Source organism: Protopterus annectens, chromosome 16.part0 (genome assembly GCF_019279795.1).
Source record: "Protopterus annectens isolate FY-2018-M chromosome 16.part0, PAN1.0, whole genome shotgun sequence".
Classification (NCBI taxonomy): Eukaryota; Metazoa; Chordata; order Ceratodontiformes; family Protopteridae; genus Protopterus; species Protopterus annectens.
The window spans coordinates 722,790,809-722,862,897 of record NC_056750.1 but is presented as its reverse complement, the minus strand read 5'-3'; positions in this window follow the sequence as shown (position 1 = coordinate 722,862,897).

Below are 72,089 nucleotides of genomic sequence, written 5' to 3'. Positions count from 1 at the left end.
ATTGTTGTACCAGCTGATTAAAGGGAGGACCCAGAGTGCTTAAAATGTAAATTTAGAGAAATGTATAATCCCCAGACAAATGTTACAATGGAAAGGCACTTATTTTACAAAAGGGATCAAAAGCCTGGTGAAACCTTTGCAGCATATATAACTGACCTGAGAAATAAAGCTAAAATGTGCAGATTTGGTGATTTGAGGGATGAATTGATAAAGGATAGACATGTGTGTGGTGTAACAGATCATACTGTGAGAAAGATTTTGCTTTGTGACAGTGATCTAACTTTGAATAAAGGCCATTGAGATTTGCCAGATGTATGAGCTCACAGAAAAGCACACAGATATTCTTACAAATGAGAATAGCTCTAGGAGGCACAGTGACAAAGGTCATGTTGATGGTATGCAGCATGTGGTTAAAAGAAATAGGCCCAAGCACGTGGCAGCGCTTACAGCACTTACAGGTAAACTCCAGAGCATTCTAGCAAATTTTAGAAGTCTCACAGTCTAAGTGAAGCAAAAGAGTGAGTCAGCAAACTCAAAGCATGGGGATCCAGCCTAGTTTCATTGCCAACTGTCATAATTGTGGAGGAAGTTATGAATGTAAAAGGGAGAAATATTTAGCTTTTGACAAGCAGTGCCACAAATGTAATACATGGAATCATTTTAAAAGGATTTGTAGATCAAAAGGCCCACATTCTTTTATAAAAAGGGAACATTTTAAGAAACAAGTTGATCAGCTATTTTGATGTATCAGTGCTTCATGAAACAGTTGAGTAGATTTAAGGGCAAAGAATGAAGTATTTTGTACTGTTCACATAAATGGCAAACCCACAGAGCTCAAAGATGACACAGATCCCAAGTGCAATGTTATGTCTGCAAAAAAATGTCTAGAGTGCGTAATGGTGAAAGGCTTGATCTGGCAAGGTTTGTGAAGCTTGTTGCTTATGAAGGTGAAGAAATTCAATCCAAAGGTTCAGCAGTGGTTTCATGTTACTCTATTGGAAGACGGTATGCCTTATTATTTTATGTGGTCAAGAGGCACGTCCAGTCATTATTAGGGCTTATAGACAGTTTGAAAATGGGACTGCTTTCATTTAATAAGGACGTCTACCATGTTAGCCTCAAAGATCACTACTCTAATTTTGCCCAGTACATTTTTTCTACCTATGCTGATCTTTTCCAAGACAAAGTAGACAAACTTCCAGTTGTGTACTCCATGAAGTTAGACCCAGAGGTCAGTCCAACTATCAGGCCAGCACACAAACATCCAATAGCCATGCAGGACAGAGTCAAAGCCGAGTTATATAAAATAGTGTGACAAGATGCGATTTGTCCAGTAGAAACTCCAACTGAATGGGTATCTGCCATGGTGGTAGCTCATAAGAAAAGTGCAGACATCATCAGAATATGTATTGATCCATGAGATTTGAACAAAGCACTAAAAAGACCTCATCATCCAATGCGCAGTGTCGAAGAAATCACAGCCTTCATGCTAAATGTCACTATTTTTTCCAGTTTTAATTGCAGAGAGTCCATTTTGGCAAATGCAGCTTGACATAAAAATCCTCATTGCTCACTACATTTAGTACTCCATTTGGCAGGTACAGATTTTTGAGAATGACATTTGGGCTAAATTCTGCAAGTTAAGTCTTTCAACGTGCAATGGAACAAATTTTTTTGGGGTATCCTTGTGCTATTATAGTAGATGAAATACTAGTAGAAGGTTGTGATGAAGCAAAGCATGACAGAACAACAAATTACACTACCACAGGACTCTGATTGATGATGCCCTACGTTATGGGCAAAGGTGCTTAGTCAATGTGGTGTTTTGCTTAATAAAGTTAATCTTGCCTCAAAATGAATGGGACGTTTATTTTTTATTACAGATCATGACAGAAGCCTCTGAAAAGTTCTAGAATAGCAAGTTAAGTGAATCGGAAATTCAACTCACACAAATGCAAATTCAGGCTACAAGAAGTTATTTATGTTGGTGATTTATTTTCAAGTACAGGGCTACGACCAGTCTCTTCAAAGCAAACAGCCATTCTTGAGATGCCAGCTCCAGACAATGTTCAAGCCCTACAAAGTTTTCTTGGCATAGTCAACTACTTATGCAAGTTCATTCTAGACTTGAGCCAACTTTCAGCACCACTCCGAGAGCTGATGTATAAAGATGTACCCTGGTCTTGGTTAGAGCAACATCAAAGAGCATTTGGTGTCCTGAAACGGAGAATTGCTGAGAACTGCTAGTCCACCTATGCTCAGATACTATGATGTTCACAAATCCGTTACATTGTCCTGTGATGTTTTGAAATTTGGTCTTACTGCAAACTGAGATGCAATATGCACAGATAGAGAAAGAGCTTTTGGAAATTGTGTTTGCAATTTCAAAGTTCCATGATTATGTTTATGGTAGACCTATCCAGATCGAAACTGACCACCAACCATTAATCACTAAACTGAGAAAGTCAATGCATTTAGCTCCAGCCAGACTGCAAAAGTATGATGCTGAGATTGCAAAAGTACAATTTCAATCTTGTCCACAAAAAAAGGTAAACGTCTTTATCTTAATGATACATTGTTCAGATCTCCCAGAAACACCACAGAACAGTACAAGATTGAGAACCTTGATTTTAAAATCATGGAAATGAGACATTTGTCTTCCACATGTCTTGATGAGCTGAGAGATCACACAGCTACAGATCCAATTTTACAGAGGCTCAACCAGTTTATCAATCAAGGATGGCCAGCAAAGCAATCCAGTTTACCTCATGAAGTGCAACCTTATTTTCTAAACAGAGATGAGTCTTTGTCTGACAAAGGTATCATTATGAAAGGTACAAAAGTAATTGTTCCAAAGTCCTTGCAACCAGAGTACATTATATCTTGTGTCATGGTCACCCAGGAACTGAATCTACCAAAAGAAGTGCAAGAGGGTTAGTATTTTGGCCTTCTATGTCACAAGATATTGAGAGAGCACTTTCATCTTGTTCAGTGTGTAATAATACAAAGCCTCATCAACAGAAGGAAGCACTTCGGCTTAAACAGATTCCAGAACTACCTTGGTCATCAGTAGCCACAGACATCTTCGAGTGGAATGGTCAACATTGTTTGGTGTTAGTAGACTCTTACTCCAAATGGTTCAAGATTGCTCTACTTCCCAACCTATCATCCAGTACTGTCATTACTAAGATGAAATATCATTATGCAGTCCATGGTAGTCTTCACAAAGTTATTTCTGACAATGACAAACAGTTTACAAGCCAACAGTTCAAAAGATTTGCTGAAGAATAGGACTTTACGCATATCACAAGCAGTCCAGAGTACCCACAGTCAAATGCTTTGGCAGAATATACAGTTCAAAGTGCAAAGCAGTTACCCGAGAAGTCAAAATGAGATAATAGTGATGTTTTCCTGAATCTTTTGAATCTCAGAAATGTTCCTCGTGATAAACATCTTGGTTCACCTGCTCAGAGACTTCTGTCAAGATGAGAACCACATTACCAATCAGTAGTCAATTATTGGCTCCATGTGTCAAGAACAACAGGTTAGTGAAAGCCAATCTGTTGAAGAAGCGCTTAACCCAGAAGTCCTACTACGATAAGACCAGCAAAGCGCTCAATGTATTGCAAGAAGGAAAAGTGGTAAGGATGCAGACATCCAAAGGTTATGATTGGACTGGTGTCATGAAGAATATTGGTTCGCAATCAAGATCATACACTGTGGAAGCAGAAGGAGCAATCTTTAGGTGGAATTGGAAACATTTGAGACCAGTGTCTGAGCCTATACCACAGCACATAGTCTGTAAGAAAGACTCTCTATTTCAGTGTGAGTTGTCCAGTGTTCCAATTCAAGAAGAAGTTCCAGAGGACATTTCCATTCCTGTGATGAATCCAGAAGTTTCTGATATGGGTTGTACACCGCAAACTGTCCCTGTTGCTAAATTTGGTCCAAACTGTTATAATATATGGTCGAATCTCTAAACCCTGTAGCAGATATGAAGCAACTCAGACAAGAACATTGCATTCTATTTCTGATGTATATAGTAATGCATGACTAGCTCTGATACTGTTTTGCATAAAGGGTGATCATTTTAAGAGGGAGCATGTAGATCAATTTAAAAAGCTATCCAAGGGCTTGCACAAATGTATAAATACTGAGCATGTGCAAGCTAGACTGCCATTTTGTAGTTAGCTGTTGATATGTAAACATGTATGTGTGTAAGGTCTGTCTGTTAGCTAGTCTATTCATATTTAAAGATGCTGCTATCCATTCTGATATTTCTATGTATTAAAGCATCTAAATGAAACCCAAAGCTTTCTTGTTGTTTGTGTTTGTCATGAACGAGTGACACCAGCCTTCTACCTTCTCTATAGCCTTCAATTCTAGAGGTGACTCATATCCCCAGTGCTCAGGCCTGGCTATAATATCTCATGGACATGTGGGATAATGCATGTTGTCAGGAAATTAACAAAGATCCTATCAGCCAGGCATGCTGCTGCCTTTAGTATCAACAATCTGGAATCAGTGTAAGAGGAGGGATGTCCATGTACGTGGGAGGTAGCATGATCAAAATGCGCAGGCACTTAGGACAGTACAATGTCTGTAATGCACATTTGTATTCTGTCAGGCCATGTGTCCACAAAATACATATATGTGGGGTCATCATTGCACATGCATGATCCAAGGTAGTTTATCTTATTTTTCACAAGCAGCTGAGTCTAGCCATCACCAGTTAAGAAAATTGATAAATGTAGATTCAGACTTTGCTCATGCAACAAGTAGCTATAACAGAAGTGGTCAACATTATATGGTCAGTGACAGACAACTTCAAATTTTGGTTCTGCTTCAGGTACTGCACCAAAAGATGGACACTGTGTAATCCAATGCACACCACACCATTTGTCTCTATCCTTAGTGAGTTCTAGATGTCAAACATTCAAACCACTATTGTGACTTGAAACTCTGACCTTTATTACTCAAATATCACTAGTTATATACTTCCTGAGGCTGTGCTGGCCTTTTGAGTTTATTTGGATATCTTCATGAGTTTGCTATGGCTATATGAGAAGCACATTGTTGACTAATTTTCATGTTACCATGTGCTACAATGCATGTTTTCACTTTGATACATGTGACCAAAGATCTTATCATAATACATATGTGTCAGTAACCGCTGTGTGTGAGCATTGTGTTTATCTATGTATTCTATGGACCTATGGTCTGCCAGAATGCATTTGCCTCTCATAGATGTAGCTCAGTCCTGGGTGCCTGGCCTTTTTGAGCAGGCACCACCAGACACACATGGATGTCCTTCATCCTGCTCTGATTCCACATCACCATCACCCTTATACCACTGACTGCCTTTTTGCTGTGCTTAGACACATGGTGGTAGCACCTCAACATCCTAGTCAGGCAGGCCTCTCTACCATATTGTGCAATATGGACCACAAGGAGACCACATCATATGTTTTGTAAGGTGTTTATTGAAGTACATCCTATATATGGCAACGTAGATGCATTGTGATTTCAGAGATTTGCAAATGGTTTTGATTATTGTTCTTGGAATCGTTTGTGTTTCTTTGCATAATTCCTCTGCTGGAGACTGAAAATGGATAGTTATATCACAATAGCCATGGCTCCAGGTGATAGCAACCATCATCTACATGAAAAGAATATGCATGACTGTAGTAGTTACAATATCTCTACTTTAGATTAACATTCAAATATAGATTCATAAGAGGTTACTAGGCTAATGGGTCAAGGGCCCAAATAAGGCTATCCAAGTTCAACCCTTGTTCCCATAAGGGTCGAGAAATAGGGTTCCTATTACATGATCAAAGTTTTGAAACTTCGAACACGACAATATCGAACTTGTCTGTTCGAAGTTTCAAAACTTCAAACATGGCAAAAAAAAAAAAAAATGCTCTTTAAATATACCAACTCCGAGATTGCACTACAGTGCAGTAAAGGGAAATAAAGTAAAGGTGGGTGCAGGGTGGCTTGTCCCCCTGCCTGCAACAGTTAGTTTACTGTTGCATCTTTTATTTTTTTTTTCTGTATTCGAATTTCAGCAAGTTCGACTATATGGTTTCGGCCATATAGGGTTCGAACTTGTTGAAGTTCGATAACGTAACAGGAACCCCTAGAAATATGGTCTATGCTATAAACAGATCTAAATCAGCACTGACTGCCCCATCCAAGAGTGACACAGGTGAAACACTGGGATGAATTTTTTTGGTTTCCCATCCAGCTGTCCAAGTTTTGCTTAAAAAAGGTTAACGAGTAGCTCTGTTTAACCTGTACTGGAAGTTTATTCCAGAGGACAGGCAACCACTGGGAGACATATCTGTCTCTCCAGCATATCCTGCTGATGTCAAATACTAGGTTAAGGTCCCTAGAGTGAGTGAATTGTGTATCATTTGACTTATAAATGTGCAGTATTTCCATTAAAGCAGGATCAGAGGTTTCTCTGTATGGAAGGTACAGGTCGCTGCTCAGTAGTCTATATGATACAGTTTATAGTGACAGTGATTTCAGTCTGCCCATTTGCTGAAGACCCTGACTTTTCTTTGTGAGGTGCCTTTGAGGTCTTTCCAGTTGCAGGAAGTGCCTGTTTAGATACATACCAAAGGAAGCACTGTACTCTATTATTGGCCTGATGAAGGAAGAGTACTGGGGAGGGTTATAATATTTTTGTTCTGGAAACTATGCTCTTGCTTATGACATGAGCAATGTACAAGGCCCTGCCTACCACTGTGGAGAGAAGGTAATCAAAAGTAATGTTGCTTTCAACCTGTGTGCCCAAATCTTTCCCCACTGATTTACAGCTTAGGGTATTATTAATATGGTAATTTGCAGGGACATCTCCTTTGCTAAAGGGGACAATAAAAAATAGAAGTTGAAGTTAGTGCCTGCGAAGTGAAGAATTTGGTGTAGAAGGTCTAACACAGATTACATCACAGTGTGATGGAACGAATCACCAAAGTAAGGAGAAACAGGATGATCAGGAGACATATGAAGAAGAAATATGGTCATGGGAAAGAAAAAAGATTTAATATGGTGTAATATTTATGCAAAGGAGAACGCAAAACTAATCAATACAAAAAGAGCAACACCAAAGAAATTTGAAGAAAAATACAGGCAAATAATTCGGACATGGAAAACTTTACAATACAAGAAATAAGAGAACAAAGAGGAAAAGTAGAAAAGGAGATTAGTAATGGGGAAGTTAAAAAAAATAGAAACTAAGGTTATGGAGTACCTGCAAAGTGAAGGATTCAGTGTAGAAAATCTAATTCAGAAAGCAACACAACAGGATAGATCAATGGACATCCAATCTAAGGGGAAACAAGTGGAATGGGAAGCAGATGGTAAGGTGCCATAGAAAGATATTTTTGAGCCTTCCACAGGAAACCAGTATAAACATTCACTTGCAGCTGGACAGCAAGGAAAGGAACAGGAAACTGTGGAAACTCTGACGCAGACAATGTTGAGGAGTGATAGGCAAGTGAGTTCCCATATGACAGAGCAACGGATGGCACAAGATGAAATTGAAGAGAATGTGCCAAAGAAAGATGCTATAGAGCTTTCTATAGAATGCCAGAAGGAAATGGATAACAAAAAATGTGCCCTCAGTTTAGAAGAAAATGAGCTAAGAGAAGAGTTGCTTGATTTAATATAGATAGACATATTAAGGTCAACGAAAGATATAGACTGCAGAAGCTCAATGAAACCCAGTCAGATGTTTGATAAAACAAATGAACACAGTAATTAGGACTAGCCATAGAGATCCATGTGCTATAACAGAAATAAGCAGGCTACATTACTGTGCACCTAAATTAATAACGGATAAAGTTCTACCACAAGAACACATGGTAACGAGAGGAAGGAAGGGGAGAAATCGAATACCATCATGGAAGTACCGGGTCTATATTTTGAAATCAAAGAGTCTACTCTTTGAACACAATCACTGACAAATACACAGCAAATGCTGTAAACCGCAAACGGCCATATCCGCAAATTTTTTCCTCGGGGGGAAAAAAATTCAGTTGGCCGTTATCGGGAATTCCCCTTTTCTTCACTGTAGAGTGATCTCAGAGTTGGTGTATTTAATTAGGGAGGATGTGGGGGGCACAGCCCCCCATCGAGGGGTGTGGTGGGCAAAGCCCCCACTTGATTAGTGTTTTAAAAGTTTTTTTTTTTTTTTTTTTTTACTGCCACGTGAATTTATTCCCAAGGAAAAAAATTGCGGACATAGCCATTCGTGGTGTATTTGTCAATGATTATGTGCTTGAAGCGTAGACTCTTTGATCACATAATATAGACCCGGAAGTATGAAATAGAGAAAACTATAAAGCAATTAAGACAAGAAGTGTCACAGTTAGAAGAGTATAGAAGAGGGAACATATCAACAAAAATACTTAAAGACAGATGTGATAAAAGCAATGTGCAGTATTAGAACAGCTGAGGATCTATCATGCACTATCACAAATAAACTAAAAATCTCAGCACAGGCGGAAAAACCTAGAAGATATACAGGTAAATATAAAGGATAAGTACAAAATAAGCATTTTATTGATGACCCAAAAAAGTTTTAGAGAGACCTGGCAAACAAGGTAAAAGGAATGGAAAGACCTCCAAAAAAAGAAGAAATAGATATATTTTGGAGAAGTATTTATGAAGGTCGTGTGAAAGATAACATGCTAAATGGATAGAAGAAGTAAAAGAAAGAATAAGAAGTTTAAAGGTATATTTTATGAAATGGGATGAAGCAACAGCCAGAGATTGAAACAAAGTTAAGAAAAGCCTCTTATTGGAAACCCTGCAGGCCTAGATGCAGTACCTAACTTCTGGTTAAAAGTATGAACATTTTTGCATGAAGATTTAGCCATGAGTAAGAACTACTTATATGCGCACCCCAAACAGACACCGGTCTGGCTAACAACATGAAAAACAATGCTCCTACTTAGGACTGAACCTGCAAGCTACCCTATAAACTATAGATTAATAACGTGCCTTCCGATGATGTATAAAGTATATACTGGAATTGATGCCAGCAGAGTTTATAGTCATTTAGAAGAAATCTCAATTACGGCAATAGAACAAAAGGGCAATAAAAGAAAGTCATATGGAACAAAGGATCATTTGTTATTAAATAAAGTCATAGTGGAGAACTGAAAAAAGGGGAGGAAGTATTGCATGGAATGACTACAAAAAAACATTTGATAGTATCCCACATTCATGGATAAGAGTGCTTAAAAATGTATAAGATGCACCCTACACTGATTGACTACATTACAGTGACCATGAAACAGTGGCAGAACACTTTGCAATTAAGCCATAATAAAGGAAAATTATTATCCCAGGCATAAAAATTTAAAGGTGGATATACTTCTTTGTCACCACTGCTATTCTGTCTAGCCCTTAACCCATTAAGCTGTCTACTTAACAGCTTAGGCCATGGGTATAATTTTGGTCCAAGAAATTAAAGTGTAAAGTCTTCTCCTCTGCTATTTGCTGATGATTTAAAACTGTATAGCTCATTGGACGAGGAACAGAAAGCACAACTGCAAGTTCTCAAAACTTTTTTAGATGATATAAGAATGTCATTTGGTCTTGATAAATGTGCAAAAGCAACCTTTATAGCAGGAAAACTGCAGCCCCCCCCCAAAAAACATAATTTTTTTGACAAGAATGTGATATAAATGAACTTGAGCAAGAGGGAGTGTATAAACATTTGGGAATTAATGAAGGATTAACAATAAAGCGTGAACAAATGTGAATGAAACTTACTAAGTAATACTTTAGAAGACTTGAATTAATCCTGAAAGCAGTGTTGACATTTAGGAACAAAACTGAAGCTATAAAATATTTTTTTCTTCCGGTTCTAACTTACAGTTTTGAAGTGATTGATTGGCCTCAGAATGTGTTGGGTAGATTAGACAGGAAAAGAAGAAGGATCCTTCATGCTCACCAAATGATTTATAAAATTCGAAACATGCCAGAATTATATATTCCCTGTTCCAAAGGAGGGCTGGGCCTCCTTGACATTGATTACATGTATAGATCTGCAATCGTGGGGCTGGACACACATCTGCTGACCTCACAAGACTCAAACATAGTGAAAGTTTTGAAACATGAGGAGAATAAATCTAAGATGACTTCTCTGCTTAATCTAGCAGACGCAGATTGGCATCAGGCAGGAATGGAAATCAAACCAGAAGTAGATAAAAATCAGGCAGCAACTGAATGTGCCAAAAAACAAAGAAAGAATATATGGTGAAGGACAAGATGAGAAGGCAAGAAATGTGAAAAATGCATACATAGTTGCAAGTACAGAAAACTTCTGGAAGAACCTCATGTTGATCAGGACTGAATGCAGGAATGGTTAAGGAGAGGTGAATTCAAATCAAGAAATGAAAGGTTGATATTGGTGGCCCAGGACAGCGGGCTACATACACATTGGTTTACAAAGTCCAATGAACATGTGGGAGAAACAGATAAATGTAGGCTTTCTAAAACAGAACTGGAAGCAGTTACACATCTCGTTGCTGGTTGTGACACACTAATGGCAGCAGGACTGTATACTGAAAGGCATGATAATGTGGCAAGACTGTTGCACTGGGGATTGTGCAAACATTACGGTATTGAAGTGGCTGAAAAACACTAGAAACATGAGCCACAAAGCATAATCAAAAATAATGAAGTCTACATCACATGGGATCCCCATTACCAACAGTTCAAAAGAGAGATGCTAGAAAACTGGATATAATGGTCCACGAAAAGAAGACAAAAGTAGCATTGATCATTGAAATCACCACACCCAGTGACTACAGTGTGTTGTGTACAGAGAGACACAAAGTTATAAAATATCAGGATTTGCAGGCAGTAACAAGAGCATGTGGAAGAAAGATACCCTGACAGTTCCAATATTAGTAGGAGCAACGTGTCTTATAATAAATAATCTTAAAAAAAAAACAAGTAATCTGTGTGGTATCCCCAAAGTCTCAAAACAACCCACTAAAGTGTAGTGGGTCCAAAAACAAAACAGTGTAAGAAACTTCTCTGTGTGGAAGATTTTCAGTCCGTATATTTCTAGTTAATCACTGTATATTAATCAGATCAGACAATAGTAGTAGAAGTAGTGAACGTAAACTCGTCTTAAGTCAAAACAAAACAAAAAATAATAATAGAAAATATATAATTGTAGAGCATTACTAAGTATTCAAAAGTAATCCATGCAAGGCAGGCAAGTCTGTTTCCAGTCGAAAATCCTTTATTAAGTATACAGACAAGCGATCCAAATAAAACAAAAATAGAGTAATAGTTTCCTCACAAGCTTTATAAATACATATATACATATATATATATATATATATATATATATATATATATATATATATATATACTTTTTATCAGGCATGGGAGTGGTTTATTGTGCTGTAAAACAAAGTGTTATTGGTACATATGTTAAATTCACATCCCTTCCCCCATCAGTGTGACATTCAAGCTGGTCCTGCCCTACTTAGCAGCTGTCATAATAATAGATAACCCTTATGTACTTTAAATAAAATTTATAATGATGTGGTACCTCTTATTTAACCAGATTATTAAGTAGATTATTAAGTCTGTGATTTTATCCAAAACAATATACTACATGGCTAGAAATATATGTATCAACCTTAGTTCATTTGGCAATCAAAAAATATATATAAATATACATTTTGCATGTAAAAATCAATTTCTATTTTCATAACCTATTGTTAACAAAGATCGCTTTCATCCTTCTAGACCTCTTCAGGTCTGTGTACAAGAACCCTAAAAGCAATCTATAAAAATATATATAATTGTATAATTAGTATTGTTATTATACATCATTTTGAATAAAGTGGAAAAAAGAACCAGAAAAAAATAAAAATAAGAAAAAAATGTATGTACGATGATGGAAACAAAATATACACTTAAATTTCAACTGATTTAAAATGGTATTTAAAACCAATTTGTAGAATAAAATAAAATAAAATAAAATACAATTAGTCATGTAAACAATGTGGCAATTTTCTAAGTTCCAGTGCACTTTTAATTGAACAGTAGTAGTTTAGTCCAGGCTTCCTAAAAGAGTTCAGCTTTAATTGCCACATGAGTTCATGTTTCTCCAGAATATTCAGGATGTCTCCTTCAAGATCACCCATGTCTATGCGATCCAGGATCTGGAACTTAAAACCCGTGCGTCTTTTATGAAGAGAAAGGTGTTTGGCTAGTGCATTATTTTTACATCCAGAGCGGATTTCTGACAGATGACATGAAATCCTACGCTTGAGTTTATTTGCAGTCTTGTCCACATAGAATGCATCACATTCATTGCACTGTGCCCTGTAAATTCCCTTTGTAGTGTTCCAGTCACCACCTGCACTGGTTTTAATGATCTTCTTTAAATAAGGGCAATAAAAACTATCACCTTGCTGTATAAATATACAAAATGTACAATTAGTTTCACATCTTTTAGTGCTTTTCTCATATGGTCTAGGTTTAAATTCAACAAAACTTCTAATGTTCCTGGCCTTCCTATAAACAAACAATGGGGCTTCACCTAAGATGTTAATCAGAAAAGGGCTTCCTGTGACAATGTCCCAGTTTTCTTCAATAATATTTTTGATACTGTGATAATCCAAAGTGTAAGTCAGGATGCAGCTGTTTTTGCATTTGTTATTGTCTGTGGAATTACTTAACATTTTTCTACTGGGGAGATTGAGTGAAGGTGCTTCAGGCCTTTTCAGTTCTATAATGGGTTCTAGGATGTTTTTTAACATCTGACTTTCATAGCCTCTCACTAGAAAATCATTCTCCAAGTTGTTCAGGTTTCTCAAAAATGGTTCCATCTCTGTGGTAATTCTAGCTAATCTATAGCCTTGGGACTTCACTACATTATACTTGTTTTTTGTAGGATGTAGACTTTTACTGTGGAGTAATAAGTTAACCATCGTTGGTTTTCTGAATAGATCAGTGGTGATTCTGTTATTGTTGGTGTCCTTGGAAATCTGCATATCTAAGAAAGTGGTTGAAGTACAGCTATTGGAAAAGGTAAACTTCAGGAATGGGGTTGTTTGATTGAGGTAAGTGATAAAATCTCCAAGCTGCAAGGTATCACCTTCCCACACAATAAAGATGTCATCAATAAAACGTAAATAGCATGTGATATGCTGCATGTAGTCTGTGTTGTTTAACACAAAGTCCTCCTCCCATTTGCCCAGCCTGGCCATTGCCAGAATGCCTTATGCCTGATCTGTGAGTGACAAGAGCCTAGATTCTAGATTCTTAATATATGCGCAGCTCTCACATATTGAATTTTGGTTATTTAGGAAAAGTGGGTTGTCAATGTATATGAGGCAATTGCTACATTGCCTCAGGATGCCCATGTTGATCAGGTTGGTTGGAGAAATGGTGAGAAATTGTCCATTCATGATGTTAGGTGAAGTACTGAGGTTAGTAACAGGGAGGGACTAGAAGGACCAGGTATGGCTAAAGAACAAGAAAAAGTTCTAAACTGTGAGGGGCTTAATGGGCAAGACGTGTGGAGGAACTGCAGATGCTCAGCTGAGTGTCTGTCTGAGCAGTGAATCACAACAGTGAGAACCTCTGATGGAGCTCAAGCAAATGACTAAGGGAAATTATCTATCTAACACTTTGTCTCTATAACCGCTAATGGTATTCTCCACTGCATGGTAATGAGCATGTGGGTGGTGTGCAACACGCATTTTCAAGCTAACACTGGCAACAAGCAGCAATGAAATTAAATGGATTTCAAATACTCTAACCAATAGTAACACATGAGACTGGGCCCTGGGCCAACGATCACGACACAGACAGGTCCTTAGCTACACTCCATTCTCACTAGTGTGTAGAGGGAGCCCCTCTTTTGTGGAGGAAAGCTGGATGAGTGCTCAGAAACTGTGAACCAAGTCTATGCTAGGTTAAAAGTGTAGGAAATGGCAAAAATACAGTAAAATCCAGTTCAAAAATACTATCACACAGTAAAATACAATGCAAGAAATGCAGATCAGGTATAAGTGATAGTTATTTTTCAGAAGCAATCAGTGGATGATTCAGATAACACAGGATTGTTGGTAACCTCTAAATTAATCAAAGGTAAAGCCCAAGACTGAGACTAATTCCAGAGATGGGTCCTTGACTGCATACTTCTACCACAAGGGTGCAGGGGGGGCTTCTTAATGTTAGATAGCCAATTTTAGTGCTCAAATGATACCAAACAGTCTAGATTCAGGAAACCTGAATCTAGCTTATGTTTTATAATGCAGGCATACTAGAAATTCAAAGTGCAGAAATTGCAGTCACAAAAGCAAAAAAAAAAAAAAAAAAAATTAAAGCAATAATCAATAGGTTCATAGATTAGTAATAGGCTAACTGCTCTTGTGAGTCCATTTGATGCCTAGCCAATTACCCCATGTGAGAATCAAACCCTGCACCTTGTGTCTGTCAGGAAAACACCATAACCATTATGCCAACATAGAACACTCCCACAAGAGTGTACACCACACCCTTCTTAATTATAAAATAACTTGCCTGAAGCCCACATGCTTAAACCAACACTAAGAGGTTTAGAATAACCATTACAATTTAATCAGGCTACTAACAGGCAGTAATAAATGCAGAGTCTAGACCACAAACCTTCCTAATGTAAAATAACTGGTTTTGAGCCTAAATGCTTAAACCAGAACTAAAGCACTTTCAGAATAACAGACACAATAAGCCTTCAACCAGCAATTCCCAGCCTAGAAGGGTGTAGACTATCCTTTCCTGCCACAAGAGTTTAGACCACAAATCTTCATAATGTAAAATAACTGGTTTGGAACCCAAGTGCTTAAATCAGAACAAAGACACGTAACACAACAGCCACAATAAGCCTTCACCGGCAATTCCTAGCTCAGAGGGGCAGAGGTTACCCTCTCCTCCCACAAGAGTGTAGACCACAAACCTTCTTAATGTAAAATAACTGGACTGAAGCCCAAGTGGTTAAACTAACACTAAGCGGTTTAGAATAAGTTACAATTTAATCAGGCTACTAAGCAGTAATAATGGCCAAGACCTCTTAAAACTCCAACAGAATGGAAAACTTAAAACAAACAAGTATAATACAAGAAAAAGATAAAACATAGATGCATGCAAACCTTAAATTGAAAACTTCAATTCAAAATAAAATGCACTCAAGAGATCTGCAATATTCAGAAATAGTACAGCAAGCAAGCACTCACCATGTATGCCCTACAGATGTAAGAATATTCTCCCATTACATGACAGTAAGGGATTTTACCACTGAATAAATCTGATTCTCAAATTAAATGGGCTGATGGTACTTACTCTGCCTTTTTTTGGACTTCAATTTTTAATTTTCAAATTTTATTGCCGTTATCTTGATGATAATGCTTACCCATGGTCCCTTTTTAGTCACATGGCAGACTACAAAGGCAAAGTCAAATGCAATATATATATATGCAATTTAGTGTAGAGAGTTAACCAGCAAGTTTTGTGGAAGTGAGAGAAAACTGAAGAACCCAGATAAAACCCTAACAAACAAAGGGGAAATCTCTACTTGAGAATATGATTCAGTTTTCTGCCTGTTGCCAGAAGACAGCCAAGAAGTGGTCAGAACATCTGTACAATCTATTGGTCTCACCCATTTAGTGTTTAAATGTAGCATATACCCATGTACCAAACAATAGGCTTATTTAATTGAGGGGGGACTAGATTCCCCTGCAGACTACATGGATATCTGCATAGGATGCATGTATCTCACACATAACTTTATCAAACTTCTTATCCCAAAATTATCTGTCAGTCACTTTCTTGTGATAAGCTGACCTGATAATAGCTTCCAGCATTAACTAGGTGACTGTTGATTCACAATAACTATCTTATTTGGTTGAAAAATACCTCCCCTTCTAGTAGGAAATTTGCTTCGTATGTAGTAGCTGCTGTAAATGGCAAGTGTTTTGGTGGCTGTGTTCATGATATGCCAGAAATCTCCAGCATTCTCTTCAAGATTAGCTTCCACCTTTTATTATGTGACAGTATCTCTATGGCATTGGAAAAATTCACAAAAGGCAAAGAGGATCAACAAAGAATTCTGCATATCTTTATTTGTATCAAGTGTCTATGAGTTTTCTTTCTAACCGGATACATTTTCCTTACGCTTATAGCATCAGTAAAATTACTCCATTCAGGGAAATTTGTTTTTAAAATCCAGCTGTTTTATGTCACATTGCATTAATCATACACAGCATAATTATCTAATACCATTTACATAAGCAATAAGGTTATTCTGAATAGCAACAGAAAATTGCACTTCATAGGTGTGTACTGGTCTCTTGACCACTGCAGCATCCCAAATCTTTGACATAGTGGTCAAACAAGGGATCATTTCCTGTTCTCCATCCAACTGTCCAAGTTACACTTGAATTGGTTTATTGAGGAGCACTGTTTCACGTGGAAAAAAAGTATCAAACCTAATACTCTGTTCTGTTATTCCAAGCCAATTCTGAAAAAATTGCAGACACTAATGCAGAGTCGTATCATTAGATAAGTGCATACCAGGTCTTATTGTATTGTATTATTGATATGATAAGGGAGAAGTGATGAGGGCTGATGGCTTCTTAAGACAAGATAATCCATGGTGATCAGTGTTGATAGAAAGAATTTTTGAATGACTGGCTAAGAACTGCAAGAGTATGAAAATGAAATAATAAGCAGAGATATAACTCTACCCTAAATGAGTGTAACCACTATCTGCAATAGTATTCAACATATTTCTTTGAGTGCACACAGCAGAACTTGTGTGCAGTTATCCACAAGTGTGCTTGCCCATACCCAGCTGGCTGCTTTGTCTAATAGGTTCAGTTCAGTACCCAGAGAATAATCGTCAAAGATGACACCACTTCAATACTGTTTTTTTAGAGAACCAGGTGGTGCAAGCACTTAGAACTGTTGAAAATATTTCTGAACTGTATGTAACCATTCTCTGGACTATCCATCACTTCCCAGATGCAGTGGGTTTGGTACAAATGTCAAGTCTGAGGAAGTAACCTCAGTTGTTACTGTCTAGTAACAGCACAGCAGAGCAGAACAGTGACGTCTGTGGAAAGTAAATTTAAACAAACAAATAGCAGCACATAGGACACTCAAAAACACACACTGCCCTTACAACTGGTAAACATTTCTCCTCAACAATAGCAGCTTCCCCACTCTCAGCAGGAGATAACTTGCTAAACCATTTCTAAATGCAAAAATTCACACCACAAAAATACAGTAGAGTATTTAAAACCGGCACACACTAATTTAATTGCAAAAACAGGAAGTTTTTCTTTTCAGATGTAGTGGGCTTTGATTTGGAAATTATGTCCAAACAGACATTCACACTTGCCTTTGTATCTTTTAGTCACAGCCTAGTCCAGTAAAGATATATATACATATATATATATATATATATATACACTGATAGGTTCTGATAAAAAACAAAGAGATAATGGTGATAGTACTAAAGGCAAACCAAAAGATCAGGAAAAAATATAGTCAACAAATGCAGGCCTTGCTTTTGGAATGTGTGCTGGTGAAATATTAAATCAGTTTAAAGTAATTAAACAACATTTTGCTTTAATGTATAGTATCCAGTGAAATGTTCAAGAACTAATTACATACTGCAGTTTTGACAGAACAATTATCATTAACTTTTATTTTTGTCTATAACAAATTGAACAGTTTGTGTTAAATAGGATGGGTTTACTGAAATTAAATTCAGATTAAAATTAAAAAGGAATCTGACTGAAAAAATGGATTGATGAATGAGCATGGCACCTATCTGTTTAGAAACAAACCTAAAAAACTAAAGTCAACTTATTCACTCTGTACTTTCTGTTTTTTTTTTCATGTGCATCTCTAAGTATAGCATTCAGCTTCATGTTTTCATGTACGAGTGTTTTCCAGTATGAACTTGATTATAATCAGAGGAAACATGTAGAAATCCAAGTACTAGAAATGAAAATCCCTTGCACACACTGTTTAAAGCATGCTGGTACATCTCTGTTCTATGAATGCTTTATCTTGAATGAATAGTTAAGTGAATGTTGAAAGATGATTTTGTGTGTGTGTGTACAATTTTTTTGTGTCATACAATATTAAGCCTGGCCACATGAATGATGTGCAGTATTATAGCAATTTATTCCATAAACTTCAACTGCTAGAGACACATTCTTAGAAATAGAGTAACTGCAATATAGATTCATATCCTTGCTTCCTCAGAATTTCAATTACTCCTCATGCCTACAGGTTTAAAAACACGAACATTAATTCTTAAGTCCCTAATACTAATCAGAAAAAAACTAAATGAAAACTCCAGTCAAACCAGAACTTCCAATGAGTGACCTCCCAAAACTCCTGTAACAGAAGCAAGTGGGATATATGCAAATGACCCTTATGAACATCAGGTGTTTCAGCTATATGGCGACTTCAAATGTAAAAGTCATGGGCAATCAGAATCGCCATAAAGCTGAAACACCTGATGCTCATAAGGGTCATTTGCATATATCCCATGTACCTCTGTTACAGGAGGTTTGGGAGGTCACTCATTGGAATTTCTAGCTTGGCTGCAGTTTTCATTTAGTTTTTTCTGATTGGTTTTTCAGTGTGACCTTCTAACTCTTTGTTTTACTTTGTTAGTTGGGATATTTTGCAGTCACCCTAATGATAATGGACATCAGCTGGGTATAACAACCTTGTGTTTCTTTTCCTTAGTCAAACACTCTGCTTATGCTATTCTGATGATGCCGAAATATGCATATCCATAGCTAGTGGGGTTTGTTTTTATTGGCCTGAAATTGTCCATTAAAATGACTTCAAATGTAAAAGTCATGGGCAATCAGAATTGCCATATAGCTGAAAAACCTGATGTTCATAAGGGTCATTTACATATATACCATGTGCCAAAGTTACAGCAGGTCACTCATTGGAAGTTCTAGCTTGGCTGGAGTTTTCATTTAGTTTTTTCTTTTTGATTTTTCAGTGTGACCTTCTAACTATTTGTTTTAAGTCCCTAATACTGGAAATGTTTAACACCACATAAAATAAAGTCAGCACTAGATATTATTCAAAAGTATCTTCATAAAAAAGAAAACAACAAAGAAAAATTGAGTTTATAAACCAAATGCGTCACTCCATTACAGTTTGTATGGTGATAGATTCTCTTGATGTTCCATGTGGGAGGTGGTGCACAATTCCCACACCTAATTTATGCTTATTCTGAGTTTGCTCAATTTTAGAGAAAGGAGGAGTGATTTATTTTCCCCACAACTAAACATACACTTATATATATATATGACTAAATAAGCTACTATGGTGGCATAAAGAGCACAAACACCTACCTTAATGGGTAGAGCATATGAGGTCCTGCTCTCCCTACAAAATTACTTTGGGTGCTCTGCGTACACATTGAGCACTTTATTGAATAATGTGTCCAACTTCATATTAATTCATCTGCAAACCACATATTTCTTTTCCAAAAAAAGTATTGGGCACTCTATCTCGATAAAAAATATTGGCCCTCCAACAAACAGTTTAAGATCACCCTAGTACTGCATCCATGTGTCTAATATTGCATGTTCATATTAATATTACTGCTTCTACTGTGAGTGGACAAAAGTGAATGCACCAAGGATGAAAATTCCCAAAATGAATTTGCCCAAAAATGTGAAAAAAAAAACACTTTTTAAGTCTTTTTGCTTGGGGGCAACCCCCCCTCCAGACCTGTCATGTGGATGGCAAGTGCCTCTCTATACTTATATATAACAACTCCATGGCTGTACCAATTCAAAGAAGGGTTGAAATTCCCAGAAAATGGACATAACTGACAGCACAACTCGCCAACAATGATTTTTATGTAGGAACTCTGCTCGCTGAGAGGTTGAACCTCGGGAACTGAAGTTTGAGTGTTCAGTCTTCATCCAGTGGTAGGGTTATGTATATTACTATGATACATATGAGATATTGACCGATTTCACCTTAAAGTATACATGATGTGGAATGCAACTGCTTTGATACTTCAGCACTATCCAGTGCAGCTTAAGAGATATTAAATGTTGTTTTTGTACCTAATTGCAAATATTTTGAACTTTGTGACATTATAAATAATTACATTTGTTGCATGACTTAACAAGAAGCAACACAAACAGAAATTGTTAGAGTTGTATTAAAATGTTACTGGATGAATGCTATTGACAGTATGCATGTAGCTTCAGTGGTTACTGAGATATTTTAAGTTGTTTACAAAACAACAGAAAATGTAACATTTACAGTGATTATTATATAATTCAGTTTAAAATGTAGAATCTAATGAATTTTACCATGGTTAACATAAGGTTGCACTTAAAACTACTTCATCATCTCTTACTGATCTAGAGAAAATAATATTTTGAATTGTGAACGCATAACATGATTTATGTCAAATCATTCAGGATGCACTCATGAGAAGTTGTATTATAAATTTTAAATTTTCTGGGTTACTTTGCCTGGCTAAGGCAGTGGGAGATAAAGAATGACAGTGATGGTGGACATCTGGTGACTTTGAGAAATAGACAGTAATTGTGGCCCAAGTGGACAATTAACTAAGAACCTTGTATATGCTTCATTTTAATGTTCACTTACTTAAACCACCGATATTGTCTGTGGGATCCTAGGAAAGGCCAGCATGGCTTGTATGGTATGAGCCGGTCAAAATATGGGTGCCATTTTAAGCTGAGACATAACTGTTCAATGCTCAAAGACACAACTCTAATGTGTGATTTCTCTTGTTTCTTTTAAAAGACCAAGATTGCAGTATCATGGAGAATTTTCCTTATTTTTGAAATACAGCATTCTCAAAGTTAGTATATATAGGTTGCATGGGTGTGGGGGGGCATCATACCTTATATCTGGGTAAACTGCTAAAGTGATTTTATAGCATATTGACATATTTCAAATTAAAAATGATAGATTAATCTTAAATCACGTGTGGGCATGCATCTGAATGTCATTCACATATCGATTAACTTCCTGTTGTGGAACTGAAAGTGTGTGGGGAGCTTTGACTTTTTGTTTTTACCATAACCTGCCAGTGTAGCAAACTCCATGAGATGTGTGTACACAGCATTAGTCTCTATCTTGTTTTCAAAATGGCTACAAGCTATATCTAAATGCTTAGAAGCAACAATAGTCTGCTGTAGTTGTACTTTTGGATAAATATCACCTGCACAGATAACTATTTTTCAAAAAAGCCACTGTTTGACAGCATAGACCAGAGTAGCATCATTGTTCTAATTGTCATAGCCCTTATAATGTATAGGGGTGAAGAATGACAAAGTGACATCCACAGTGCTGCAAATCATTTTCCCTAACTTTCTAAACATACCACAGTGTGGCAAACCAGTTTTCACCCAGTACAATATGCAACACATTTTAGCATTGCAGATGCTGTCCGATCCAGTTCTGTATCCCTAAATGGAAAACTGAACCAGTAAACCCTACATCATTTTACACCAAGGAGTCCATGGTCCTTAAGGCTTTTCCATTACCTGTCATCCCAAAGATTGCAAAAAAAAAAATCTATGTGGCAGTCTTGCTCAGTTGAGTCCTCTCTCACCATGAGGAGTTCAGGACGGACTGCTACTTTTTTAACTTTATTGTCATACATGAAGATTGAGCAGCTCGAGTGCATACATTGTGAGAGTGATTTATTCAAGCTGTTTTTATAACTTACTGTTAGCAGGCTACTTTAGCACAAGAAAAGTGCTTAACCTGTGTATCAAATTAAAGTATTTTAAAGCATCTCAGTCTTAGCCCTGCTCTTTACAGAAGAGGTACAGAGAGCTTTCTGTTTTGTGGGGTTGTTGACAGTATGTAGGCCAACTTGTGGATTTTTTTTCTTACTACTCGCATCAATTGAGAAAAAAAAAATACTTTTAAAGGTAATGAAAAATACATTTTTAATGGACCACAAACTTCACATTATTGTAAAATTATGTTTTGGACATGAACTTTAAAAAAGAATAACAGTACCATAATGTTATAAAATAAAATTAAAATATTAAAATGTAAAACATGCATGTAGTAATTTCAAAAATTTATCATTTTAAGTGTATAAGAATTGTTGTGAATACATTAACGCCAATAGCACTTTAAACTATATTGAATGGTAAAAATATTTTTTTATAAAAAATCTGTGCATGTGTCTGGATACTTCAGCTGCCCTCAACTTTAATAAAGAAACAATAGATACATTCTTGTTTAATCTGGGCTTTCTTCTAGCATTTAATTTTAACTGCCACAATTCTGATTTTGTTTCAGGGGCACCACCCCTAGGGTGGGTAACCTTATCAATAAATGCAAAGTGTAACTTCATAAACTCATGGCAGGTTATGGAGCGTTTATACAACATATTTCCATTTGATTTAGCTATATTGCAACAGTGCTCCTATATTCTCTTCCTTAACGTAATTTTGGTTTTACCAACATAAAATGCTGGACAAACTGAACATTTGGTTAGATAAACCACTCCTGATGTGGCACAATTACCATCTTGTAAACAAACTGTATTAGATAAGATATTATCCAAGTTCACATAAGTCTCTTCAAATAAAAAAGAGCTTGCTTGCAACTGCCACATTTTTTAATACCTAACCTTAATATGGAGTTGTTTTTGCTTTTAGGTGGTAAGATTTGTTTTCAAGCTGCATACTGTTTTATATACAAAACATGGATATTCACCCACTAAACTAAAAAACATCTCATTGGTCTTAAAGAAGTTACAATTATTTTTATGATAGATTTAACCATTTCTCTCAAGCCTCCCAACTTGGTTCCAAAACTGCTTAACTTACAGATTCCAAACCATAAAATGGCAATCATAATTTCCTCCTTCCTTACAGTCTCAGTAGGAATTCACCAGAAATATGTCCTTGGTCCCCTACTATTCAATATCTTTATAAATGATCTATAATCCATTGCCAGACATGCCACCTTGATCATGTATGTGCATGGATACACCCTAATCTGTCCTGCCTCTTATCTAATCGGTCTCCAACATCTAACACAAGTATTCTTCAGCTACACCAAAACCTGTTTCAACAATTGTTATCTAATTATGAATCCTAAAAATCTACTTTAATTCACTCCAAAATCACAATATCTAAGCAAAAACAACTTCACTATCCCCTCTTTATACAAAACCATAATCATATAAGTAATCACACCAAGCTGCTGGGTGTTGTAACAGATAACTCCTTGAAACTTGTCCTCCACATCCATCAAGCAAAACAGCCAATCAAAAACTGTATTTTATATACAGAGTAAAACTATATATATATATATGTGTGTGTATATATATATATATATATACATATACGCACACATATATATATATATATATATATATATACATACATACACACACACATATATATATATTATATACATACACACACATATATATACACACACATACACACAACACATAAATCTATATATATATATATATATATCTATATATATATATATATATATATATATATATATATATACACACACACACACATATATATATACATATATATATATATATATATATATATATATATATATATATATATTGCGTCTTTATATCTACGTGAATTCAACCACCACCTCATATACTTTTAGCTACTTATTGCCCACAGCCTGGTATATACACCTAATAAATGTTCTACTTTAAACCACATTATACACTTCTATTCCATTGCCTACACCCCTCATCTCCAAAGACAAAATGTTTCTACATAAGTAAGTCAAACACAGTTGGAAATGTCCCAAAATGTGGAATTCCATTCCCCACCTACTATGATAAATTAATAACTTACACACCTTCAGAACTGAATTTATAACAATATTTAAAACTTCTGGATGAGCTAGTCTTCACTGCCAGGCTACTTCCTGTTTACCCTTATCTACCCATTTAATATTCCTCCCATACTATACACAAAAAAACAAAATCTGTAAATCTGTACTCTATACTACATATTTCACTTTCTTCCTATTTCTAAACTAACTTTGTTTGTTTGTGTCTTTTGGCTTTTCCCGGTTAGGGGTCGCCACAGCGGAACTCCAGTCCGCTAATGATTGGCAGTAGATTTCTACATGCTGGCTTGCCGGGCCTAACGCACAACCTTCAATGAAGGAACACCCATTCACGCATGTCACCACACAGAAGATGCTCTGAGAATCGAACGGGCAACGTCTAACTGTGAGGCAACAACGCTACCGCAGCACCACCACCACAGTGTATTCTAAACTAACTATGATCACATAAATATATTAACCCCATACTGTATAATCTTAATTAAATGTTATACAGTGAAACAAGAGACAAGAAGTAACAGGATTATGTTTCTATTCTCAATCATGGATTACTATATTTTGATGAAGCACAACCATGGCATAACATACAGCTATGTTTTACATCATGTCACAGTCAATTGTCACAGTTGTACCATGTTACAGTCACACCATGCTACAGATGCACCATGTCACAGTCACACACATCACAGATACACCATGTGACAGTAATGCCATGTCACAGTCACACCATGGCACAGTCACATCATGTCACAGATATACCATGTCACAGTCACACCATGGCACAGTCATAGTTAAACCACATCACAGCCACATTGTGTCACAGTTACACCATGTCACAGATATACCATGTCAGAGTCACACCATGTCAGAGTTACACCATGTCACAGTCATACTGTGAAGGAGGGTTCATGTGTGGTGATCATGTTTCATGGCTGGCTTAGAATGCACTGCTCATAATTCTGTACTCATGTCTGTAGTGTAAATCCTAGGTCACTATCTGCTTTTGCAGAAATTCACTGCAATGCTTGCAAACACTAATGCTACTGGAAGAAGGCCTGCCTGACATATCAAGGAGAGCAAGATAATGCTCTAGCTATTGCATAGTCAGTTCAGGGAGTAACTTCTGGAATCCTGTGAGGATCCATTTAAGAAGATGGATAATTTGTTTGCTGATTAATAAAGTTACTGATATCCTGATAACCAGTGAGTTATGCAGTCACCAGTAAAATAACCTATGGTACCACCACCCTGTATATTTCAATAAGTGAGAAGTAGAGGTTAGGTAGGACAGACTCGCAAGTTATACTGAGTATTTGCAGTTGCTACTGTCTGTTTTCCAAAAATATACATTTTAACCTTTTATCTATCATGTATAGCTGTCTTCCTAGCAAAGCCTATTAAATCTAACAAGACACCAGGACATACCAAGTGAGCCATTGTGGGGCTGCGTCTTCCCTCAGTCTTTTGCTTGTCTATTTGGTTTATCCCTGTTGCTTATTTTGGTGAACTGCCAAGTTGTTCAGTTGTGTGGCAGTGAGCAGTCTGCCAAGCTTCTGGAATTTTCCTCATACACATCAGACTGTAGCTTGGTTGGGAAGCTGTAAGCAGATTTCCATTCTTCCACAATCTCGCACATCCCTGTGGAATTGCACATATCTGTGTTGAGATGTTCAAACATTATCAGTCATACATGTGTATGTGATGATATACCTTGGATGTCTAGTACTAGACATGTTTCCTCGCATAAGGGGGGGTCTATTCTTCATTTTCCTCTTGAATAATTAATAATGTACACTGTAATGATCATTTATAGTCAGATTTAAGGCCTACAACCTGAACCTCCTTAACAGCAATTCTTGAATGTCTCTCAAATATATCAGTTCAGAAGTAACTAAGTAGTTTACTTGAAAATATAACATTTTCATGCTTCACCCATTCCATCAGAGGTCTCAACTTGTACCAAAAGAATTTGGAACAAAGTAAAAAATAAGTAAGGGAAAGGCACCAAATTAGGGACACATTTTAAATGTTGGCACTTTTATCTTAGAAATTCAAAAAGCGATTTTCAATTTTAGGAGGAATGGAACAAAACTTTGAGAAACATTGGGGTTCACAAACCCATGACCAGTTCAGCAAGTAGTTAACACTTAAACTAATTCCAAAAGAAACTGCAAGTTCCCAAAGCAGGGATCAGGATGCAATTAATATTACCTATGCCTTTTATTAAATACACAATAAGCAGTTAAGCGCTTTCATCTTTTTCATACAAAACTTCTTTAAAAGTCTTCATCAGTGGTGCCCCTACAAAACAGAGACAGTTCAGAGGTTTGCATTCCATCACGACCTAAGTGGTCATTTCTCACTAGTCCCTAATAACTGCCATTTCCTCTTTTCCAATTAACATTGTTTTCTGCATGTCATTTCACTGTAAAGAGAGTCAGAAAGGAGTTAAACTGGATGATTCTGATAAAAAAATGACAAGAAATTAACTATTCTATTTGTTTAAATACAGCATCATAAATGCAGGTTGTTCTCTGCACAGTTAAAACCAGTTAATACTGTCTGACATTCTCTGTAAAATTTGTAATCCGGCTGTCTGATGATTTTGCAGTGCGAGTCCAACTGTATTAAGTTTGGTGGATTGCTAACCGAAATGCTTACATGTCATCCGGTGTTTAATCATTTGGTATTTCTTAATTTTTTTCTTATGTTGTGTTATTCCAGCTGTATACTGCAAAAACATCTTTCATACTTTACCTGGGTGGTGTTCGATAGAAGTACTTACATAGAAAAGTTTCTAACTCATATAAATATGTTTTAAATAATTAAAAAGTAATAATTAGAAAAATGTGTGAGCTCATATTGTGATTGTAGCAGTTTAAATGGTGAGATAGCAAATGGATGCATATAAAAATCAAAATGACTAGAAAATATTTCAGTTGTAGAAGCTAACATCACTTTTTTGTAACTCTTTCCCATTAGTGAATGACTCGATATCTAAAACTATATATTTGTTTTTGAAAAGACTGAAATTAGGCCCTATTTCTATAGCAGTATTTCAGAACAGTTTTCTTAAACATATCTTTTGATCCTAGTTCAATACTAAGCAGAGTATATAATTTAGAATCTTGCTTTATGACTATTTGTTTTTGTCCCTGTCCCCTTTAAATAACTCATACCAACACCCAAAAGACATTTGATGACCTTTATTAATATTATATAACCATACACTTTATTTACATAGAAACAAATAACAATAAACTTCACAATTCTCAGATCATCTTACGGTAGCATACCTACTCACCCTGGCAGAGTCATACATCAGGGCAGCGTACCCACTCACCCTGTTCAGTCATCCATCAGGCCAGCGTAACTACTCACCCAACCAATCTTAAATAGGCAGCATACCTGCTCACCCTTTAAATCAACCATCATCCAAATTCACTTCCCTTATTGTCAAGCAGCGTCCATCAACTCACTTGATCCCCAACTTAAATCCATGACGACCTTTGCCTAGAGGGGGAAAAGAAGACAACAATCCTGTCCCTCTTCTCCCCCCACAAAACTAACAATAACCCAAGAAGTTTTATGGGAGGGAGGGAGGGTCACCAGCTCATGCCTGAATGTGACAACACTTTCTGTGTTCCCAAATATATCAGCTAATCTAAGTCCCTCCCTAACCTACCTCACTTCCCCTAACATCTCAAACCACTTAACTCCTCACTGTTGGAAAGCCTAGTCCCTGTAAACTGTCTTAACCATACTAAACTCCCCCATTTTTCCTCATTTCATCTTAACATACCTCCCCTTTCTCAATCACTAAAGAGGGTACTGGATAAATTATTTCTGTCTGGAACTTCATCTTGTTTTATAGCTCTTACCTTCACAATGTTTCTTGTCTTTTGCACTTGTTTTACTTATTTGTTTATTTATATATTTACTAACTTACCTTAGATTTACTGTTTTACTTTATTTTTTTCCTTGGAGTTTAGTTAGTGATAGTTATTAAAGATCTGTGCTGCATTTTTAGCTGCAAAGGGATTAGATCAATATATATCAAAGGGAAGAGATGAGAAGTAGCATTTTTATTTAAGGTAAGCAGAACAGGGCACAGTTTAATCAGTGAGATCGACAAACGCTCTGTGACTACTGAAATTTCACTATTTTATTTATTTTACCCTATGCATCCTGACCTTGTTCTGTTAAACACACTGGCTCATTGAAAATTCATGTTTGAAAAAGTCAGACATGTCATTTAGTACTCTGGCTGTCAGACTTCTTCTTTCGGCTTTTTCCTGGTTAGTGGTCACCACAGCAGATCATCCATCCGCTCATGATTGGCAGTGGAGTTTTTACGGTGTTGAGTTGCCAGCCCAGTGCCCTACCTTCCACAGAATGCACACACATGCACGCACACACGCACTCACACCTAGGGCCAATTTAGAGTGTCCAATCCACCTACAGCATGTCTTTGGTACTTTGGCTGTCAGACAATAAATCCAAAATAATATGATCAATCATTCTGTATTTAACTGAGTATAATATTTAGTCTGGTAACATCTTTATGAAATTGATTGTGCTTTTTTTTTTTTTAAAACCATACGCTACAAACTAAAAAAAAAAAACATAAGGATCAATCATTTAAAACTATTCTTTCAACTAAGGGTCTAAAAATCCTTGGCCATATTTATTAGAGAGAATATCAAAAATGTAGTCCCACCCATCTCTGGTTAGATTAGGATCTCTTAAGGTTTTTGTTTTAAGTAAGTAACATTCTTTCTGATGGCAATGCCATTTTGGCAGATACTGATGTGGTAGATTTATATAAAGTGACACCATATATAAGTTTACAGCTCTCTGAGGGATTTCTTTTAATAACCATTAGTGATTTTTCAACAACTGTAATTCATTTGGAATGTTGTTTTGTGGATTTGGCTTTGGAAAAAAATATATATTTTTTCTATTTAAGTAGGAATAATTTCATCAAATCATTAGTATTGTTATGCTTTTCTTTATTTGAGCAGAAAATATATAATCAAATCACTGATGTTCTTGTGAGAGCAGTAGTAGATCTTGTTTAAACTGACATTGGTTTTGATGCCAGGGATAGTATGGTTTTACCAAATTCTGAATTTATGCTACACATACTCTAAGTTTGCCACTTTATTGAAGACATTGTTATTTTACAGAGAGGAAAAGTAGAAAAAATATTAACTCTTTCTACTGATTATTTGAACACTTTCCAATGTAAGAGGTCTTATGCAGACACAGAGATTTTATATATTAAATTCATTAAAGTTTAGACAAACAGTATTATAAGTTTACAAAGTGCAGTAAGCTTTTTACTAACTCTTATCGACATGGTAGTAGTTGTCATCCTGTAAGCATTAAGAATAATTTGGTGAAACAGCATGAAGTTAAGCTTTGTAATATTGGTTTCTAATGATGATTTCGAAAGGAACTTGGGCTACTGAAAGATATTTTTAAACCGACAGAGAGAAAGAACACAATGACAGCATCTGTTTTGGCATTTTAATAGTGATGGAGGATAGAAAAAAGAAGGATCCAGTGATTCTATATAAAGGAACAATATATTGTGGTAACACTGAAGATAAAGACACCCATCAATTTTTGTCTGTCTTGGCCATATAATAAAATATAGAGGCCTCTTCTGTTACAACATAATGTCTGACAGCTGTAATACTTTAAAGGGTGACACTGAACCATTTTGTTTGTAGGACATTAATCCTGTTGTATCAAGAAAAGTATTTTCATTTAAAATGTGGTCTAGGACATGCAGATTACTTTGTAAGAAAATGTTCAAACAGAAGACTGGCACATAATGTTAATTTTTGTCAGTTTAGTGGGTTTATCTTTCTAAGCCCTTCCATAAAAATTACAGGTTATGAGAGTCTCACTTGTGCTGCTCAGCTCACATTTGCATGTTAAGAGTTGTGTACTTATCTAACTGCAATACTTGTCAAAATTTTGCAATACATTTGCTTGTTAAGAAGTATTGTGCTTAGTTTATTGTCATACTTGTCAAGATGTTTATGTGAGTAAGTATTTCCAGAAGATGCATCCTTTAATATATGAACACTGTTATGTGAAAAACAATAAGTGTTCATTATACAGACACTTTATAACATGCAGATTTTAAGTACTTTAGTTTTTTTTTATACAGGACAGTATAGATTTAAATATCAGGAGTGGTAATTATTACAATCCATTTATAAAATATGACCATCTTTGTCAAGGCTTACATGATTCAATAGCAGAAGTGTCCATTTGTTAGCACAGGCAAGAAGATGATTACAAACGTTAATGCATAATTAAACCTGTTGTAGTAGTAGAAATTTATCTTGTAATTAAAAAAAACAGATGAAAATATGCACTCTTTTTTGTTGCGATACTGCTGTCTCAAGGTAATACAGAGAGAGAGAGTTGAAAGTGCTATAACTCATACATTCTTATCTGTGTACTCTATTTTGTAAGCTCTAGTATTTGCATGTTTATTTTACTTACCAGTGGATTTAGTACATTTTTCCTTGGCAGTTTTAAGTGATATCTGCCAAGTATCACTTCAAGTCGAGTATAGGTTCATATGATGACACTAGGCTATTGGCCCAGAGGCCATTAGAAGTCTAGCCAAGAATTTTGCCAATGTTCCCACAAATTCAACACCTGTTTTCCTTGTCCAGTAGGGACACAGGTTGGCTCCCAGGGGTGTATTTTCTGTTTTCCATCCAGTCGTCCAGGTTCCTCTTAAAGAGGGCTAGAGAAGTACTCTGCTTAACATGGAAAATGAGTCTATTCCACAGATGGGGGAGTCTCTGGGACACAAAGCTATCCCACCAACAAGTTCTATTAATGTCACACATCAGGTTTAGGCCTTGTGGGTTGCCCGAGTGGCTTCTGACTTATGGATATGCATCAACTGCATCAAGACTGGGTCTGAGATGGCCTTGTATGCCATACACAGGTCACCTCTGAGCAAGCTGTATGAGACTGAGTAGAGCTACAGGGCTTTTAGCCTAAATGTACAGGACAGGTGCTTGAGACCCTGGATTTTCCTGGTCAGGAATCTCTGTGGTCTCTCCCACTGCTGCATGTGCTTGGCCAGGTACATGCTGAAGGGAGGAGTACAGGGATGTTATGACCTCCTTGTTCCTGGATGAAATACCCTTACATATGAGGTGGACCATGTAGAATGCATTCCATACAATAGAGGCAGTATGGTGGTCAAAAGTTAGGTTGATATCAGCCTGGGTGCCCAAGTCCCTCATGACTGCTTGAGTGCTTTGTGCACTGTTATTAATGTGAGAATTAGCGGGGACAGCATTTTGCCAAAAGGGGGTAATGATGCATTTCTTGGCATTCAGTTTGAAGCCGTGCTCTTGGCTCCAGTAATTAGTTTGGGTAAGGCCCTCTTGGAGGATGTTCACATTAATAGGGAAATTTGAGACAGTGCCCAGCTTGCAGTCATCTGCAAACATGGTCAGCCACAGACCACTGGTTTTGGCTGGCACCTCATAAAAGTATATCCCAAACAGTAGAGGCCCCAACACTGATCCTTGGTGTACACCACTCGTTGCGGGTGTACTACTAGAGGTGGCTTTCCCTATTTCGACTGAGTGAGTTCTATCAGTGAGCCAGTTAACTACCCATCTGGTAACGTACAGGTTAATGCCTAGCTGGAAGAGTTTATCTATTATGTCTGAGTGGGGAATAGTGTCGAAGGCCTTGGCTAGGTGAAGGTAGGAGGTGTGCACTGTCTTACCCTTGTCCATGGCTTTGATGACCGCTTCAAAGAAGTTGACCAAGCTTCAAAGAAGATGACCAAGTTTAATAGGCATGATCTCCCTTTGACACAAACCAAACTGTGTGGAGTCAAGCATTTTGAGGTTTCCAAACTGATAAACAGAACCATAAGTGAAGGAACTATCCCAACTATTTGGAAAATCTCTCACATTATCCCCCTACATAAAGGTGGTAACTCCAATGACTTTTCAAACTATCGTCCTATAGCTTTACTCTCCCCACTGGCAAAAATAATGGAAAAATGCATCCATAAGCAACTACTTAACCACCTTATCCAAAATAACTTACTTGCCAACTGTCAGCATGGATTTAGACCATTCCACAGTACTACCACTCATCTGCTATCCTTTACAGAATGCATTAACAAAAACCGTAACAACAATATTCTTTCCTCTCCAGTCTTTAAAGATTTATCTAAAGCTTTTAATACAGTAGAACAATGTTTTTTTTAAACAGCTGCCTCCTCCTGAACCTCAAAAAACTAAACTTTTACTTTTTACTCCAACCCGAAAGTCAACTCCAGCATATTTCGCACTCATATCTAATAACGGCACTCTCATATCTCCTGACCCAACCACCAAACTTTTAGGAATAACTAAAGATAGCAACCTGAACTTTGATACTCATATTAACAGCACAATAAAAATAGTCAACAAGAAATTGGGGTCCCTCTATAGAATCAACTCCTTTCTTACACCATTAGCCAGGACCGCTATAGCCAGAACTCACTTAATCTCCACTCTGCTCTATGCTTCACCTATATACACTAATCTTTCAAAAAACAACCTCAACAAACTGGCAATTTCCTATAATAATAATACTGCTAGATTTGCCACTGGCTCTCCTTTTAAAACTCATCACTGTATTAATCTAAATCAACTAGGATTGCTAGAGTTCCAAAATAAGCTTCTATTTCATCAGCTTGTTATTGCTCATAAGACCCTGTATCATCCCACCAATAATCCAATACCCTCTACTCTCATTACCCCTTACAACAATCTTAAGAATTTACGCTCTTCAAATAAACTACTTATTAGTACCAACAGATCCAACAACTTAGCAGGAGACTCTCTGTTCTCTAATACTGTCGGAAAACATTGGAACCTACTTCCCACTGAACTCCTTTCTCTGTCTTCCATAACACTTTTTAAACAGAAACTAAAACTATTTCTTAGTACACATTGGTATGCCCTTGTACTAACCCTAACTCTCTTTTTTCTTTATACTTATGAATACTCTTCACCTTATACTATACTGTACTAACTACTGACTTCTCCTTAATGATCCATATAAACCATTACATTGCAATTTAAATCTATGTATTTAGTAAACAACTTTTTATACATTACCTTTACTGTTTGCATTATGCTCGCTATTAGTATTGTACTTTTATTAACAGCAGCTGTGTCAAGCTTGTATTGTTGCAACATTCTTTATTATATTGTGTGTGTGTGTGTGTGTGTGTGTGTGTGTGTGTGTGTGTGTGTGTGTGTGTGTGTGTGTGTTGGAGCTTTTTTCCCTGGGCCTCTACTGAAAATGGACATGTATCCAGTTAGACTAGCCTGGTCAACAAATGTAAAATAAAATAAATAAAATAAAGTTCTTTGTTTATATGATCCATGATAATGCATTCCATGGCCTAGGCAGATCAGGCTACTTAGGCTGATGGGCCTGTAATTGCCTTGGTCAGTGGATGCTCTACCTTTGTGTAGAGGGATGACAGTGGCTGTCCTCCATTCAGCTGGGATGAAGCCAGTGCTCAGGCTTTAGTTGAATATGGTGCTTAATGGAGCAGAGAGTTCATGCCTGAGTTCATGTAGGATGCAGCCAGGGATGTTGTTGGGTCCCATGGATACTAATTGAGAGGACATTAAAGACCTGCTCCCTGGTGATGAGGGGAGGGGGGCAGATGCTGGGGATGTCCTGGTTTATTGATGAGGGGGGGGGGTGAAGTTTTCACTGAACCTGTCTACCAGCAGGTTGGCTATATCTACGATGTTTGTGTATGTAGGTGTTCTTGACCACCAATTTAGAGCAAATTTGGGAGTTACCTTTGAGACTGCGGATGTATGTGAAGACATCTGTCAAACTCTGAAATGCAGTTCAGCTTTGCTAAAAGCAGTACAGATATATTCCTTCCCAAAAGCTTAGATACAGTCTTTATTGGTGTGCTGCCAACTATCTCTATATTATGTGTGAGTTTAGTTCTTCCAAACATCACTGAGAACATCCATTTTTTTATTTTAGTGGGTTAGCCATAACTGCTAAGGTGCTGACCTTCGTAAACACAAGATGCAGGGTTTGAGTCTGACTGCAGGTTATTGGCTAGTCCTAAAATAGTCCATCATGGTAGTTAGCCTAATATTCTCTGATGAACTTATAAACCTAAAATTCCCTCACTTTTCGCTTTTATATTTTTCAAAAGGGATTCCCCCTATCTGTTCTTCAGGCAGGGATTTCTTAGTCTCTTTTCTATGAACTTCAGCTTGTAAGCTTTCTGCTGAACTCTCTACTTATTTTATTATAGCTCCAAATATAACTTGGGAGCATGTACTGACTACACTTGGTAAACCCAAGAACATGGCCAGAATGGACCCTGATACCATCCCAGGATGCCTCCTGAACAGTCTTAAATAGGACTTATCAGGATCTCTGAAGTAATTTTTTAACTACAGTCTTTGAAACAGGCTTTGTGCCACATGAATGCAGAATTGCAACTATCATCCCACTTCATAAGGCAAGACCTTTGACAGATCCTGGAAACTAAAGACCCATTAGTTTGACTAGTCTTATTTTTAAAGCCATGAAAATAATTATGGAAATTATCAGTAGGGACATAAGACGCATCCGGACACTGGTTCTATCCAAGTTTAGCTTTGTAAAATGAAGGTCATGCTTACTGAATCCAGTGAACTTGTTTGAAAAGGTCACTAAGGCAATGAATGAGGCATTATCAACAGTTACAGAACTAGATATAAGCACCTTTATAACATGCTGGAGAGCTAGGTGGCTCACAGATAGGACACAGGAGGTTAGAATCAATGAAGTTACCTCCACAAAGGGGCTGGTCACTAATGGAGTCCCCAAAGGATCTGTGCTAGGCTCACTCCTCTTTGGCATCTACTTTCTTAGATGTCAATGCCAATGTCATGGGCCTCTGGCTAACCAAATTTGCAGATCTTTGCAAAGTGGGAGCAGTCATTGAATCTCCCTAAGATGAGAACACCCTTCAGGAAGGTCTAATACAGAAAAAGCAAAGTGCCAAAACCATGGTATAAAACTCAATACCAAGAAATGCATTATTATACACTTAGGGAAGTCTGCCACTCCAGGTAACTATGTCATCAATAAAACACCTTTTAAAGTTGAATCACTAGTCAGGGGCCTGGGAACTCATGTAGATAGTAACCTAGCCTTCGACCAAAGTGTGTCCAAGATAGTAAGAAAATCCTTCTATTTTGCTCAATTTTTAATCAAGGGTTTGGCATCTATGCCTAGAGAGATCATCATACCACTGTACTCAGCCCTTATCAGGCCCATCACAGTGTATAATGCCTCCTTCAATATGTACTTGACCAGGCGCATGCATTAAATGGATTGGCCATTAACGTTCAAAAAGAATACAGGGGGTAAATATAATGTCCTAAGCTGATTGTATCAAAGCCCTGTCTCTTTGCTTGGTATCATATAGACATCTTTGAGAAAATCTTTGCCAGGCATCCATGGGCCCTGTTCGATTAATCTTTTGCACATCCGCAAAACAAACAGCATCAGAACTACTAGATTAAAAGACCTAAATTTTGCCTGCAACATAAATAGGACATGTTGGATAGACAGGTATGTTTCTCATAGAAATTCCATTCTCTGGAACAGGCTTTTCATCCATGTGACGGAGAAATCTTTCCTATCCCTATTTAGGTGCTATTTGGACCTTTGGATGAGTAATCAGAAATTCACCCTGATCAGGCTCCTATGTCTCTGATAAATAGAGAGAGTCAGTAAATCACTCCCATCAAATATTTGGGTTGCACAGCTAAGATTTTAATGGCCCTAGTGGTCATTAGTCTAGCATACACCTATAAACATATGAACAATAATTGTAATAAATTTGTTCCATCTTTCTCTTTCCTGTTTTTGCAAAGTTATTCACTTCATTTATTCTTTCACTCAAATTGTCACTTTTATGTGGCCAGAAATTTGCATTCAGTACAGTTGCATTATTACTTGATCTCATGGGTTACATTCTCTAATTCAGGTACTTTTATTATAAACTCTTGGTTTCATTTCATGGGTATTTTACATATGCTCCCTTACTATGCACATATTAATGTAGTATTCTTTTACATATTTAAATTGTGTTTTCCTCTTCACAGGTTTCCTGAACAATGCCCAGACCCCCCCCCCAAATAAAAACACACCACACCATCTTGGTTTTGTAGTAGCAGGAAGTGAGTTTTGACTTGAGGAAGGACTGAAGATTAGTAAGGATAGAGGCTCCATATAAGACGGAAGGGATGAGGTAAGCAGTAGCAAGAGTGGTCCTGGTGGCAGGAGAGATGAAGCGGTAGTGGCGGTAGAGCATGCCAAGTTTCTTGTGTGTTTTTTAGATGTTTACATATAGATGGTTATCAAACTTTAGCTGGTCATCAATGAGGACTCCTAATAGTTTTGCAGTGGGGACTATTTCAAGAAGTGTGTTATTTTGGCTGGTGATAGAGAAAGAGTCTTTGTCTAAGATGGTGGTTTTAGAAGGGGTGAATATCATTAATTTGGTCTTGGATGCACTGAGTGCCAGGTGGTTGTCAAGCATCAATATATAATATTGCTATACACTGATTTGTATATATCTTTTGATAACCATTAAGCATTTTTCTTCTTTTTATGTCAAACTGAATCAATACCATCTGAGGCCAGTGCATCACACTGAAACTATAACTTAAAACAGGGAGACAAGATTGGTTTATAACTTGGACTTTATTCTATCCCATTTATGTTCATATTTTTACAAACCCAAATTCCTCAAGAGCAACCAGCCATGTGACTCCCAATGCTTACTCTCTTTTTGCCATGGACCTTCTCAAAGGGTCAGGTTGGTTGCACCAGTCCTGTAGGCACCCTGGCTCGAGGCAAGCCTCACCGAATGAGGGCTTCAGGACTTGGTTGAAGATGTGGTAGAGCAGGTCATGGGCAGATATCTTCAGCCAATTAAGGTTTCTCTGTAGCTGGTGGAATACTCACTGCCCCAGTCAGTCCTGACAACCATGTCACCACAAGTCCCTACTCACTCAACACTCCAGTCTTCCACTGCATCATCATCAGGCAGAAGAAATGTTTCAGGCTTCATGGACTGGGGATGATTCTTAAGTTGCAGTCCTCTTCACCCTGTTCCTTCCATACTTGACACCCATACTACCTTCTTTCATAAAAAATATTTAAATAATAGGTGTCTGTACCCTGACAAAAACATAGTACTCATCCTCACCTATGTCATCCAGTACAACTCTCTTGCTGTGTTCCTTCTTTGTTCCCTTATTTATGTCTTCCTTTTTTCAATATTTCCAATCTCCCTATTTCCATTATGTATAGCAAACAACTGGGTAGTTGCACAAGTACATTTCTGTATAAAACATATTAAACCCATTATTTTTTTTAAATATTAAAATAATAGTTCTGGAGTCTGCCACTTTAAGTCTTGCAAGCATGACTGCTCATAGTTGTTGTGACACTGACAGCCCAGCTCTCCGAATTTTTGCAAATAATCATATGTCATTTGTGAATATTAATATCATTCATATGCTTGTCTTACAAATGTAAGAGAACTGTATGTTACTTACTGAGCTTCAAGAATGTAACCACAGTGTACCCTACTAGAAAAGAACAGAAATGTACATAAACTATATACCTGTGCAAATGTATGTTTTAATAGCAGAAGCTGGAACATACAGAGTTAACTTGCAAAACTTCAAGAAAGTAAGTTGGAATCAAAGTGTTTTATTATTGCTTTATCTCTCAGTTTCAATGCAGCAAGAAGACACACTGCCTAGTCTTGAAAGTAATTTTAATTACTAGGTTTAAATTGTAAAGTATTGCTTCCTAGCAGCTGCTCATCTGAGAGATATGTGCTTCTCACACAGAGATGATACAATCTTACTTTCTGTTAGCATGGGAACTGAAGACAGGTGACAAAAAGTGATGTTGTCCAGGCTAAGCCAGCAGTAATATGTGATATTAATTTAAGAACTCTTTCAGATAGAGAGACTGGGCATTTTGTATCTTGTCTTGGACCTTGAAACTTCCATTCAGCACTTCTGCATTGGTCTTGCTCTGTAAGTAAGTCTAGGGTACAGTAATTTATTTTAGATATAGATAGGAACATAGCAAAGATCAGTTTAAATGTTTTCTGTATTTATATGAGACTGTCCTGAAACGTTGTTTTAAAATATTTACTGTGATTCTGAAATCTGTAGTTACTGTGTTGATTGAGTATTGTCTTGTTCTTTGTAAGGGCCTTTATAGTAGCTGATAAGTAGGGGTTGGTGGCAGTGATAACTACCTTACAGTATGGGCAGACGGGGGCATAGCTAGTAAACCTGCACCAGCCGTCTCCAGGTGTGTGTATATACATAAAGCCTCAAAGTGTGTGTGTGTCTGAGCTACTTGGGCAGGGACACGAAGCACTGGTTGGACAGAAAGGCTGCTGGAGATCTTGGCTTGACCCCTCAGCTGAGACCTTAACCCTATAGCTGTGTCAGTGGGGACTCTTACTGGGGATCTGGAGAAAAAGGGAGAAACTAGCCCTGGACTGACTGTGATCTCTGTGTGCTTTTAAGGGGAATTGTACTTTACTGTATGTGTACTTGTCATCCTCCTATTGTGTACTTCCCTCACTGTTGCCATTGATGAGGATTTAGGCTACTTGATTACTGGGACAGTGCAAGGCTGTCACAGCTGTGTTCATCACTAAAGTCAGAGTAAATAAAAAGTCATACAAAGCCCAAGATTTTGATGTAGTCCTTCACGTATACTTAATGCTTAGCTTCAGGTACTTTATGCTTTTGCTGTAAGTGTGCTTATCAAAATACCTTTGCATTTCTTTAGTCAAAGTAATAGCTATAACCATAACTGGAAACTGCAATTCAAGTGACAAACCTGAGACTCTGAATATCACTGTCTTTTACTGGGCTTTCCCTGTGCAATAGTATACCTTTGATACTGCATGCAATAGGGAGTCAAGGCTTTTGAAAACTTTTTTCTCTTGTTTGCATCAGTAATTTAGTGTTAGAAGGCCTGATGCATATTGGGGAAATCAAAATTAGCCAGTGAGAAAACATTATTGTAAAATGCTCTGTAATACCAAAAGTATAAAGTGCACTTTAATCTCGTTTCTATAACCTGGGCATTTTCTCTATTAGACAAGTAAAAGGTAGAGATAAAGGAACACTAAACAAGAAGCAGAAGACTTTTGGTCCCCAAAACAACACAGTGAGGGAACAGTAAAATACACAACTAGTTTTAAACTAATGATCTTGTTAACTCCACTGCACTAAAGTAATGCAAAGTGGGGAAAGGGGAAGAAGTAAAAGATAGGAAAACACCTGGTTAAACAGACACATTTAAGCTAAATTAGGGCAACACCTTTCCTGCTGAGCTGCAACTCTGAACACCCTTTGTTTAGACAAGTTTTATTCTGAAAACCATTACCCTTTTTACATAGTGAATACAGTTATTTAAAATGAACTGTTCCTTTAAAATTTTCAGTGTCTTTTTATGTAATATTTTTAAAAACACCACGTATTTCTGAAAGACTGATGCAAAATACAAGATTTCATTTTCTCTGACATAAATCAGTTTCTAGTGAAGAAAATATATCTGCAAAGTTTGTCTTTCAGCAGATTTTAATGTGTTTTCAATATACTAGTTCTCATCCACATTGACATAACATCAATTTCAGAGTACTCCATTCATTAGAACTTAACATTCCAATCTTGTCAATTCCATCAACTCCTGGCAGAAAGTCAGATCCTGCAATCGAGGAATGAAATGTTTTCTATTCTTCCTGTGTCAGCAGAGTTTTATATAATAATGTTGTTCAGCTGTACAAATAAGTTATTTCTTTTTTAAAATTTTCACTTTAGTCAGATTGTATCTGTAATATTCCTTCACACAGCCTGAAATAATGATTCCGAGTTGTTTAATAAAAAATACTTGTCAGAATAATCTACACCACAAATGGAAAGAAATGATTCATTCTGAAAACAAGTATTTTAGTCTGACAACATTGCTGAGAATGCGGCCTGTATTCTTACTTGCAACATCCCAATGATTTACAGTTAGACATTATTAAGAGGTAACATTAATTTGTTAGCGTCAGTACAATAAAACATTTTCATTACAGGGACATCATATAAAAGTTTTCTATGCAGCTAATACATTTCATCTTCTAAAAGTAGTGCCATCCAATTATACATGTGGTTCAGCATTATGTAATTTATAGTTTGCATTTTGAACTGTTTGTACTTCTGGGTTATTATCAAAGTATAGAAAGCAATATCAGTTCCCTGAGAGAAAGAGAGAAAATGAGCAAGACAGATAGATAAGAAAAGAGAAATACACAGTAATTATTCTTTCCTGTAGGACACTATAAATGCATTTGCTTTTCACATAGAAGATAGATGTAAAAAATGAAATGGTGTGTAATGAATTTTACATTGCAGTAAACATTTACTTAATTTATAATAAGGCCAATAGCATTGCAAGGGCGGGACAAAGGGAACAATTTCCTCAGGTGCATAGGTTCATAGGTAGGTACTAGGCTACCGGCCCAAGGGCCTACGTAAGCCTAGCAAACAAGGTTCCCTGGCTTACGCCTCCCAAGAAAGTTATTTTCCTGTGCCACTATCGAGCAGACACACAGAAGTGATCTCCGGGGTGTATTTCCTATTTCCCATCCACTCATCAAGATTTTTCTTGAAGAGAGCTAATGAAAAACTTTGCTTGAAATAGATGGGTAGCCTCTTCCAGAGAATGGGAAGTCTCTGGGACAGGTATCCATTAGGTACATTCCAAAAGGGGCGTTGTACTCTATAATGGGTCTAATGAGTGTCGAGTAGAGGGGAACAATGACCTCTTTTTTCCTGGATGAGAACCCTTTTATGATGAGGTGTGCCACGTAGAAGGACTTCCTGACTACTGTGGCGATGTGACTATCAAAGGAGAGACTACTGTCCACCTGGGTCCCAAGGTCTCATATCACGCATTTGGTGTTAAGTAGATTGCTGCCTATGTGGTAAGTTCATGGGTACAGAGTTTTTATCAAAGGGGATGACACTGCACTTTTTGGCATTGAGCTTGAGGCCATGGCTCTGACACCAGGCATCTGTCTCAACGAGGCCCTTCTGCAGGATGTCCACAATATTTGGGGACTTGACTATGGCTCCAAGTATGCAGTCATCTGAGAACTTCGTTAGCCAGAGGCCTTCTGTGTTAACCTCTTCTTCAGAGAAGTAGATACCAAACAGAGAAGTCCCAGGACGGAACCCTGCATTATTGGGAGCTTCAGTTCATTGAGTTCAAAGTTTTTTTTTTTTAATTTTATTTATTTATGTATGTATATATGTATGTATTTATTTAGTTATTTGCGAATTTCATTTGAAGAACTGGTCTGTGGATTGGCTGTTGTACTGTAGGTAGCTATTTGCCCAGTAAGCTTAAGACTTTTTTTTTTCTTGCTCTTCTATTGAGTGCAGGGTAGATTTGGATTTGGGGGGATGTGATTGGTAGATTTACTGTAATAAACCGATTGAATTCCTACAGTAATCTGAAGATTTTACTTTTTTTATTAACCCTTCTTGTTGAGAGCTGGGGGTGGGGGTGGGGGGTGGAAGATTTTGTGGTGCATGATTGGTTGATTTTCTTGATGGAAAATACCGTTGAAAACTCTTGTTGTATATACAAGTAAAGTAGCAGAAATTCTACAAAGGATCTTTTGCGTGAGTCGTACAAAGAAAAAAAAACAGTTTCTCATACCAACATTAAAACAGTCTAAATATGCTACCAGCTTCCTTCTTTCTTAATTTATAGTGGAAGGCATCCAAGCTTCCTCAAATGATTCCCTAATGCCCTCTTCTTTGCTGCAGTACACTTCTTGAATCATTAATCCAGGACCAAGTGCCAGAGGCATCAAGAGGCCTATTTTTCTGACTAACAGACACACATCCCTCCTTTTATGCACCATTGTAATGGAATATTTACTCATTAGTAATGACTCTGTTTGCATCAGTCTTATTATGCCAATTTAGGTTTACAACATTTTTAGAGATCATAGTGTATGACATTTCGCAATGTGTTACATTAAAGATGGGACCCCCACCAAGGTTGAAGACCTCCATTTCAGATACATTGTGCGGGATGTGAGCCTATACAGAACAATTGCATTATGGAGGCTTATGTAGCTACATGAGGGGCATAGTCTGTGATCAATATAAAGTTCTTTCCAAGGAGATGACAGAAGCTCTCATTTAATCACCTAACATCCCCTCACAATACTGGACCTAGTCTCCACTTAGCTTAATGTGTAATTTAAAAAATATATTCAATCTTCTTTTCCACCAAAGTCCCCTGAAAGCATTTCCACTAGGCCTATATCTGATGTATCAGTATAAACTATGAAGGGTTTACTGAAATCTGGAGATGACAACACAGTTTCTTAACATAATCCTTCAATCAGCTGTATTTGCCTGTACTCTCATTTGTACTAAAAGGGCATCTTTCACCATCTAAAATCTATAACAGAGCATGCTATAAATGCAAAATGATGCAGACATTGTCTGTAGTACCCAGATAATCCTAATAATGCCCTCAGTTACTTCTTACTGCCAGGAATAATGCATCTTCTCACCGCTTTTAGCTTTTTTGTCTGGAGCTTGACAATTCCACTTTGTTTTACATTTACTAAGTATTTTACTTCCATCATCCATACCTTGCTCTTGGAGGCATTAACCTTCAAACCGACTTGTATCAATTAGTCTGTGAATACCTGTACCTTAACAAGGTGGGAATTCTGATCTGCACAGTTTATTATGACATTATACAGGTAAACTACAGCGTATCTAATATAAGGCTTTAGAACTTTGTCCATTAATCTTTTAAAGTTTGAAAGGAGCAAGATGTACCCCAAATGGAAGGTAGGATATTGGAATAAACTCCTTGTATTAAAAAATATGACTTTTCCCATGGCTTCAGGCATTATATGGATTTGACAGTACCCTTTGATCCAGGCATTGGGTAGATGTCAATTTTTAAAGTGCCTTTCAGCCTGAAACTATTGTAGAACCTGATTACACCATCATGATTTGGGACTAATACTACTGCAATATTCCACTTAGTTTTTGAGTCCTTTATCAATCTCATCTTAAATGTTTTTGTACTTCCACTTGTATACCCTTTCTAAATGAGTCTGATATTCTGTAAGGACTTAGGTCAGTAATTTCTCTTGGCATAATCTTAGTATGGTGATGAATCAGAGTTATTTCTCCAGACACTGCAGTTCTGATCCAGGAAATTAATGGAACTGAGCTTCATTTAGAAATCTAAATTTTTCTCTTAATTGCACTACAAATTGGTTCACAATTCTCTGTTACGTGACTCATGCAGATTTCCTTAATCACTGCAGAAGTTTCATATATTTAGAACTGAATTATGTACTAGTTAATTAGTACTGTCAACTAAATGTTTTCGAAGGAAAAATTAATTTAACTGCTTAATTATCAATAGTTTGTATTTCAAAAATCAGAAGTTTATGGAATGTGATTCCTACAAAAATACACATGATTTATCAGTGAAAGTTAAATACCAGATTTCTAAATCAATATTTTAATTGTCATAATGCTTGGAGGGGGTATCCCGAAGGACCCTGAAGCAGTTGCAAATCATAAAAAATAGTACAGTTCACATGAAAACAAGTTCCAACACTCTTGCTAGAAGTTCCTCACACTTGTGCAATATCTAAAAACAGAGTCAGAAAATAAGGAAAGTTGTAAATTAAACGGAGTCCCCAAAACTAGTTAGGGATTAATTGTAGACTTACACAAGGGTATCCTAAATTGAAGTCACCTGTACAACAGTCATGGTAGTTGTTAGCATCTGTTTGCTCAATACAATCAGAATGCAGTGTTATAAACTGGTGAGGCAGTAAAAATCATAAATCATTATTACAGACTGCAAGCAAACTGCCACACACAAATAACTTAGAATGGCAACAGAATAGTTCTTTACATAAATATGAAATTTACAAATTTCACTCACCTTGTTAGAAAGAAAAAAAGTCTAAGGATATGACATTCTAAATTTAATGCCATGTTAAACTGAATGTTAAATGCCCGTCAGTGTCTTAAATCTTTCCAATATAACTTCAGTAGACAAATCAGTATATTTTTTATATTGGGTACTTTCCTAAAAGCTGATCTCTGCATTCTGATCATTAACATGGCATGACCTATATTAACTTCACTGAACAAATCAATGTAGATTACCCATGGGTGATGTCTATGAGGGGTGCAGAGGGTTCTATCAGCCTTATTAATTACATATGTGGATAAAACTTTATTAGGGCCTGCAACCTGATTATAAATTCTTGACTCAACTAACCCAAAGCTTTGCGATGTTGGCATTCTTTCCTCATTCTCTTATTATGAGACTGCTCTTTCTTTATCTACCTTCAAGTGACAGCAAATTATCTTTTGTTACCTTGGTGGAAATTGGCTCAGCAAGTTTGTATCTGTATTAAACCACTCACACATACAGTTATGAATATTCTTCTCTTAAATTCTTTGCAATTTGATTGTAGAAATATAATGTACTCCTTGAAGACTTCACTATGATGCAATAAGTTGCAAAAAAAAAAAAAAAAAAAAAACTGCTATGTTAATGTAGTAGAAATTAGGCCCGCCAAGTTATCAGTTGAAGTGAAGCACCTGTGACTAAGCCTAATATATGCTGGTGTGCTGGCTTTCATCTGTTTTAAGTTTAGATAACTTTTATCATTTACTGTATCATTGCTCTCCCTTTCCATAAGGTTAGGGATTTAACTATCCTCTTGAACTATTTCCTGAGGTTTTTATCTTTTCTTATCTGGGAAAATAATGGTGAATGTGGAGGCAGATTTATGGGTATATAGGTCAGATATGGTTGTATCTCATTTAATTTTTACCATGTTCAAAGCCCCTTTTATTGTAAAATGAAGTATGAGAAAGCACTGTAGTGGTTTAACTGTCCCCATGGAAATGTGTCAGTTGCTTAACCAACAATAAGGCAGCAGAAGAGGATCAATGTTACAACTCCAAACACAAAGCAAATACTACAGTTATCACTTTGGGGAGCAGCAATGTAAAATGTGGGAGCCCCACCTCTCCATTTCCTGGGTGTTAACCAGGGTCTTCTTGCAATAGAAATAATTGCTGATCGTGTAAAATTAATCAGGAATGTTTTCAGAGACCACCAAATCACCAGATATACTTGTATTACAAAAGTCTTAACATTAATATCATACTGGATATTTAAAACTTAGCAGTGAATTGCTCCTTTCAAATTATATACCCAGACAACACTTGCGACAAAGTGGAACCCCGCAATAAGGCTTCACAAATGTGGCACTTAAAGTTTCTCATACAGGGCAGAGACAATGCTCCAAAACCAGAGAGAAGTTATACAAGAACTGAATGAAATACAACAGCAGATATGAACTGCTAAATTACAATTGATATTATAGTTCCAAAGTTTCAGGAACCACCTTGTAATTATAAAGGTTCATCTTACAGGTTCATAGAGTACTAAGCTAACTGCTTTTGTGGGCCATTTTAAGCCTAGCCAATTTTTCCATGTGAGGATCAAACCCTGCACCTTGTGCCTGTAAGGTAAGCACCTCAGCCATTATGCCAACCTCTAGAAGGAAAGATACCCCTCAATGGAACATGCCCAGCCACTGCACTTGGCTAAGTATCAAAAAGGCAACACATGAATACCTTCCATAGCTTTAGTGTGTGTGTGTGTGTGTGTGTGTGTGTGTGTGTGTGTGTGTGTGTGTGTGTGTGTGTGTGTGTGTATATATAGTGTCCCTATCAGATTTTGAGTTTTCAGAAACTTGATATTTATATTGTCAAGAAGATATGAATGAGTTTCCGAAAACTCAAAACTTTTGAATGATGATCACAATATTGGGTGGATCGGGGAATTTACCCTTTTCCCCACTGTAGTGCAATCTTGGAGTTGGTATATGTAATATGTAGGGAGGGCAGTGTTTTGAATGCCAATAGTAAAAATAGTATTAAGAAGAATCATCAGTTGAGTTATGTTACTAAGTATAATAGCCATACTAGTATGATTAAACAAGTTATACACAGGAATTGGTTAATATTACAATCAGATCCTGAATTAAAAGAGATACAGGAGGATAGACGATGTTTTCTTTATAAGACGGAGAGAAATTTGAAGTAATATCTTTGTTATAAAGATTATGCAATTTTTCCATAAGAGTGATACTTTTATGTCAAGTAAAACAGCTACCATTCCATGTCGTAATAGTACATATTGTTATTATATTAACATGAATAATGAGTTTGTCCAACCAATTACTCACAATGGGTTTAGATTCACTACTTTTACCATATGCTCCATGGATATTGTTGTTTACTTGGCTAATTGTGATTGCTTCTATATAGGTAAAACCAATCAGAAATTGAAGGAGAGAATTGGCTCCCACCTCTCTGAAATACATTGGAGAGTTGATTTGATTGCAATAAGCGGACATATTATAAAATTTAGTAATGAACACACATTTAAATTTAAGGTTTAACAGAAAGAAGAGAAGCCAAAGAGAGGGAGACATATATATATATATATATATATATATATATATATATATTTATAGTTAATCTAATAAACTTTGCAGAGCATAAGAGGATTAATGACTTTAGGGCTGATATTGCATCTGGTATAAATAATATGAATAGTTTAAAACCAGTCCTAAAGAAAAAGCTTTATATTTATATATATATATATATATATATATACACATTATATGTAATTTTAAATAAGGTCATGTGATGTACCTATGATGAGTGATAGGCTGGCATATTAGTATAAAAAGCTGATTAATTTTAATTGAATTTAGCATGTATTGAAAAAGAAATGGGAAAGTTCGAAAGCTTTACATTTTGTGCTGTTTTAGATGTACTTGTGTTTTATTAAACTGCTTTAATTTTTACAGTTAGACTCCTGGTTATTTATTTTGTATTTTGCATTTGTTTTCCTGTTCGAGTCTGCTTAGCCACCTACGAAGGTTGTTTTGTTTTTTTTTTTTTTTTTTTGGCATATAAAATGTCACACTGGTTGTGGCAGTCATCTGAGACATGGATGATGATGATGATTCATGGGATCTCAGCATGGGGCACTCCAGCAGGCTGCTGTTGTATGATGTCCCTGCTGTTGAGAGCATCAAGCTTCAAAACTGCTAATCACTCCAGGGGACATCCTTGACTTTCATGAGATGACAGTTCATCCCCACCTCTGGAAAACAGAAACCCAGATTCTGCAAACCTCCTACCAGCAAATGTGGCTACGATATTCACCTATCATGACCCTACTCTTATGAAAATGTTGCTTTCACCTATGTGCTCCATGAATCTGTATAACTGACAATGACTGCCTTCTTTTCACCACTAACTTGAGGAGGGGGTTAAAGTTATGTTTGATACACAGCAGGCCAGTCTATGCAGCACTGCCTTGCAAAGTTTGAATGTGATAAAGAGTGTATCATTTTGTTCTGTGCCATCTGTGTGCTGCAAAGTTGAGGACAGAAATGCTTCTTTGCTAGTGCCGTGATGTATTACATGCACCTCTGCCACACACGTGGTGTCACCGATGACTGTTTCTCCCTTGACTTTACAACCTTCTCTTCTGCTGCTGCTTCTGTTGCAGTCTTTGCCCCCTCTGGGATGTTTCAATACTGCCCTAGGTGTTTCCTCAGTGGCATGAAATGCATCATGGGAAACAGTATGACAATTTTCCTGCAGGGCTCCAGTGCATATTGTATCACCAAACCTGATGAGTTAAGGCAGCAGATGCTTCCTATCAGCTGACCATACCTGCGGTTCATGCCATTCTTTGTTTCCACAACAACTATGTAATGTTCTATCTCTGTATAGGCTTGGGATTATATACAGCATTCATCTAGAGATCCATAATACCAAGGATCTCAGGCATTGGCTGAAATATACAATGAAAGAAAAGACATTGATCTTTTTAGACTGAATCTGAAAAGACTGAATGGAGGAAAAGAAGTAAAAATATATCTCCTCACCTGTGTAGCCCTCACACCACCTTTGTATTATATATACCAACTCCAAGATCGCACAGCAACAGGGTAAGGGCAACTTCCCATACCCCACTGTTCCATGATCGCACATGGTAATCTGACAAAGGGCTGAAAAACAAGCATGTAAGGGCATTCTCTCTTGTTAGCTTTCACTCTCACAGACTGCAACCATATATACAGGTATAGATATACAGAGTATACATGCTGCAGGATGATGAGGACATCCGTGAATTATGTAGTACATGCTATGATGATGCTGCAGTATCCCTAATGTGTCCTGAAGAGATTATCTGGAGCGTCCCTGTAACTAAAATGGTCAATGCTACATATGTCTGTGTCTCCATTGAGATGGTCATTCCATGTATTCCACTTGATTTAACTTTTGAGCAACACAGCTTGGTGAGGTCATGTAAGATTTCCTTGTTCACACAGTAGTGGCCACCTTCCTGCAGATCCATAATGTGACAGGATGTAAGGCACTGACTTTGTATTTTTCAGTGACACAGATGACCACTATGCACAACATCGCAGGTACTGGCTCCAAATGAACCACTAAGATATGCTGCGCTTCAATAGCTGCTGCTGGTGCTGCCAAAAGACCCAGTGCTCAGAATTCATTTTTGTCACAGCACAATGTATCTGTTTCATAAGTTTTTGAATAATTCCTCAATGTTAGGTATCTTCATTTGCATGCTGCATATGCTTTACTTGCATGAGATTGCTTATTACACTATCATCAGGTCATTGAATGCTCTGTATTGTTCTTCTTGCATAACCACAACGCATCTCTGAATCATGTAGCACACTAGCATAAATCTTGACCAATATTTGTCTGCATATTGTAGCAATGAATACATTCTGGAGATAGCTGATGTTATTTTAAGGATGACTTATTTACATGGCAAATGAACAGAATAAATATTTTTGCAATACAAAGTCAGACTCAGCAAATTAGTAGCACTTCTTTTGACAAATACAGTTCAGCTTAAATGCAGTATTCTTACACATTCAGACACACATTTCATTACTCATAGAATGCTATCTGTTCAAATCAGGTGCAGTGTTTCCATACCTTTTTCACACAAAGGGTTTTGGCAAAATACTTGGCTAGTAATAACTGAACAGTACTTACAGAGACCACTAAGTCAGAACTATGTCAACCTGCTTCCTTTTACAATTTCATAAAGGCAGTGACAAACTGATATAACTGCTTCATTCACGTCTACAGAGGGAAGGATACATCAAAGTGACTTCTCTTCCATAGCATACCAGTTGCTCTCTCTCTCTTTCTCTCTCACATGGTGATATCCTTTAGATTGCTTTTCTCCTGGTGCAGCCATTTCCCTCCAGAATCCTCCCTGAACCTCAAAGGTCACAAATCTAAATAGTAGCAGTGCAGTACACTTTAAGTAACTCTATCAGCAGCTGTCTATTCCTTCATATATTCCTGTGCCTGCCTATTTCCGAGTTTGCATAATTTAAAGTGACAGTGCCCACCAACCACTACTATGTCACTGGTCATAAAATGTAGAAATGCATCTAGTAAAAATCTTTTTGTATCACTAGCTGCCTGCTTGTGCATCTCAAAAAATTATGGAGTATGAATTATCAGCAGATAAAAATGCAGTATTTACTGTACTGAAAGGAATACTCAAAAGTACGCAGCCAGACATACTTATATTTCTAAATGTGTGTTGTGCATATGTATGTGTATATAGTTATGTTTTCAGACACATTATATAAACAAGGATATATATTTAACATGTATATGGGTTTAGTAGTTTTGAGTGAAATGCTCAAAAGTTGACATCTGTTTGGGTGACAGACACAGATGGTGAACAAGTGTGGAAGACTGACAATCCACGGGTAGGGAAATATGCCCTTTCACTTTGGACTTTGTGAACTTGGAGTAAGTATACATAATAAGCAGGGGGGAGGGGAGTTTAGGGGGGCTTTCCATCCTGCAAAAAGCACTTGCATTTTATTTTGCGTTCTCTGAGGTTAATTCTATTGACCATGTGAAGGAGCCTTCTGATTTTTTTGCGACATTTCAGATGAATATTTTACCCATTCGATATAGAATGCTAAATTCATGACTATATGTGATTGTAATGTGTGTGTCTCTCTCTCTCTATATATATATTTATATATATATATATATATATATATGTGTGTGTGTATGTGTGTGTGTATATATATATATATATATATATATATATATATAAAATGTATATATCTCTATATTATTTATATATGTATATCTGCATATGCACACACACACACATATATATATATATATATATATATATATATATATATATATATATATATAAAATATATAGGTCTACTTCAGATGATGAAAGCATCAGAACTTTGAACATCATATGGCTGATGATGATATGATCGAAGCTTTGAAACATCGAACATCAAATAAAATAAAAACAAAAAAAATTTGTTCACATTTTTGCCCCCCCCTCACTCCCTGATAATTAAATATATCAACTCTAAGATGCCACTACAGCGAGGTAAAAGGTACATTTCCCATTCTGTGCTCTATGCCAAGCTCCAGTCAGAACATTCGAAGTTTCAAAACTTTGATCATACGGTTATCGGCCATATGATGTTAGGATGTTAGAAGTTCTGAAACTTCAGTCATTTGAAGTAGATGCATAGATACCTACACATATATGTAGAATGTGTGCATATATGTATATATTGTTATTAGTATATTGTTGTTGTGAAGGTGTTGGTGGAAGCCTGGATTCAATGCAGTATTTGTAAAGACTACTGGGGCATTCTTTGAAATGACTCTTTTATTTTCTTTTTACTTTTTTTTATTTTGCTGGAAATACAGAAGCAATGCATTTTGAATGGGGTGGCTTTAGTATACTGAATTAACAGGCAGTATGTAATTTCATTTCTTTTTCGTCGGAAAATCAGTGTGTATTTTGTTGTTAAGGTGTTTCTGGAAACTGTTTCACTGGAGCTTTCTTAAAGACAAGTGAGACAGCCTTGGAAACAAAGATTATTTTTATTTTCTACTTACTCATGTTTTCTGGAGACAAAGTAGTAGCATATTTTGAAAGGGGGGGGGGGGGACTATAGTGTGCCAAACTAACAAGAAGGAAGGAAAGACACGGTATTTAATCTCTTCTCTTAGCCATCAGTACTTCAGTGTGTATTTTGTTCTTAATGTATAGCTGGGAGCCATGTTTCATTGTTTTTCACTTTTTTTGTGCGATTGTGTGTTTGTGGAAATTGGAAATAGAATCAAGTCAAAAGGATTTGTCACTTGAAGGTAATATTTGTTTAGACAGATAGCTAGAATATAGTTTTAGGTACAATACACTGAAAAGGCAAGTAATCCTCCTTAAAACCATGACTGTCTCCTTATCTGTTCTCGGAAAGCCTCTATTACATTATATATATATATATATATATATATATATATATATATATATATATATATATATATTTCTGTTGGCTTATAAAGGTGTGTTTAGGAAACATGGCTTGAGAATAACATAGAAAAATATAATATTATAGCAATGTGTCAAGGAGCTTGATGATAGTTCATGTAGGACATAATCCAATATAGTGTCCCAATTTACCTAAGACATTAAATATTCTTAAGAAAGGGGTACTATTTTATCCTACTTTGAAATATTGTACTTATAGCATGTTAATTTTGAGATATTATCGACAGACGTCCAAGTGACATTAATAAATTAAGGCCTTTAGCCGACTAAAGCAACTATTTGGGTTTCCATTTGTAGATAATATCCATAATTCTTGCAACAGCTCTTTGCCACTGACATAACTTAGTAATATAGATTGTGATCATCATGTACTGTAGTAACTGACTTGAAATACTAACTACAATATCTCATACCTTTTCTACATAGATATTTACATAACTGGTTTATGCAACATTGCCTCCTCTTAAATCCCCCCAAAAAACAAAACTACTGCTTTTTACTCCACCTCATAAATCACCTAATCCATTCTTCTCTATAACCTCTAACAATGCTACCAACATAACCCCAGATACTACAACCCACCTACTAGGTGTAACAATTGATATTCGTTCTCAACTATGATGACCACCTCAACTCCACCATAAGGTCTGTTAACAAAAAACTTGGTACCCTCTATAGAATTAAACCCTTCCTTACCCCTTCTGCCAGGAAAACTATTGCCCAGACCCACCTCATTTCTGCCCTTTTCTATACCTCTGCTATATATACTAACCTATCTAAAACAACCTCTCCAAACTTTCCACCTGTTATAATAGCATAGCTAGATTCATCACATACTCCCCCTTTAAAACTCGCCACTGCCTCAACCTCAAACAACTTGAATGGCTTGAACTGCAGAACCATATACTCTGTCAACAATTACTTATCACTCAAAAGATCCTATACCACCCCAACAACACCCCTATTCTCACTAATCTGATTACACCATATAAAAACTAGCTAAACAACGCTCTGCTAATAAGCTCCTAGTTTTCTCAATTAAATCTAACAACATAGCTAGTGACTCACTTTTCTTGAACACAGCATGTAAAAACTGGAATCAGCTTTCTTCTGAATTATCAACCCATGCTTCTACTTCTCTATTTAAAAAACATCTTAAAGAACATCTTAAAACTCATTGGCTTTGTCCATGCGCTAACCCAGACTGATATCTTTTTCCCCTTCCTGCTCTTACCCCTTTCCCTACTCCTCTAACCTATGCCTCCAAATCTAGTTACTACTCTTTTCTTCATAGTAAGAGGATAAAATATAAGGGCTTTTCTCTCTTAATTGGGTTTTGCTCATACCTACTAGTGTGTTTAGTATAATTTTTAGTATAATTATTATAGTTTATAATTTTATTATTATAATTTTTTCTTTTGACCAATGCTGCCTCTGTATTGTGATTTTACATGTCTTTTTATATATTGTTAACTTTGTCACTGTTCATGCTTGGAGCTTTTCTCCCCGGGCCTCTACTGAAAATGGACATATATCCAGTTAGACTATCCCGGTCAACAAATGTAAAATAAAATAAAATAAATAATAAAATAAATGATTTCATATCCCCATTTTTCAAAGTTAGGTAATATTGTTGTTTTTTTAATTATAATCACAAATAGATGCATTAATCAAGTACACTCCAACATTTTTTAGAATATATGATTTCTAGAGATTGTTTACAGAATGTAAACATTAGATGAAAAGTAAATAAAGTTTAAAAGAAACGTGTATGAGTTGTGACAACATAGAAGATTTGATGGCTGCAATATGAAGAAAGGCATGTGACTCCTCCAAAGAATGCCCAAGTAGTAAAAGCAGAGCTGTAAATGTCTAACTTTATCAGAATTTGGATAGAAGACAGTGTTGGGATTCAAGACAATTATCAATTGGATAAAGGACTAAGTGCAGAACATATTATAGCTATATTATATTATATATTATAATATAATTATATTATAATTATTATATTATGTAGAGGTAAGATTCTGAGAACAGATTTTCCCTTGTATCCAAAGTATTTAATAGCACTAACAACATGTATTAATAAATGATAATGATTGGAGATGGTGAAACATCAATAATTCTAAGGGGAAAAAAACTAAGCACTTGAAAGAAAAAAGCAAAAAATAAGTAAAGTAACAATAGCAGATAACCGCAATATATTTAGTAGCAAAAATGCAATATATAAAAATTACTATAAAAATGCTATTAATCAACCTATACTTTCACAAAGAGGAACAGCAGGTCTTTTTATACATTATGATTCTAAAAGTGCCAGGAACAGGAGGCAAAATAAAGCATCTTCATCACATCCAAAAAGGTCCAAGCATAGTGATACCAACAGTAAAGAAGAACAAACATTGATATGAGGGATAAGAAATTAAAAATAAGAACAATGGGAGGAAGACATAGCTTGGACCACACATTAGAGGGGTAATTTAAAGTCATCTTAAATAATTTAAAAATGATCGAACAATTTCAGGAACCAGAAATATTGTCCTGGGTGACTCCATGTTAAAGAATAAAACAAAAAGTGAGTTATGATGTCAATTCTCTCAAAGCTTAAGACCACTGACTTACCTGATATTGTTGAAAAAGTAATCAATGGTAAACTAAAACAACACTAAAGTACTACAAGCAGGAACAAACAGGTTAAGGAAAACTCCAATCAATCATATGAAAACCTCAATTTTTGGCTTCTGTTGAAAATTTTGAAACTGATTCTCTTCAGGTAATTCTTATGGAAATACTGCCATCTGTAATCTGCAATGATTATATGTCTACAAATGCATTTTTGTTTAATTATTGGATTCACCAGATGTGTATGGTTACAATTTAAAGTTAATTACAAACTAACTGGGAAGACTGCAAGAATGACATAGGAATGCTCTCCAGAGATCTTTTTCATTTATGTTAGTACATAATGGAATACGTAGTTGGAAAATTCTTTGAACAAAGTATTATTTTATTTAGAAAATCATGAAAGAAGTATGATGGAAGTAGAAAACGTAATAACACTTTGAATGCTTCCTTTTGTAACTCAGAAAATATAGGTAATACATACAAGTTGAATTTTATGATTGAACATGTAAGTTATAACTTGATAATAAACAAAGCTTGGCACGCATCCTATTTTGTTGCCTCTGGATATATGGAATATAATATTCTATGGGACTATCTACGAGATGGGGGTATTATGGAACTAATTAAAAATACTATACCATCTGTAATGGACAAGAAAATGGAAATACCAACAGCTGATTTATTAGATCAGAGACTATAAGAATAACAACATACTCCTGTCAGTCAGATATGGATAGATTTAAATACAAGGAGTTTTTTGAAAAATTAGAAGCAAAATTAAATAATGGTAAAATAAGATTTTAACTACCACGATATAATTTGAAAGATACGATGAACAGACAATAATACATCTGCCAATTTTATCGAAATGATAACACTCCATGGTATGACACAATTGATGGATCAGAAGACAATGAAAGACAGCTTGTTGGAATTGGTTATTAAAACGATCTGAAACTTATATCCAACATAAAAATTGGCACACTCTGGGAGATTCAAGACATAAAAATACATTTTCACATAAAGAAAATCAAGGGACTTCAGAAGAGCAACACAAAGAGATAGGATTTTAGTAACATAAGTATAGAAAAAAGTGCTAGATGCTGGAACTGTCTATGATTTGTAACCAACATGTTAAAGGAAAGCTAATAGTTCCATATAATGCATTTCAGGGGGACATGTTTGCATTACTGAATTTTGGAATAAATGACAACATAATAAAACAAAAAGACATCACAAAAGCAGTTACAGGATCAAACAATTTAATACCACAACATGCATTTTTGTGTATAACACAAATAATTCATGTTTTATGGAAAAGATTACCACTTTGTTTTAGATGGTCTGATACCATGACATTTTTTTAAAACAAAAAATTAGATGATTGAATGGTTTCACAGGTATACAACCCATGTTTTGAGGAATCATTATTCCTTCCTGGAATCTAGAACTTAATACACACACATACATAAACCTTTTATTTACGTCTTTAAATTTGTTGACTGGAGGTAAGGCACTGATCCAAATGTACATATTTCAATCTCAGCCCGTGTATACATAAACATTGTGGCACATAATATGACAAGTAGAGAAAAGGTATCAAATTATACAGACAATAATAAATAATAATAAAAGTAATTCTATATAAAATATTTACATAAACACAAGATGGATAATATTTATAACCGTAAGTAGTAACTAAACATACTTTTTGATGTACACATGAGAGAAAAATGAAGGAGGAGGTGTGGAGAAAGTGATAGTGGTGATTGGGTTACATGCTCAGAGGCAAAGCACATGCATTTTGGCTGAAAGTTGAGATAATCTTTTAGTTGTGAGTAGAATTTGGAGTACGGGGAACATTAGGGTCAAGAGCAGAGGAGTGGTTTGTGTACTGGACTCTTGTTTTGGGGTTCTTAACGAAAGGGCAGCAGTGATTATGACTTCTAAGGTGATATGGAGGTGGTGACAAATTAGATTAGCATGCTGAGGAGCTGTTACTTATCTCTCTAAAGCTTAAATAGCTGTAAGCTGTGTCAAAGGTCAGTTCATTGTTGGACAAAGAGCCACTTTGCTTTTTGTGAAAGCTTTACAGTGCTGTTCACTTTTATAGGATACAGCAATGAACAAGCAAACAGCATTTGAGATAGATGGTAGAGGCATTTTTCTGGAGGCTGTTTCAATTAAAGGGAAAGCAGGTTCTAAATGAGCTACCAAGATGTCCTTACCTATGGTAATTCAAGTAATCTTGAGATGCATGTTAAGATTTAAACCTAATCAAATTCCAATATTTTGGATGGGGTATTTGTTTTTAAAGTTATCCCTCTGGAAGTATTAAGAGAGAAAATTGAGTAATACTTTGCAGTTGATTAAAGGCAGTAAATGACCAAAGAACATATCTTAATTAAATCAAAAACATTTATACCAAGTATGAAATGCTTAAGCTGAATTTGAATATCATGACTATACTAATGTAATCATGTACTAATGTTGCATTAGGTGGAAATTCCCTTTTTTGTAAATGGCATTTATTAACAGGGCCAACACTTGTCACATTCATCATTGTCAAAAACAAGGCACACTTTCTGAAATAATGTTTTAATACAAATATTCACCACAATGTATTTGTACGGAACAAATTGTTGTAGTAAAATTAATTATAAGTTCATATGTTGATACTAGGGGACTTATATTGTAGACTATGTTTGCAGCCTAGTAGTTGGAAAAGAGAGTTAAGCCTTTGAGTTGTAGTTCTTCTGGTGCAAGGTTTGCTTCCCTCTGTCTTCATTTTCCTACTGTTTGGCCAAGTCACTTAAAAAGACATTAGTACAGGTTCATGCCTGAAAGGGATCTGTGTGTCCAGTGGGCCCACCTGGTTAGGAAATGGTAATCCTCATCTGCCTGCTATTCATCAGCCCCTCCTCAGACAATTAGGACTGTCCATACTCCCCTACTAGAGATGAGAGTTCACAGAGTGAGGGGAGACAACATTTAGGCATCCGTCAGTGGTTTTAGCATAAACCATGCAATGTGCTCCTTGGTGGCTAATGCACATGCTTGCTTAAGCTATGGCCCTTTAATGTCCTCATTTCTAGTATCAGGATGTTCACTTCACTGAAAAACCATCCTCAGGAGCTACCCATCTTCAGAGGAATAGTGTGAAAGCCACTCGGCAGCAGCCAAGTGTACATCCATGACTAATTGGTGCATAGCGCTCTCCTTTCCTCCTCAGGGATTCAACACTGCAGACCAGTACAGCACCTTCTGCCTTGGATGGTTAAGTATTAAATCACTAATTATCCCCCCTACACACACACACACACACAGACAGACACCAACACACACACAGCTCCTACAGGGCCTGAGGCACTGCCCAAATTCAGGTAATCTGCACTACACTGTACATAGAGAGCTCCATTGTTACAAATCAGAATCAGCCCTCCTGCTTTTAACTGCATCATAACATTTTCTTTCCCATTTTTCTTAAATGAGCAGTAGAATACAGTGCAGCCTTAGAATACTTTTGATCCAACAGTAAATACTAAATAAGTTGATGAAGACAGAATGCATGTTTAATAAGAGAAAGTAGAATCTTTTATTTTATAATATGTGAAGTATGTTTTGGGGTAAGTTGAGGCATATATCCATAATTTATGGTAGCGTGACTTTGTGAGTTCACACTGGAGATTTAGTTTTGGGGATTTGCTTAGCAGTATTCAGTGCATGAAACAGGTTTACATTTTTTTTCTGGCTTTCTCATTCAACTTATAAGAGGATGTCAGATTTATCATTTTATCCCTGTTCATCTGTTCAATATAATCTCATGAAAATTACTCACACAGTTACAAAATGCTTGAAAAAGTCAATGTCTTTGAAAACCCTCTTTTAGCTTGTCAAAACTGATCTGCTTTTGCTGTTTGTTATATAATCGGATCAGCAATTCAAAGTCTAAGGTTGCTTTTAAAGTTGAGTTTATATTCTGCTGGTGCGATACTGGGTTCTAATTTTTAGCACTAGGTGCTCATTTCATTGCCTGGCAATGATCACTTGTAACTATACAGTTATTCATGAGCAGTGGCTTGTAATTTACTGTGAGTATGCTCTCTCCAGTATATAATTTTAAAACCTCTACTTAGCAGTCATATTAGAATTTCTCTTTCAAATTATACCATTCTTAAGCCAACCCTGTAGGACAGTATTTCAGTATTATCCATCAACTATGCAACAACAATAGATAATATAAAAAACTTCAAGCCAAACCATGTATGGAAGATATATTGACTTTAGAAACGTTAGCATTAGACTCATCTACCTCTGTTACACACACAAAAGAAACTAAGGTCAAATGCTCACAGCTTGAATAGGAAAACCTCTCTTGGGTATAATGCTATTACATTTCACTGGGCACTGGTAATTGTACTTTGGATAATGAATAATGTTTTTAAAGACATTTGTAATGCTGAATGAAAGGAAATGCATATATCTGTCCATCACAGCTTTATTGTAGTCAGTGAGTATAATACCTCTGAGACAAGAAACACAGCATATTTTCAGAAGCAGTTGAAATAAATGAGGCTTATACCTGCTGAAATAGGCTTGTTCCATTTCACACAGTGCTCTGGAATTTGCAGAGGAGTGCTTTAAAATAATAAAACTTTCAGGTAGATTTTAACATCAAACAATGTCACTAAGGATGAAGAACCACATTCCACAGTTGCCATCACTGTAGCATACTATGAGATACAGTATAGGGTCAATTACGAACTAGTACATTACAATATTGTATTAAATACTGTAGAAACTCTATCAGTGCATAAAAAATTAATTATCACCCTATAGGTACCAGCACCCTGTATGAGCTTTGATCATGTAATTCCTAGAATAGTATATTGCAAGCAAGGTCAGTTTTATTAAAATATATGTTTGTATCCATTTCTCTATCTCTACATGTGTGTGTATCTCTGCGTGCGAGTGTGCATATACATATGGGTCTATTTCTGTAGACCGAAAGAACAATTTACCGATACTGAAATCAACGACACCGATCTGCCGAAACTACAGTCACACAAAACCACACACTGCAAAACGACAGAAAACCAAACAAGAAACTATGCTCACATTTCTGGACCTTACCTTTTCCACACTGTAGTGGGATCTCAGAGTTGGTATATAAAATCTGCAGGTGGTGTGGTGGGTACAGGTCTCCACATGAGGGGTGCAGGGGGCTGTGCGCCCCACACCCCCTGCAGATTTTATATACCAACTCCAAGCTCACACTACAGTGAGGAAAAAGTATGATCCAGCTTTTCCCCTGGAAAGACATCAATAAAGGTAAATTTTGAACTTTAAGTTTTAAAGTATGTAGACCATCAGTAAGACGTTTAATATTCGACATTCAGTTTTCTGTCATTCAGCAGTGTGTAGTTTCCTGTAACTTTGGACTGGTGTCATTGATTTCAGTTTCAGCAAAGTGTCCTTTTGGTCTACAGAATATATATATATATATATATATATATATATATATATATATATATATATATATATATACTCTATCTGAATATACTGAATATATACCTATTTTGATGGTTAACATATGCTTGATGGTCAAAAAACAGATGGTCAACATGAGTGCAATACTACACATTCCTCAGGGTTGGGAATATGTCCTTTCCCTGGTATTGTACATGAGTGCAAGACTACACAGTCCTCAGGGTTGGGAGTATGTCCTTTCCCTGGTATTGTACAATCTCATTGTTAGTATATGTAATTGTTAGAGGTTGTGGAGATGCATGAGGGGGTATGTCCACCTGTAAAAAAAACACTTTGTTGTTGTTGCAAGCTCTGAGATTTTGTCTCGGAACGTGAACGATGAAACATGATTTTTTTTGTTTGTCAACATTTACAACATCAGCATTTGGGAGCTTAGTTTATATATATATATATATATATATATATATATATATATATATATATATATATGTTATCCACGTTAACATTCAAGAATTATATTGGACAGTGTGTAATGCTGTGAATCATAGTTTCAACTTTGTATGTTATGTGCACTTAAACAATAGTTAGAGAGAACTGCATGTTAAAAAGAATATTTTCCCATTCTTTGTCATACAGAAAGGACATAATGCAACAAATGATCCTTGAATGTTAAGAAGGGTATGGGATGTCTCCTAGGCATCCAGGCACACACAAACCCTCCCCGATGGTCAGATTGGAATTTTGTCTAGTCACTTTCTTCATTTTTCGTCATCTGGAATGAAATTCACACAGACCCAGAGGTGACATGAAATTCACCAAAGGCGGCAGCCCAGATGAGAACTAAAATAGAGAACTAAACAAAGTGAAATAGTAGTACTAACTTCTAGAAGTCAGTTGTCAGCATATTTTAAATAGTCCGCCAGATCATAAGAAAAGCAAATCTAGCAGTAACATGTCATATAAGCTATGCAAATGAGTTAAGCAGTGTAGTTAATTTGATACACTCATAATGACCTAGGCAGGAGCTAAAACAGTTGTGTTGTAATAGTTAAGCAAATATTTGGGTATCATCAATGAAAAAGGGTTATGCCAGTTAAACATATTCAAACAAATCAGCTGGCAAATCCTTTACACTCTCTCCCTCGACAATGCCGTAGAACATTTTAACTCCATCTTCCTAAATACTCAACTCCCTAACCCCCCTTAGAAACAAACGAATCAAAGCTAAATCTGCTCCTTAGCTGACCAAAGAGACTAAACATACCATGCAGCTCAGAGACAACTCTTGGAAGCTTTATCAGAAAATTAAACAGTCTTCTGCCTTGCTCCAATATACCCAACTCCGCAACCAAGTAAAAAAACTAATCACCAGGTACAAAAAAACTAATACAATAAACTTCAGTCTACTAATCATAACAACCCAAAACAATTCTTGAAATCTGTTAACTCTCTTCTCCATCCTGGGTCACGAAATAACCCCTGCCCTGACCCTAGTTTAATGGACAATGAACTGAGCTCTCTCTTCAACACTTTCTTTACAGATTCTATAGCCAAGCTAACCAAAACATTCCCTAACAACAACCCTTCCAACTTCCTAAACTCTACTAATGACTGTCACCGTATGTTTCAACTCAAACCAGTTTCCACAACATTCATAAAGAAGCTCTTAACCAAACTAAAACCTTGTTTCAACTCCCCCGACAACATTCCCCCCTCCTTCCTCAAATTCGCAGCCAAAGGAATTGCTCTTCCAATTAGCATCCTGATTAACCAATCCTTACAAGAGTCATACCTTCCCAAACTCTGGTGTTCAGCCTACAATCTACCACTTCATAAAGGAGGTAAAAACAACTCCAGTTCTAACTTCCGCCCTATAGCCCTACTCTCTCCAATACCTAAAATTCTAGAGAAATGTGTCCACTACCAACTTTTACCCTACTTAACGGAAAATCAGTTACTTACACCCACCCAACATGGTTTCTGTCCAGGCCACAGCAACATAACTGCCCTACTTTCCTTCTTAGAAACAATTAATCAAGCCCGAGATTCTGGACTTCTTGTATCCACTGTTCTGCTAGACCTATCTAAAGCCTTTGACACCATCTCCCATACACACCTACTCTGCCACCTCTCCAGCCTTAATCTTTCCACTAATACTCTTTCCTGGTTCTCCAGTTACCTCTCTGACAGATCTCAGGCTGTCAGATGGAAGAACTCTACCTCCTCCTTCTTACCTACTCCTACCGGCGTTCCTCAGGGATCCATCCTCGGTCCTATACTTTTCAACATCTTCATAAACAACCTTCACACTGCTCTCCCTGACTCAACATTTATCCAATACGCTGATGACTCTACCATAGTCTGTGCCACCCCCAATTTTTCTGAACTTCTCTCCAAAACACAAGCAGCTTTTTCCACCACAGAAAACTGGATGCATCAAAACTAATTTTCCTCCCTACCAAGGCTTCCTCCTTTGACAAAAACAATTCCAACATCCTCAGCCAAACCAACACCCCTATAGAAGTAGTACCCTACACTAAACTCCTTGGCAAAACCATTGATGAACGCCTTAAATTCGACCTCCACATTCAACAAAACATAAAAAAAAACACCAAAAGTTATGTATGCAGGAATAATCTATTTCTTTCAAAATCCTCTAGGCAAACCTTAGCTACCTCTTACCTCCTTATGGGGCCCCTCTTCTAACTAATCTGTCTGCCTCCCTCTCCTCTAAACTTGAAGCTTGCTATAATAAAATCTCTAAATTCGCCACTAAATCCAAAAACTCAACCCACCACTGCCTCTCCCTTCAACCTCTAAACTGGCTAGAACTCCCAAACCACCTTGACTATCTCCAGCTAACAAACACTCATAAATTAATATTCTACTCGGAAAAATGCCCTGCTCTGTCCAACATCCTTCCCCCTTACATCCCCAACCGATCATTAAGATCTGAACACCAAAATCTAATCTCCATCCCCAGACCTAAACATCCCGCCGGCCAGCAACTACTATCCTTCTCTCTAGGTAGGAAATGGAACTCTCTCCCTCCTTCTCTTAGAACCATACCCAACACAGAATACTTTAAAACCCAACTTTTCTTACACATCTTCAAAATGGAAATGTTCTTGCTTTCACCCTACATAATTCCAAGGTTCCTGTAGACTAAGCCCCTGTACTCCTGCACCTTTATGCACTCTAATTCTAGCTAAATGATTTTAGCTGACTCTAACTTTACTGTAAGGATGAAAATATTGAAAATTTTGCAAATTATTTGTACAAAAAAAATAAAAATTTTTGTTGTTTTTTATTTTTTGTTGTTGTTTTTTTCTTTTGCCTTTGCTGTGTTCTTCTTTGTATTCTTGCTGTGTGTACATTCTATTGTAAATTTGCATTTGCAGTGTTCTTACTATGTATTCTTGCTGTGTGTACATTCTTTTGAATTCTTCTCATACATTGTATTGGTTGTACTGCCTTGGGAGCTTTTCTCCCCGGGCCTCCAATGAAAATGGATTCTTCTTGGTTCAGTGGACTTCCCCGGTAATCAAACTGAAATAAATATAAATAAATAAATAAAACATACCAACATGTAAAGGGAAATATAGAAAATGAACAGAAGTGTGGGTAATTAGCAATAATGCGGTGTGTGCCCAGCTTTGTACTTTATATCAAGAAAGGAATAAGCAAACTGAAAAGTTTGTGCTTAGGGAAAGACATCTGTGAAGTCCTGCCTGAAATTTTTGTTCATTTGGTAAGATGATGTCTAGTAACCCTACTGTATTTCATGACAGACAGTTAAACATGGACATAGGAATTAAGAAATAAAGTATGTAAATGTGCATCAAGGCAAAACAGAGGAATAATATTTAGCGATGGCTGCTATTTAAAAATGCTGATTAGCATAGCAAAGTGCACAGATCTGTTTTTGAAGTACATCCGAAGGGTATGGAGCAGCACTGTTAGAATACCAGCAGGTAGGTGTGATCATGAAACAATGTGAACGCTGACTGCTTTACGCATATAGTGTATAAAACATAAGGCAACGGTCAGTACATAGGAAACAAAAGACCAATGATCAGGACACACTCTTACAAATGTCCAGCAGTGCACTTATCTGTCAGCAAGTGTACAAGAGACAGGAAAGTGAGATTAAACAACAAATTACCCATGCATGGATATCACCAAAATACTACAGAACCTTTACAATCAGTTCTTTGCAGAAGATAGAAATAACTGAAAAGTATCTTCACAACATGCATAAAAATCTTAAATTAAGTACTTAAATATTAAACAACTTTAAATATATATTTATATAAATTATAAACACTATAAGAGGTCTTGTGTCATTTGAGCTGGTTCTTCTTGGAATACTGAGTCATCTGCAAATTAATGTCTGACATGTACCGATGGCCAGAGCTTGTATCTGTGTATTCTGTTGGATGGCATAAAGCTGAAAATGACAGCGAGATGCCAGAGATGATGTAATCTGGAACATTAACAAGGATGAGGCAGAGAGAATGGTGATATTACATGTAGACTGCAATGCAGAAAAAGGTTCCATGGTGGTGCGGGGGTAAAGTGCAAATGGCTCCAAGTTACCAAAGGTATTGGGAACCATGTCTTTGTAGTTAGGTTCCAAAGGCCACTCACTAACTTGCACATGAGCTTCTTAGGACGTTCCACACATCCAATCCTCCTCTTCTGTTATCCTGATAGCAGCTAGTACTTCACAGAAGGCATTCTGGTTCCTCCTTATCATGGTCTCAGGACCAATTAGTCCTCTGTATCTCCTTCCAAATTATCACAATCTCTTCCTCTTTCACCTCCACCCTGTCTCAATCCTCCTCTGCTTAGAATTTGTAACACAAAGAAAGCATGACACTAAACATACACTCCATCATTAGGTTTTAAAAGACCCATGGTTAGCTGGTGGCAATTGTTGATTTGGCCATAATCAGCCCATGTGTAATCATGATTATAATTATCATAATTAATATTGGGAAATGGGTTAAATAGTCCATGTAACCAGATTTCCAAGAGAACACTGCCAAATGTTTTATGGTACAAGATGAAAACTTGTGTGTTACAAAAGTCTGTCATCAGCATAACATGTCTCAATCAATATCATGACCAAGGTAGTATTTCAAAATGCATGTCATGTCATATCAACCTTTTTCAAGCTATCATATGCTGATATAACATATTAGTGATACTATAAATATGGTATTGATCATGTATTTTATTTATTTGTCATTTGTTTACCAGGTAAGTCCAAATGGGTAGGAAACCCATTTTCATAGGAGGCCCAGGGAGAAAAGCAGATACAGATAAGAAACAAACAAAATATATATATATATATATATATATATATATATATATATATATATATATATATATTTATTAGGCAATAAATAAATTAACAATAACAAATAAACAATATTGATGAAATGAAAGCAGATAATACATAAGATGTTCATATGTTATGTAATAGCATGAGGAGAAAATACAAAATAAAACAAACTGCGCACTTATGGTCCATTTATACACTCTTACATGAATGCTTAAGCTATACAGGTTTATATTGTACTGTGGTTCTCATGTGTGTAAACAGACATCGTTTTACATTAATGGAGATAAGTTTACTGGAGATAAGACTTCTATGTAGTAAAAAAGGTTTGAAAAAGTCATAGCCTTACTAGCATCATTCAGATAAATCTTCCTCTGGCACCACTCGTAGATTAAACTCATAAAAAAATCTTCCATAATGTACTGTATTTTTTAAATGAATGCAGATAACTGTATATAATCTTTGTGTCCTTTCTTATTTAATTGCATTATATTTTTGCTTTACTACTGTACACTCTACAAATTGGATACTTCTGTAATTTCTCATTATACTATGCCATGGCATTTTGTTTGTTGTATAGTATGTGCTATGAATTGTACACATCTCTGACTTTCGTATTTTTGTCATGTATGTGGAGCTTTTCTCCCTGAGCCTCTGCTGAAAATGGCTACTTGTTTGCCAAGTCAGACTAACCTGATAATCAAATATAAAATAAATAAATAAAATAAAGTGCACAATATATTCTTATATACCTAGTAATAAGAAAGGTGCCAAAAAATAAAAGGTACATAAACATTCTAATTTTACATAGTGACTTGAAGAGAGGATAACAAGCTTGATAACTAAAAGGGGCACAGGGCCCATTTTGTACCAGCTTTGTCGTGGCTATTTGAGATGCATAGATGTGCCTTATACTGTAGTTTTCATATATGTAAACAGACTTGTTTTGTATAGTAGAAGCAAAGTTTGAAAAAAGATTTCTTTTGTAATAAGAAAGGTGCCAAAGATCACTTAGTCATAGCATAGTACCAGACATAGTCATTCTGTGGAGCCATACCATTGCAGTCTTGTAGAAATGATGATTGTAGATCTATGTGGGTCAGGTCATGCAGTTAAACTACCACTGGTGTATACACCAAAGTTTACAAATAACAAAATACATGGACTGATAGCACCTGACATATTACAACAATTAATATTATAATACTTGGTCATACGATGCCTATTGTAATATAATAGGAGTACAGTGAACTCTAGGTTGGCAAGGCACAGCCATCGCTTCAGGGTCCATCTGTACCTGGCATAATGCAGTGAACCTCCTGGATGTATGGCATATGCATCTTCACAGAGTATATACATCAAATTAACTGCAGGCAAGCCTATTTGACCCCTATCAAATGAACAAGTTGCTTGACCAGTAGCAGCCCATTTTCAGAGGAGGGAGTGGAGAAAATCTCCAAAGTATTACAAAACATGTTAAGAATAATAATTGTATAATCTTCAAAAATATTATGAAAACATCTATAGTTTAAATAATTGTACCAAATTAGACATAATATGAAAACATTGGCTAAGAACAGATACAAGTTATATGACGTTTTAATTTTTAGATACATTTTATCTAGTTTATAGAGAAACTAAAGGTAAGTTTGTAATACAAATAGGAATTGCAGGAATTACAATATGGAGTTTGAAAACAGCAGGATTGTGGTATATTTATTTCAGAAAGCCACGGGAGAGAAACATAAGGCGGTGTAAGGTATTAATAGATATTTGTTCGAATTTAGGGATATAGTTTATCCTGACGTTGAGTAAGAAGTGAGACAGATTTTGGCTAGGAAGTCTTTCTGAAGGTTTTCAAAATGGGAGGGGGGGCACTGACCTAATGGATACAGTCAATGAGTCTAGGCATTAACAACATGGTGCAAGCATAGAGAATGCCCACCAGATTTGATGGATTTATGGACAGGCAGGAGTTTTGGATCACTGAATCATGACTGAGAAAATATCCTTGTAGAATATTATTTACTGAGGTACAAGCAGATGGCTCCATGATAATTTTATAGCTGGTAAGAAGCTGCGTGTATGTTGGTTGATGGGGTAGTTTCAACCAATTAGGCTTTTTAGTGCTATGCAGTGGTAGGTTCTGAAAGAGGTATATGCTGCAAATGTAGCATCTTTTTTATAATATTGTACAAGTTTTCATTTTTATGATGCCTGAAGTTTAGTAAGGATGGGAGCAGCTAATGAAGTGTAGGGAGAAAATATGTAGTGACAAGTGTAGTTTTAGTTGTGTTGGAGAGAAAGTTTTTAGCTGTGTAAAGCAGCCCTAGTTTTTGATGAGTTTTTCTTAACATAATTTTGTATATACAGGTTGAATGTAAGATCGTCATCCACTGTTATCCCTAATAATTTACTATAAGACCCTCAATGTTTACATTATCAGGAGAGGACTTTACATTTTTTTTCATGAGGGAGAGAGTTGGGGAAAAGTAGTGGTTTGTTTTTTTAGGTTTAAGATTGAGTTGTGAGTTACAAAGTATGTTTTTGTGTCCATTAATCCATTAAGGCTTCATGAGTTTTTTTTTTTTGTTTTTTTTTTGAGGTGTATCATGTTGTCAGCTGTCCAAATGAGTATGTAGTCATCTTCTGCATACTGTATTAGAAAGGCCTGTTATGTGCATGTGTGGAGGGTGCTGTTGAGAACATTAAAGAGGAGGGGACCAAAATTAGAGTCTTGTGGTATACCACTGCTGACTTGGAGGGATGGAGAGAGGGTGGAGTGCCATTTTACTAACTGATACATATTGGGTGGGTATCTTTTGCAGTATAGAATAGTGGGCAGAGGGAGAGAGATACCTAATGAGGACATTTGAAGTAAAAGTCTGCTATGACAAACTGTGTCAAAGACTTTATACAAATCTAGAAATAAGGGGAGACTAGTTTGCTGCTGTCTCTAGCATTATTGTCAGTGTCTGTATAAGTGCAGTGTTAGTAGTACTGGAACAGTGGAAGCCACACTGTATGGGAGATATGTGTTTTGCAAGTATTTCAAGTATTTTGGAGAGGGATGATAATATTGCTAAAGTTAGAAATAACTGTTAAATTCCTCCTTTGTGCTGAGGGATAATGTGTGACTTTTTCCATAGAGATGTAATATAGGATTCCTGGATTGACCTAGATATAAGGATTGAGCCAGGAAAGGCAATGCTGTTGGCTGCTATTTTAAGGAACTCACTTGGAAGTTCATCAGCTAAAGTAGAGCAAGGTTTGAGTCCAACTATAATTTAATATAGGATGGGGGGGGGGCATCGGTTTTAATATGAAAGTGGATGTGGTGTTATATTTGGCATAGGTAGGATTAGATATTGGGGAATCCTTGGTTAAAAAAGCTATACTAGCTCTCAAATAGGAGCTGAATTGTATTGTGATGTTGAGCTGTGAGTTATTAGGAGAGGGGTTGGTGTTGAAATTTTTAGGGTTGTGTTTACTGTTATTCTGAAAGTTGTTATAGTATTTTTTTTTTGTCTTCAATGATTTTAGTATTTTTGCAAAGCATTCTGAAGTTTTGAAGACATTGTGACGTTTCATATTTTTACCATTTTTCCATGCTTTTTCTCTATCCTGCATTAACACTGTCCTCTTTTTGAATAGCCAAATTACATTATTTGTTTTAGTCTCTTCCTTCTAGGAGCTACAAGGCTATTTAGGATATTTAAGAAAGTTGTACTGAATTCATTTTACAGCATTATCTAAAGGGAGGTGTTTTAGGAAATTCCAGTCAACTGAATTATTGTTAGTTGTTTTTGTTGAGTATTTTTAGCTTACTTTTATGTTTTGAGTTGAAATGGAGTTCATCAGTCTATATTTTGAGTAAAGGTGATGGGCATCACTAAACAGTTCTGACATAATATGTGGAGAGCGTAGGGAGGAAGTATGAATAGGTGCTTGTATCAGAGATGGAGAGATTTTGAGAGCTATTATAGAGTCATGTGCGAGAAGGCTAGGGTGGTCACAGTGGTACAGTGGTTAGCATTGTCGTCTCACAGCAAAAGGTTATCTGGTTCGATCCTCGGCTGGGGTGCCTTCAGTGCGGAGTCTGCATGTCCTCCCTGTGGTCGCAAGGGTTTCCTCTGGGTGCTCCGGTTTCCTCCCACATCCCAAAGACATGCTGTAGGTGGATTGGACACACTAAATTGGCCCTAGGTGTGTGTGTGTGTGTGTGTGTGTGTGTGTGTGTGTGTGAGTGTGTGCCTTCTGTGGAAGGTTGGGCGCTGGGCTGGCAACTCGACACCATAAAACTCCACTGCCAATCATGAGCGGACAGGTGATCTGCTGTGGTGACCCCTAACTGGGAAAAGCTGAAAGGAGAAGAAGAAGGTAGGATGCAAGAAGGCCCATTACTAAAAGAAGAATAGAGGATATTTAGTTGTGGTGGAGTCTGAAAGCTGATAGAGGGTATGTAGGAAAGAAGTATTTTCTATAAAGGAAGAAAGATAGGTTGTCTTAGTATCTGCTCTGGAATGCAAGGGAGAGAGAGGTTTAAAAGGCTAGAGTATTATGTAGCTAAAACAGGAGGAAGTGAGGTTTACTAGGGAATATAGAAGATAGAATGTCGACTAGACAGATATGGTTAGGGAGGGTTGTGACTATGAATTAATATAATGCAAAGCAGTATGGGAGGGGAAGGTCCTAAAAGATTAAATGGAAGTTGGGAATTAGGTAAAAAGACGCAGGAGTATTTATATAACAGCATTAAGGTTGTTTGTGATGGGTTAGGGAATAAGAGTCACAAGTGAAATGTGTAAGTGGGAAGTATAAGTGCAGTATAACAGGGACTGGGTGGGAATTGGGGTAGAGTGATGCTGAAATGAGCAGACTTCCACCCCCAAAATATAAGAGAGAGTAATCAGTTTATAGCCAGTACAAAACAATTAACAAAAAATGCAGAAAGTAGAACAGGTTCACTTTTATTTCCTAAATGCAGAAACCTAGCAGTTAGGGAGACTAAGTAATTAGCATATACAGTGCAGTCTATTATTAAAAAGAAAGGCCACTTGCCAACTTAGTAATGTATCCTTAAACTACAAAGACTAGTTGATTGAAGGTGACGGCAGAACTTTGCTAATATTTGTGTCAGATGTAGTGACCACAGGATCTGAAAGTTAAAAAAAAAAAAAAAAAAAAAAAAAAAAAAAAAAAAAAAAAAAAAAAACCTCTACTAAATGGTCATATTATGTTGATGCAATAAAGTTACTACTTAAGAAGAAATGGAAGAAAGACCAAGAGCAAGAGAATATGGGCAAAGTATACGAGAAGAGGGATGGTAAGAAAGTTTATGAATGTAACCTCAAAGGGGATTAGCAGGCAGTATACTGACAGAGGATGAGAACTGAAGAAAGAAATGGCAAAACTGTACGCAAGCAGGAACAAAACCGGCTTTTATTAGATCCAACTAAATAAAAGACGTCTTTTCTCTTGCTTGCAGTATAGTTTTGCCATTTTTTTCTTTGTTTTTCAGTTTTGGCAGTGGATTTGTGGTTAGTGGCTAAGAATTATACTGATGTTCATTGTCATAGGTCAGGCCAAGACTAGAGTGCATGTCTCCTCCTAGAAAGATTTTAGTATATATAGAGCTGTACATAACAAGTTATCATAACATATCACTACACTGATGAGTACGATATAAAACCATCATTTAGTAGACATTAATGGGATTAACCAGTGCATCAGAAGAGCGTTATATATACCATAACATCAACGACTGACATTACATACTTGTTAAAGGGCAAAGGCTCAACATACATAACGCTTACCTGATTTGAATGAAACTGATACAAACACAACACACTGCCAAGGTCTATTCATTGTTCTACACAGTCTTAGAACAGAAATGTGATATCATATGGCACATACTTGAACTGTGAAAGAAGATGGTAAGTGAAAGGAAGAGGAGACAATAGTGAGGGGATATTTAGCAAAACATTCAACTACAGTGACCCTCGTACCTTCAGGTCAGAGTATAACAACAGGTAATCAAGTTTGTTTTTATTCTATTAATGAATCCAAGAGTTAGGTGTTTTGTTTATAAAGTGTTACTTATCAAGACTGATGCCCTGTTTTTAACTGATCTGCAGTTTACAGTTTACCATTGTTAACTGTGACATAGTTTATTATTTTTTGTTATTATGGAATGATTTATTGATTAGTTGGTGAGCTTGCTGCTTTTTTATTTCACACCACTGCTGGCAGCAGAACCTGTATATGATATTAGTTCCTGCATCTGCCTCCCAAGGGGGGATAACACTGCCTGATACACTGACATTGTGAATCATTGTTTGTAGCCAGGTGCCACTGGTATCCCTCACCTGTGTGTTCTTTACTCACTTGCTTGTACTTATCGATCAGGGAGGGTAAGATTACTCTGAGCACTTGATATGTATCCTGTAAGATCAAAAATCATGTTTGCCAATCTCTGCTGGAATTCTTAGTTACCAGTAATATTATTTCTGACCTAACATACACTTAAAAACATCACTTTATGTACTTATGAATTGTGGAATTAATATATGATTCCAAGTAGTATATAAGTGAGGAAGTGGAAAAGGCACATTTGTGTGAAAGGGCTGTAATAATGCATGCCATAGGTATGCTACTAAATAATAAAAATAAAGTAATATATATATATATATATATATATATATATATATATATATATATATATATATATATATATAAGCTGTGGTGAATATTTTACACAAGAAAAATTTCTACCTACACACATTTCCCCACAATCTGTAACCCTAAAATGTAGATGGATAGTTCTTTAACTGTAATCCAGAGCTTTTAAATATAAGTTTATTTTACCATAGATAGGCTCCTCTTCACCAAAAATAAACATGTTGACCAGTGCTATGAAAGCTTGGTCATACTATTTTTTTTATCTTGTTTTATATGCATACATCCATTCCATCCATACCCATGCATGCATACACACACACACACACACACACACACACACACACACACA